This window comes from Vidua macroura, chromosome 3 (assembly GCF_024509145.1).
Source record: "Vidua macroura isolate BioBank_ID:100142 chromosome 3, ASM2450914v1, whole genome shotgun sequence".
Classification (NCBI taxonomy): Eukaryota; Metazoa; Chordata; class Aves; order Passeriformes; family Viduidae; genus Vidua; species Vidua macroura.
The window spans coordinates 8,334,267-8,393,655 of NC_071573.1; the positions used below are offsets into that span (position 1 = coordinate 8,334,267).

The window sequence follows — 59,389 nt, forward strand, 5'->3', positions numbered from 1 at the left end:
CAGTTATGCTTGTTTCAATCCCCCCCATGTCTTTGGTTGAGTGTTCCAATATGTCTTTTTTGTGGTAACGTAAGAAACATAACAACAGCTTCTCCTAACCACTGCCCTGTGCCTAGGAATGTGAGCCACAAACCCTTCCTTGAGTCTTGTTCTAATGTGAAGAGTTCTATACTTAAAAGACGGAGCTGAATTTGGCCATAGTAACCTCCATCACCTTGCTAAAATCTACTACACAAAGGCATTTAATGTACAATTTTGGTCACTGGAAATGAGATAAAGAAAACAGAAAATAAAATAAAATAAGCAGCCCAGCTCTGAATGGATCATAATTTATTATGAAGTAGGACAGATTTTGTTTTTAATAAAGACTGTTACTTGGGAGAACAGACTATCTCAATCTGCACTCCAGGACTCATCCTATGATGCACCTGGTAGGTCCTATCAGAAGTTATTTGGCTCCCTCAGAGTTTCCAGCCTTGACAAATTATGAGCGGTAGGACTTGAAACTTTGTGCGTCATTTCATTTATTAGAATAATTTTTCCTCTTCCCTGACACTTTATGTGCTATGTTCTGTATTAATAGTGTAGTAGCATTTCTCAATAGCACCATAACTTACTAATCCACAAAGGGCAGGGATGTGTTTTATATTTCAAGAATTGTGACCATCAGCTGTCTCATCTCTCTCCCAGAAACCTGAGAATGTTGTTCCCCCCCACATTGCTAAGTAAGAAGCAGAGCTTTCTTCCTGAAAATACCTGTCTTCCCTGTGAAGTGATCCTGGAGTTCCTTCTGCCTTTCATCCATCTGCTGTCAATTTAACTGGCTCCACGAGCTAGTGGCGCCTTCATATGACCTTGCAAGTATTTACAAAATCTGGTTTCTATAAAAAATAAGGGGTGATCCCTACGCTTACCCTCTTTCTCTACTAACCATGTTTTGTTACTACCAGCTTGTGCTAGAACATATCCGCGTCTTCCCCACCAACTCAAGTCTGGATCTGGGATGCTCCGATGACTTGGCCAAGTTTTCCAGCTGCTGAGGTTACCTCAGCAGAGCCGTCGCTGGCGCAGATGTGCAGTGCCTTTGCCCAGACCGCTGTGTTTCTGGAGACTTGGAGCATACTGCTGGGGCTGTGCAGCCCAGCAGATCTGGCAGAGCCTCCAGCACAGGTCAGTCTTGGGTGTGCATGGCCCAGACTGCCTTGAACGCCTGGTTTGCACCATCTGGGCAGACCAACACACACCTGGCCCAGCCCATGCCAGTGGGGTCGTTGTGCCTGTGTTAATGCCAGGGGCACCACGCACATGTCCATCCATGAGCTTGCAATCAACCTGACCTGAGAGGTCAACAGAGACATGGAAAAGATTTACAGGAAGCCATAGAAGGGTTTGGGTTGGAATGGACCTTAAATATCATCTATGTGTGTCTGTATATACTAGAGGGAATTGCCTTTTATGTTGGTCTTGAATCTTTGAGCTCAGACTGACTGGTCAGCTTTAACTCTGTGTGAGGTTCCATATATGTGTGTCAGACCACATAACCCCAAAACAGGCATTTCTCTAGTGACATTTAGCCTTAGTTTTCCAAATGAACACACTGACTTGCAGCAAGGCGGTCTTTCAGAGGATGGAACTGTAAGTATTTATTTACCCAGGGTGTAACTTTTATCTTTCATGAGAATGCAGATATGAGCTGCTTTATGACAGTTTGTAAACTTGCACTTTATAAAAATTTGGAGATAAAACCTTTGCCTAACAACAGTTGTGTTCTTGGAAATCAAGTTCCATCTACAGAAACCTTTTATGTTAGAGATACATCCCACATGTGAGTCATTGTTACAATTCAATAAATACTTTACAAAAATAATACTAGCTTTTTTTTTAAAAAATTAAGACACTTTAAGACACCAGTAGTTCCTCCCAGAAAGCTTCCCTTAAAGAATAGCTTCTTCTGTAGGACACTGCATTCAGCATGAGAAAAATGGGGCAAAGGGCTGGTTGCATCTTTTATCCCAGGGAACTTGTGGATTCCAGTTTTACTGTTCTCTAAAATAATAAACTTCCTTTTCTAAAAAGAAAGAAGTAAGCAGATCCAAACATTCTTCATATTAAAAACTGGAAAGGAACTGTGATCTTTTTGGTTCTTTAACATGGATTCCTTCTCTGCCCTCACTCCTCTAAAGACTTACAGCATGCTCAGTTCACAGGTTCACAGCTGCTCTGGAGACGTAAGCCCCAACAGATGCAGCTCTGTATCAGAGATGTCTCCAGGAGGGGGCTATTTGTAACTCTTGCAGAAACACTGCACCAGGACATTATCTGGCCTGTAGGAAAGCCACAGCTACATCTTCCTGCAAGCCTACCCCAGGTGGACTGCAAATACCTGAGCTAGAAGGTAACAGGAAGAATTTCAAGAGAAAAATTGGTAGGGATTTTCTATATTCACTTTTGACTATCACCCTTCCAAAAAAAATTCTTTCCTCCTTAGATATGACTGGTCATGAAACCAATTATAGAGAAAACTGATGCTGTAGGTGCATTAATCTTGTAAACCATTCCCATATGGAAGAGTACATTCTTCAATCCTATTGTTTATAACAACTTTTAAGTATGTGCCTCCTCAGCTGGGGCCTTGGGGCCTGATGGTGATGGCAGCTACCCTCCACCCCCTTCATTAGGTTACAGATGGGAAATAAAATGAAATGCACATTATTACATGAACGTTATTGCAGTATAAAATCCTATCAGGACAAGACTTATGTATGTCTGTATGCAAAAATATGTGTGTGTGAGACAGAGAGATATGTGTTTATAAATTACACACACTGTGAAAAATACTTATGTATTATATTACAACTATATACATTCATCAGAAAGGAACTGACCAACCCCTGTCGAGGAGCCAATGCAGCAGCCATCATCAGTTCTTTGGCATCCAGGAAACGAATGCTATTTTGCATCTGAAGAAAAGGAAAATCTTCTCAGTATTCCCTTGCTTCTTGAAACTGCTTGTAGTAGTCTTCGTCTGATGGGTTTTCTGTACACTTCTGCCCATTGTTGGGAGGCCGGGCTTCATTGTAGCGGCTCCAGTCACCTTTGCATATGATCCAAGGCAGAATGTCCACTTTGTAGTGGAGTTCTGCTGAGAATTCGATGCTGATCAGGTTTGGTGTTCCTGCCCCTTTGCCCCTGGTGATCAGCTGCATGTTATCATCATAGCAGCAGTGCTGCGCTGCAAGCGTTGTGCTCTCCAAAGACAGCATGGAGCGGATGCAGTATCGTGCTGTGGGCTTATAGATCTCCAGTTTTTCCTTTGGACCACTCGCATCCTTCCAGCGGAAGTTTTTCCTCTTAAGTCGGTCAAAGATTTCAGCAGTGCTGTATGCAACTTCTCTGGGGTAGGAGCATGGGCAGCTGGGAAGATCGTTGACCACTTTGTGCATATATTTCTTCAGGAACTCGCTCTTGCAGCTCATCCATCTCTCACAGCTATCAGTATCTGTTTCAGGGCAGGAAATAGAAACTTAAGATACATTAAGCAGCATCCACTTGGTGTGATCAGTGATAGCAACTGAGTAAAGTGTAGCTGTTCAGCACCAGTGCTCTGCTGTAGAAAGAAAGGGCAATCACAGTTTGCTGCCCTGCCCACAGTGTATTGCTGTGCTGTCTTGTCAGATAAAGAAATCATATGTGACTGATTTCAGTGCCTCAGGCAGTGCTAGTCTGAATTACAGTGCAGAACCAGGCCAGTAGGAATCTGTGACACTTTTTCTACCTGGAAAATTCTAATTAAGCTACTGATATCCCCATGCAGCACAAGAGACACTACCGTGGGTTCGTAAGCAGCAGAAAAAGGGAAATCACAATGATCTGATGCCAGTCTCCAGTTAGAATCCTTAGTCAGAACACACTCAACAGGGAAAATGGCAGTCAGATGATGATGAAGGATTAAGTTTCAGATAACACTAGAGATTACAAGGTGGCAAGCAAGGCCTGTATTACTCTTTTTGAAGTACATTTTAGACCTTAATTCAGCGTTTCTTTAAAAAACAAATATTTTTTTCTATTTGATATTCACTTTTCAAGCATTAGTATCTCAAACATGGAGACTGACATCTTATCTTGCAAATGCAGCCAAAAGTGATTCAGGTTCTAAAAGGGCATATGTGATATAACATCAGAGTGGCCATGCATCAGCAGGAGTTTATGGTGCCAGAGGCATGACATATAGCTGGGATTAAAGAGATTTGTAGACCAGTAGCATATTTAGTACTAGCACTTCATTATTTTGCAAGACTCTTGGGAGAATCCAGGTAAACATCCCCTACCTAAAACATTATTTAAGGTGTCTATATCATCCTATGGGCTATCAAAAACCACCTGCATATCTTGCTCCACACTTACTTTAAGAGGACTCTGCAGGAGAGTATCTAACTGGGACCTAAAACTCTTACAGCACACATTCTTGCAAAATATTTACTTAGTGATCTGTGTCCTGTTTTTCTATCTCCTTAAAGAGTCTCATCCTGGCTGTCATTAACTATTGTGCTCTGCCGCCATAGTAGGGAGGTGCTGGGTTACACTATTTATTCAATTAATCCAGCATCCAGTGTCTCTGAGTGGCCACACTATGGTTTTATTGAAGGAACGAAATCAGAACATTGCAGATGTTGGACTGAGTTTTAGATAGTTCAGAATCAAGCCATGCCCTATAAAATTGCATTGGCTACTCCCACTGCAGCGTACAGAACTATAAAAGCAATGCATGCTCATAAAAGTCATTGTCTTTTTTTCTGATGTGACAACTCTATTTTTTTATATGAAATGAAAATGCTTTTATAGGGTCTTCCATTCGAGGCTATTTAATCAAAATAGTAAAGAGTGTTTGATTGTTTCCCCCCTCCATTACTGTGGAGTCTTACAGCTCTTTTCTGAATTAGGACAACAAATAACCCTTTTATGATGAAACAAGCACAGTACTTAAGGGGTGAAAGATTCTATGACCAAAGCAAATTTTCAGATCACAAACAGGAGCAAGATAATAAATGGCTGTTACTATTGACATTTTTAATGCTAAACTCAGTATCTTGATCCCACAGAACTAAGAAAATCCTAAGGAATTCTCTTATCTGTTACTGAAGGATTGACTAGGCTGCTTACCAACTTCAAACAGTTTGGTTGCATTGAAGTCTTCACTCCCTGCAAGTAAACTCACTTCTGTGGCAGCTGTCCGGAAGGTATCTTCGATCCCTAAGACAAACACGTGTTAGTGGTGCTGGTGTTTTCCCATTAAAATACAATGGAACCAGCTGCCTCCTTGCCACCCCTTCTTCCCCAGGCTCTGCAAGGTGCTTTGTTTTGGCAGGGAACCATTCTGAAATTGCTGCTGGACTATTCCTTTAAAACCATAATGACCAAGGAATCTGAGCTGTTAATAAGGTAAAACAGAGTGACAGGCCTGAAGACAGATGAGGAAGATCATCTCTGTACACGGGCAACCATTTCTCAAGGAAGAATGATGCTGTTACAAGAAGACTGATGCTTGTTGGTCTCTCCCAGTGCCAGGAAGTTAAAAGGTCTGAGTAGGCAAGAGATAACCAACCTCTTCAAGCAATTCCATCCCCACCACTTACAGCTGTCAAATAAAATATCAGGATCTCAACATATCAGGATTTACCAGCAGCCTCCAGTTAATTGTTCGCTACCAGTTGAGAGATACAGAGATTGCCAGAAAAATGATCTTGCCAAAGTAAACATCCTTTTATTGCTGCTTTAGTTCAGCCTATTGACACGCCTAGCATTTCTGTGCCATGTAGGCTTAACACAAGTAGGTTTTAGTTTTTTTTTTTCCTTTCCTCTCCATTGAATTGAAGACCTCTAAAGAGAACTGAAAGATCTTTAATAAGTGATTACTATATGGTTAATAATGAAGTCTATTCACCATCCATCTTTTTGCCAATGAACTTTCTCCTGATCTCCTGAATTGGGGCATAATAGTGGCTTGCAAAACTTCAAAACAGCCTCAGGCCAATTTTCAATAAAATTATCATAGAGTTTTGCCTTAACTTCAGCACTAGATGTAGAATAATAGATACCCAAGAACCCATTACAAGGCAGTAATTCACTGTTGGAATTATAAACAGCAGAAGCTGAGCTTTCACCTTGTAATTTCAAAAATGTCAGCACAGCATCAAAGAGAGAATATATTTTGCTTGCTGATTGTTGGAGGTCTGTTATATGACATAATATACTCTCTCAAGTTTTCCACTTTTTGGTGCTAGCTGGTAATAAATGCTAGAGAATATAACTGGAGGTTACTTGCTTTCTTCTGGAATTAACTCATTGAGGTTTTAGACTGTATGAGAGCATGCGGAAACATTTTTCCCTGAACTGCCTTGCAGTTGTTGCTTTGCAATGGAGACATGAATCTATCTGTGAGAAACTTCTCTCTAAATCTCTCACCAAGTCTTCTAAGTCTCCTCTCCAGCACTGCTGACATTTCACTTCCCATTAAAAAAAGCCTAACCTCCAGTTTAAGAATTTCTGCCTTTCTGAGTCATTAAGTAAACTGAGAATAATGCATACCACCATGACTTGTGTTTTCACTTCTCTCTGATCTTGGGAAGTAATGAACTTGCACCTATTCCCTGTATTGTAGCAGCTACTGCATGACAAATTGGTCTAAATTTAAACACACAGCAACATTTAAAAAACAGTTTTCCATAGCGGCTTCAAATTTTCATGATGTAGGCTTGAGTGCTCAGCTCTGATTTTGCCAAAGTGAAGACTGTGTGATGGTAAAGACACTTCTAAGGCAAGGTTCCTTAGACATATTTTCTGAATATATTCAAGCCAAAACTATACATTCCTTCATCCCTGTTCACAATGCAAGCAATGCCATCCACTTCATAGCAAAACAGGAGCTCATTGAGGTAACAGCACAGCTGGCTTGAAATTCTAAAACAGCTCCAAATTTGTTTAAAGGAGTAGATTATACCCTTTAGAATACAAAATGTCTGTGCACAAAAATGACTGCCATGACCTAGAGAAAGCCTGTACTTGTCTTTTAAGTCCCAGGGGATGGTGGACTGCATCTCGCAGTTTATCATTACTATGAATAAACGGCATTGAAAATCAGTGTGTCTTTTCCCACCGGAAGCCTTACCTTGCCACAGAACATACAGGCCCCAGGCTTTGTGTGCAGGAGGGCTCTCTCTGCCCCTGCCCACCTGTCCCTGCTTCCCCTGGCAGCACTTCCCACGACCGGTTCCCACCTGGGCAGTTGGGCCTGTCACAGGTCCGGGACTCGGTGGCCGTGCAGGCGTATCCACAGGACCGGGTGCGCTTCTGATTGCCGCTGCCGCAGGTGACGCTGCACAGGGACCATGGGCTCCAGTCGCCCTCACCATCGATGTAATCTGTGTGAGGACAAATGTGAGGAAGGAAATGAGGAAACAAAACTCCTACTACCCAAAACTACTGTGTAGTGTTTTTTATTAAGAAGGCAAATCACGAATGGGATCCAGATGTCTCTACCTGAAGCTTGGGCCGAATGCCAGGCGCAAGCCTGCTGTTTAAATGGTTTTCACACTTGATGCTCCTCAGGGAAATGCACGCAACATTATTTGAAAAAATATTTCCTTTCTCTTTTGACCTTTTGGCTGCTGAGGATCCTCAGCTGCAAAGCTCGGTCATGAACTAACAGTACACATCTATCCACGTCACTTCCCTGCATATAGGAATGTATTTGTGGACCAAAGACTAATCAGGCAAAGGATAAATTCAGTTTTTGTTTTCATCTTTTCAAAACACACAACAGTACTCAATTTTTGAGCAAGATACATGTTGTTGGGCTATGGGAAGCTAAGGGTCATGAGTGAAAATCGCAATTTTGTTTTTCAGTCCCTTGAACAGGGAACAGATATTTCAGGAATACTGCCATGAGAACAGGGAACTGCATGCTTTTCTTGCACCAAGAACAACAGGTGATATTTAGTGTTTCATGTGAATTATTAAATGACATCAAATCTGACTGTTTACTACAAGGAACCTTATGAAAAAGAAACATGATTTTGTTTTCTTCTGGCAGACAGCCAAAGGCACTGGACACCAGGTCTGCATAACAAAAGCTGATGCTGCTGTAAGTACCTAAACCCTTCACAAACAGCCTTTTGTGTGCTGTGTAAACTGTTGCACATCCCACCTGTGAAGACCACCAAACAAAGCCCAAGAACCTGTCCCAGCTTTCTTGCCTTCCCACTGGCCTCCCTAGCTGAGGGAACATTTGGCTTAATGGTTTTCTCTGCAATCTACAGGAGTTATTTTACTGTGATCATAACTTGCAGCTGTAGCTCCTTTGGGTTACACCACCGCTGATAGCAAAGCAAAATCTGGTTTAGTGGCTCTGAGGCAGCCCTGCTCTACAGCTATAGGTAAGAGTACCTAAGCTACAGGAAGACCCAGGGAGGATTCCTGCCTTCCCTGATCTCTGTGCTACATGTGATTCCTGCTCCCCACCAGGGCCATGCTGTCTGTGGGCTTCCTGAGCTGGTTAGCAGAACACGTAACTTGATTTGTTCCATATGTAACGACTGACAACAACTCTGTGGGGTGCTATTAAACATTTATTGCCAGGAGTATGGGAAGGTTATATATCTCACTCAGAGCAAGCTGCCTAGATGTGAGTTCCTCATGGCAAGGACCTTATGTGTTTCTTCTCCCTTTCTGACAGGGCTGATGATGGGGAAGCCACCACTCTGGAATCAGGCGTCTGCGGTGGGATGTGGGTGTGAACATGGCTAATGTCAGTGTGCAAGACCCGTGGTTCTGGGATTTGCCAGCAGGTAGGCACCACAACAGTCAAAAAAAGGCATCAGATGTCTCAGATGTGATTTGCCCACTATGCCTGGCCCTGCTCTTCTTCCCAGCTCTTTTCCAATCTTTTATCTACATGTGGTTGGCCAGGAGAGGGGGAGGTGCGCAGGTGCAATGCCTCTCAAACTGCCCAGCCCAGAAGACCCAGGAAGGGCAGTGGCAGGAGGGGAGAGAGACACACACAGGAAAGGTATGAACAGGCCAGTGGGTGGAATATCTACACCCCTCATGGGCAGGATCTGCTACTACATCCTCCTGGACAAGGCCAGCATTTTAGGTTAGACAAAAGGCCAGGAGTTGTTTCCAGTTAGCTGGATGCTCTGGTGTGCAGCAGGGAGCTCTAGGATAATTTTTAGAGCTACCTACCTAGCGTTTACAGTGCACTATGAAGCACACTACTGAATATACCATGTTAGCTTTTCAGCTGCAGCTCAACCTGTTCTTCGTACTTGCATATTTGTAAGTCTTACTATGATTTTTCTATCATAATTATTTGTGAAAACAATTTTATTTAACTTACATGAATAATTACCTAAGATATGAATTCTTGGCAATAAACCCTGCTCACAAATAAATGTAGGTGCAAAAAGAAAGGATGGACTTTAATCTTCTGGCCACAAAATTTAAAACATATGTATGTGTTTAAACACACTATTCCATAAAAACTCTCTCTTCATTTTTAAGATTCTAGTACTCCAAGTCAGTCAAATAATGGAAAAACAAGTTTGTTTTACCCAGGCACTCTGCAGCATCTGGGGAATAACAACAGAAATGCCAGGGTAAAAGTACCGTGGCTTTGACACCTTGTTCTGACTAAAAGTAGTCTGTATTTACACACAACTTAAATTCAAGGGGCTCTTCCTGTGAGCACAGTTTAGCTCACCTCCCTTGGGTCATTCCCATGTGGATAGTCACAGCCTGTAAGGGCAATGAATAGCTGTAGCTCTTCTCTGTTTCTAGTTTCTGCAACTATTTCATACAACAAGCTGAAAACAATTGTTTTCCCCATCACACATCTGGAAGAATATTACACGCACAAATACACAATGTTCCTGCTGCACATGCCACTCCCCACACATGCACCAACATAACTCATCTTATTTGTGTATCCACCAAACACTACCACATTTCAGATCTTGCTTATTTATGCAATAGTTATATTCTGGTTCCCAAACCACCACACGATTCTAAATTTGTACTTACCCTTACTCTAAAAATAAATATGAAACCTTGTTTCCTCTACTTTTTTAAAAAAGCACACATTGGACTGAAAAAGGCCCTCATACCAGTTACCCCCAGAAGGGATAACTGGTATGATTTTCAAGATTATAGATTTACTAGTGGAATGCAGCTACCACAGTACGGCTTGTGCATTTGCACTGATTTGTATTTGAAAGCTGATGAACAAAAGCCACATGTTGAAAAATTCTATTTTGCTTGGCCTGCTCTCAGCGATGCCTCACCATTCTCATTTCCCTCATGGTTGTTTTTACAATCCCAAGATGCCCATACGAGGCCTGGAACACAAACCTACCATACTCTGGCTGCTCCTTGGACTCAAATGTCCGGTGACTGGGTGCATGACCATCCCACCCACCGAGAGGGTTTAGGAAGTTGCTGTCCTCCGTAGTGCTGTCATACTTGTAGTCCTGGTCACCGCTGCTCATGCGAGTCAGTGTCGAGGACCTCTGCCACCAGTTCCTCCAGTCGGGCGATGGGGCTGGCCAGCTGGGCTTGCTGCTCTCCTTCTGCAGATCCTTGTCCGTCTCTGTGTCAGGGCTATCCACCACTTCAATGGTAACCTGTGGGATTCAAAACAGACCAGTCTGACTGTCAGTGCCTCCTCTTTGTCAGTGGGAAACCTTCCATACAGCAAAGACAAGGTGCTGCCTGGCAAAGGGGCTATGCAATACCATGGGTTTGGCATGTTGTAAACCATATGCAGATTACTGAGCCCAGAGACGTGCAGAGGCTGAGTGATTCCTTCTGCTACCTCTGCTGAATCAGACCTCGGAACCAAGGCTAGGAAAAATCCTGCACAAAATAATAACCCACGCTGTGCCTAAAACCCTTGCAGCAGAACATATATGACCAGGAAAAAGAAAACCAAACCTGTACTCTATGCTGAGGCTGAATTTGAGGCAAGCATGAAGCACACTAGTGTGCAGAGCCTCTTCCAAGGACTTGGGCTGACTCAAGATAAGCAAAGCCATGTGTGTGAAGGTTAAGATGCAAAGCCCAGGTATTGCTGGGTTTGCATCTGTCTTGCCCCTCTGGCAGCAGCCCAGCTGTTACTGCTGCATGAAACCACACTTTGTGGCAGTGATGGGAGCCAGAAGCTCCTCTGACCATTGCTGAGTAAGCCACTTGCTGCAAAACCCTTTAAAGTAGGTCCTTTTGTCATGCTGGAAGAGTATAATGACCTGTTATGGTCAACCTGTTTATGGTTTCTAACAGAAGCCCAGAACCAAAATACAGAATTTGCTGCCCTATTCCCTCACAGACATCACAAGTGTCAATATCATTCTGCATAGAAGCAACCTTTGATTATTGCTTTCTGTGCTGAACAATGTGTAATTGTAAAACTCTTGGATAAATACCGTGTGTGCATATAGGTGGCTATTTAGGTAGAAGCAGAGACTAGCCATCAGAAACCTTGGCTCTGTGAGTCATGCGAGCATTGGCTGGCCACAGATAGATCATAAAATGCTCTGATGTTTCATGCTAACATGGTTCAGTGATTACACTGGACTGGCAAAACAACCAGAAGTGACTGTCAGATATATCTATAATGTTTAATAGGTACAGAGGCATTCTCAGCCTTTCAAGATGGTACACAATGAAAATCAGGTTGTATAAAACAGAAATCACGTACTATTATGCTAAAAGTAATTTACACCGCTCTGTGGATGTGCATTGTACATAAAATATTCATTTTATACAATTGTTATTACTAATATCACAAGACACACACAAGAAAAAGAAAGAAAAGGTCACAGCTACCTATGATCCACAGACTGTGACATAGGAAGCAAAACACAACTGTCATATCTTCAGAGCTGCAAACACAAATAATGCCCACATATCCTTTCTTTGGAGACAGGAGATTTTGAACCTATTTCATGCTTTGCATTTTACCATAGACCAGGCCATTGAAATGAAAAAAACTTACAGGCTACTATGAAGCTCCACTGGGAAAAGAGCAAGAGCAAGGGAAAGTGCAGTAGTCAGCCTAATAGCATCTTTACACAAAGGGTATTTCATTCCCAGCCTAAATGTGGAATTGGAACTATTACTTCATTAAACCTCAGTTTCTACAGACCAAGAATTAAAATGGATTTCATAAGCTTGAAAACATCAGAGTCAGTTCAGGGATTCAAAATTGTTACCTCTATCCAAGCAAAACAGAGTTTTCACAATAAATGAAAGGAAATCGCCTTACTGAGCAGCAAACACTGCCAGTGGTGGGGCTTAGTACTCCCCACTGGAAATCAGTACAGCTCTAATACTTTAGCAGCAAGTGTTTTTAGGACCACACTAACTTTCTGAGCAATGACTCAGCAAAGTGGAAAAAAACAAATCCTCTGATTTAAAAAAACAATAATTGCTCCATATGCTTTGATAATCTGTAGCTGTATGAAAGTCAATCAGCATGAACTGGCATTATTTCAGCTAAGGACAATTTGAAGAACTACAAGAACTTGATTTTAAATAATGATTGATGATGCCAACTCAGCTTAAGGAAAAGAGGGTTTGCAGGGACAGAGAAACGTTTGCTGAGCTTGGTGCTACACTGGGGAGGAAAGGCAGGTGGAACACACACGCTTCCAGTGTCATCAGATCCCGCCAAATCTCCAGCGGCACTGCCACTAACTTACTTCCAAGACTGGAATATCTGTGCAATCAGCCACTTCAATCTGTTTTTACCTCTGAGGACGCTTATTAAAAAGGCCTCTGAAATGAGTTTTCCAACATACAGCCAATTTAAAAATCAAAAACAGCAGAAACAAAATCCAGTGTGGTAGTCTGACACATATCTATGTTCCCCTCTCCACTGCTTTAAGTTTTGATTACCAAGGTGTTTATTGTAGAATAAAAATCATACAGTGAAAGAAATTCTGCAAAGAATCCTGGGATTGTCCGAACTGCCACTCTTGGAAAGTAGAAGCCAGCTTCAATCAGCTCTGGTGTTTTCAGGGACTTTGCTTAATGGACCTTCCAGAGGCTGGGAGGAAATCAGTGCATAATCCTAGTAATCCCTCCTCCACCCTATGACCCAAGTTAGGGCAGAATAGTGAGAAGAGACTGCTCTCTTATCCCAGTCTAAAATTTTGAAAAATGAGCTTTCACTGAGTTCTTCCCAGTACTTACAGAGAGACTTACAGTGTTAGTCCATGACTGCACTTACACATATACTTGTACACATACATAGCGCTGAAATACATAACTTGTGTGATCAGTTTCTATACTGGGGACTGTTTATAAAAAGGAATAAAGAAATCAGGAATTAGAGAATAAAGATCAAGAACTAGAGTAATACAAGCCAGGCGTTTAGAGAAGCTCTGGAAAAGCTTTCATACTGTGTAAGTATTCCAACAAAAACATGTTCTCTTAAAAATTAAAAACCAGATCTGGTTTAGCAGTTCTATCTTGGAGCCCATTTTAGAGGCTGATTTCTTCTTCCAGTGATTATCAAAACTGTAAAGATTCTTTTTTCTCAAGCTTCCCAAAATGTCTGCGGTAACAGAGTTCTTGTATAAATCCACAATCATCCCCAGAAGTATTCAAACCTAAAATAAAGCCACTTTTACGGTTGTATGAGCTAGGAATAAGGACATTAAACTGAAAACTGTTAAAAGCAATTGGCGTAGGCACATTAAAACAACAGATTTGCAATCAATTTCTTATGAAACAAGTGTATCATGCACAGATGTCTCCAGACACCAACATCCAATTTTCTCCTGGCCAAAAATATACAGAAGATAAATATTATCCCAGCCTTCTAGAGTGCACAAAAAGTTCTGTGTTCTTTGTCCTCTTTACTGAGGCAATGTTTCTGAATTCACTTTACTGGTGTAAACATTGCCCTAAGTGACTAGAAGATTATATTTCAGGAAGAACTATGTTTGTGATGTTGTGCAAGCAGCGGATCCTACAACATTTCTATCCGTTTTTTTTTTCATGCAATCGATGCAAATTTTCAATACAGAACTTGCCATTCTGGGTAAGATATACATGTGCAAGTCAGCAATAAGGTAAGTATAACAGGAGAACAGAAACAAGTTCAGTATGAGGTTGAAATGGTACGTCTGGTTTTACATCACATAATTTTGATTAAAATGCTATCAGCAGTGACAGTAATTTACTTCCAGTTGTGTCACGTCACTTAGAACAGTTTCTGGACTTGAAAAGTGAAGGTCCCTCAAGCTTTGTTAGGAGCAAAGAAGACAATGTGATTTGAGACCTGAAATTTCTATTTAATGTTGTCAATTCAATTTGCAATCTCTGATGAGCCCAAATGAACCCTAGAAATAAAAATGTGTTCTAGCTCTGAATTCTGCATTCTGCAGTGAGCTCTTGTTACAGCACGACATAAAGAAACCTGCACAGCTCTGGTATTGACAGTGGTTTAACCTTGGCCCCCTGGACTTTGGCTCTACCTACACAGGCCTCTCCAGTTGGCCAGAGGAACAACCAGTTCCTGCAAGGCTCCACTGTGCTTCCAGTGATGCACCTGGCAACAACTGCTTTGCTACTACCTCAAGGTATTAAACCTTATAGGCCTTACAAGAAACAAGCACTGCTGGAGCCCTCTGGCTCTTCCTGTGCTAAATTAGAGATGAGACTGGTAGGACTGGTCAGACACTGTTGAGTCTTCTGTGACAATACCAAGAGGGTGTTGCTTTCCCATGCACTGAAACCAGCAGCTTCAAAGGAGAAATATAAATGATAGCTAAAAAATACATCTAATAAAATGTATGAAAAGTGACATTATGATGCAGGTGGACGTGAAGGAAATGGCCATGGGTGGACCTGGAGAAGAGTTGAGGCTTGCAGTTCTTTTTTCAAAGCAGATCATACAGCCTTGTTTCTCTGTAGTTGTTCCTAGAGTGGGTGGTTTTGTGTAGATGTGTTTCTAAGAGAAGGTAGTAACCCAGTAGGTATCAAAGAGAGAAAATAGGTAACAAGTAGATAATAAAGCTAACATAGCAGACTGGAGTGGTGTGACTGGTGAATATGGCCACAGGCCTCATGGCAAACAACAAAGACGAAGCAGGCATTAACTTCTTCTGCTTTAAAACCATTCCTGTCAATTAACAAGGATATCAACATGGTTTTAAACAGGAATCCTACCTGTTTCTGTGCAATTTTCACCCAGAACATGTCACCTCATCAAAATGTTTAACACATGCATTACAACTGGAGCTCACCCAGCTGGGTTTCAGCTCTCTTGGTCATGAAGCTTGACCAAGATCTAAGTTTAGTGAGGAAAATTAATATCAACAAAATGCCCTTATTGCCCAAAGAGGTTGTGAACTCCCCATCCCTGCAGATATGACAAGGCTGGATAGGGCTCTGAACAACCTGATCTAGTGGAAGGTGTCCCTACCCATGGCAGGGGGACTTTAACCTAGATGATCTTGAAGGTCCTTTCCAACCCAAACCACTCTATGGTTCAATGAGTTTTCCCTTTTCTGCTCATTTGTCATGGTGTCAAGCACTGCCGGAGAATCAGCAAAGCAGTGCAACAACAGAGCAGCACACTACCTGACCCTGTTTTCAGTACATAAACCTGGGAAATCACTAAGAAAAAGAAAAGGTGAGGGACAAAAGAAAGAGTTCAATTGCAGGTTGAAACATCTGGCTACAAATAGAGAGTTGGCTGCAGAAAGTGGAGAGGTTATAGAAGGCTGTTTGGAACAGACAAGAAAAATCCATCAGAAATGGAAAACAGGCAGGTTCCTGTACACCTCCCATGTGACTTCATTCTGGTGCTCAGGGGAAAGAACAATTCTGACTTTGAATAATAACCCTGACCAATTACAGGGTCTGCATAGGCATCCATTGGCTGGTCTGTCAAACAAGTGCAAACCTAGACAGCTGAGATTTTCCACTTGTGAAAGGAAAAAAAAAAAGTATAATCACAAAACCAAAAGTTTTTGTAATCACCTTCTCATCTAGAAGTCTTCCAGGCATTGACAGAAACGTTAAAATGACAAAAAAGAAAACAAAATACCCCAAACCAAGCAGCCAGTCTGTGCTCAACAGCAGTGACTGTGGTTACTCTCAACAACCAGTGTGGAAGCATAGCTGAAGCATAAAATGCCACTTTAAATGATGGGCGATTTTACAAGGCTAGAACACCACAGGAAGGCCAATAAAGGTGGTCCTGGTCATGTGTGCAAAGAGTCATATTAATTTGGATTACTGCAGCTCTGACTGTTGCTTCTGAGGGTTTTCCAGAGACAGTCTGCTGTCCTTACATTATCATCTGATAAATACGGTGGTACCTGGGGTAATCTGAATTCCTCTGATGGTGTTCTGATACTCTTAGTTCATCACTAAAAGAGCACATAGCAGGGCATGACACAGCAAGCACCATCTCACAGGAACCAGAGAAGAAATGGCCCTAAAGAGAACTCACTGGAGCATTTTTTCCACCTGCTTTTTTGGAAGAATTTTATGCCTCTTTCTTAGAGTTTTAATTCCCAAGTATAATTTCCATTTTAAAATGTTATTTTTGGTTTATGCAGTAGAAGGAAAAAGAGGTTTTGAGTCTTTGACAAGAAAATATGGCCATTGTGCTATCTTAAAACAGAGGCTGTTTTCTCCTATCCAGCCTCTCAGTCCTAGGAGGACTCTTTAAATCAACACTCCCAGAATTGTAACTTACAGATCTGGCAGCCATTGTGAAAAAAGAAAAATAAGCATCAATTCTGCTTTCACCTGCCAAATAGCTGATGAGAAATTTGCAAGTCAACATATGTCTCTATTTCTGTTCAGGTCAGTATAGTACTGTTTAACAAGCAAGAATTCACTATAATCCTGTTTCTTTGTAAAAGAGTAGGCCAACTTTTACAACCTTTAGGCAAAAAAAATAAACTTTCTCTGACTCTGTAAGGAATTAATGGGAGTTTTATGTCCATGAGGCTTGACCAGCTGTAAGACTGTCAAACAAGAACTTAAAGAAGCTTTGTATAATCACTATTTACTCACCTAAATAAGCAGAATAAATTCAGAGTAAATAAAATGCAGAACTTAGGGAGCCTCTTTCTGAAAGGGCTCATCCTTGTGCACAGGGGCTCTGGGATCAATGTCGCCCCTTTCCAGTTTACAGGACCAGTCTTCCCAGTTCTCAGAGTCCAGCAAAACTGCTGACATAATTGCTAACAAATTTCCAAGATCGAGTGGTGGAAAAAGAGGTCATAGCAGCAGGAGTTACTGTGAAAACAAGCTGGGGAACTGTTTCCATCTCTTTTATCCCTGTGTCTAAACTTTGTATACTGTTACCACTCAGGAAAGGTTTTTGTTTCCTCCCGTCCTCCTCTGCAGTTTACATACTGCCTCATGCCACCATCTGGGGTCCCTATAGCTTCCAATCTTCCCTTCTGTCTTAGGTCACAAGATGTGACTAGGGGTGTGTATTCTGTTGCCATCTGTTAGAGGTGTGGCAGTTATCTTCTGTTAATTGGGCAGTTTTCTTTATCTCTTCCCCAACCAATCCTCCTTCTGGGAAATACTTTCTGTTAATGGGCCATTGAGTCTCACAGCATGACTGATAAAATTCCATCATCCCATTGTGAGATGCTCCGCCCAGAGGGCCAAGCATTCCTACCTGGATATAATCAGAGATTTGGAGCACCACAGGCAGCCAGCACTGGATTCTGGATTCCCAAAGCACTTTCTTCTCTGCTGTTTTCCCAAAAGAAGACAAGGTCCCTCTACACCACCACTGGACCTTCAGAGGAAAACTCTACCCTGCTACAGGATCATTGCTTCAACAAAACCACAGCTGGCACTGCAGGAGGACTGCAGCCACCATTTAATCCGACCGATACCAACACCCTGACCAACAGGGTGTCAGGTCATATTCTGACTCTGTCAATGTTGGGTTTTTTTGTACTTTTGCACTTGTATTTTAATTTTCCTAGTAAAGAACTGTTATTTCTATTGCCACATCTTTGCCTGAGAACCCCTTAATTTCAAAATTATAATAATTCAGAGGGAGGGTGTTTACATTTTCCATTTCAAGGGAGGCTCCTGCCTCCCTCAGCAGACTCCTGTCTTTACAAACCAAGTTACCTCCTAAAGCTTTCTGGAATGGTTCTACTAGCACAAGAGATGTGTTCCATCACTGCATGTTGAACACGTTTAGTCCTTTGGCCTGTCAAGTATTAGACCTGCCCTTGACCCCGAATCTGTGAGATTTCTTAATGGACCAGCTCATCTACGGTGAACACAAGGGAGCGATGCTGTAGAGGCAGCTTCTTCTCACCCAGTCATGGATAAGAATCATGCACTGGTTTGGGTTGGAAGGGGTCTTAAGGATCATCTCATTCCACTCCCCTGCCATGGTCAGTGATACCTTCCACCAGACCAGGTTGCTCAGAACCCCATCCAGCCTGGCCTTGAACACTTTCGGAAATGGGGCAGCCACAGCTTCTCTGGGCAACACCTGTGCCAGGGCCTCATCACCCTGACAAGAAAGAATTTCTTCCAAAAACTACTTGCTAAAACTACTAAACTTATCCTCTGCCAGTTTAAAGCCATTCTCTCTTGTCCTATCACTCCATGCCCTTGTAAAAAGTCCCTCTTCAGCCTTCTTGGAGCCCCTTTAGCACTGGAAGGCGCTCTAAGGTCTCCCCTGAACCTTCTGTTCTCCAGGCTGAACATCCCCAGCCTTTTCAGCCTGTCTCCAGAGCAGAGGTGCTCCAGTCCTCTTGAGCATGTTGGCCTCTCACCAGCAGATCTATTACATTTACATACGTACTTCTTAGACATATCAAAAGGATGGTAATTTTGTGGGCTGGGGGACTATAAGAAGCCAGGAATTAATTCAATCAGAAAACCAGATCTATTAGTGCATTGTTTTTATAAGCACATTTTAGGCAGAAAAACATTTGAATTTATTGTTTTGGTTAAAAAAGACTGCTTATTAATGCCAATTTTGCTTTAAGGCTCTGAATTAAAAACAAATCACTCATTTTTTCCTCTTTCCAATCCTTGAAGTTTCAAGATGCAAGTGGCTTGTAAGAGGCTGTTCCAAACACAAGAACAGTTTGAGGAATAACATATAACAAAGTTTTTTGCAGACAACTTTTTTTATACTACAAGCAGCTGCTACAGAAATTAACTCTAAGTCTCACTTACATACAGAGGAATGCATTTTGAGCTGAAACTGAAATGCTTGTTCTCTGTCAGCCTTTGGGATGGTTGCATTTTATAACAGCATACAAAATGCAAATCTGTTCACAAACAAATTTTACAACAGTAAATTGAATGCAGAAATTAAAATACCCATTTATTTTCAATGAAGGTAATATGCTCCAAAATGGCAATGACAAAGATGGGTTTAGTATCACAAACAGGTCTACATTGATCTCCACACTTATACAGTCAACATTATTCAAGAAGAAATTCAGAAAAAAAATTTGCAATATGTGCATTATCTTAGAGAGAAAAAGTATGTATTATATATATTTTATATATAATACTATATCACATTATATTGTACTATATGCATTCTCTGTTGGCAGAGATGGATTATTCTGACTGCTCATCATGGGAGCCAGGCTGGAAGTCATCTTGGCTCAGTAAAATAACTCTGTGTAAGTTATAAAATAGTCAGATGTTAATATAAATTTGTACCTGAATGTTGGGATTCTGCCCATTGATATCTGCTTTTGACAGGTCAGGGAAGTTTGGGAGGTCCAGGAGAAAAGACCTGGGTCCATCTCTTTGCAAGGACGTATGCCCGCTCTCCTGCCTGAACTGCTCCTTAGGAAATGGCCGATGGGCAGCCTGGAGATTGGGGTATTCTCGTTGCTCCTCGGGGTTCAGGGTGAAACTGTCTTCAGGAGAATGGTCCTCTGCAGTCAGTGTGTTCTGAGGAAGAAAAGCAAGGCCCAGTAATGACAACTGAGAGTGTGCAGTCCTGCCAGTGCCCCCATCCCTCCACTGGCTGCACCTTTACAGCACCCAGACCCACGGCTCACAACTGAGACACAGATCTGAAACCAGCTGACGCAAGATAAAACTGAGTCAGACTTGGGACTTAGTTCTTCCAGGCTCCTGAACCATTCCAGCCTTGTGGTGAGCACCTACACATGGACACAAGCATCAGACTTAAAACAAACCTAGAAACATGAGGCTCTGAAGTAACCCCGGGAAATCAAATCGTACCACATTAAACATGTCCCTAAAAATGCTGAAAGGCATCCATCTTAAATCATTTTAGTTTGCTTTGCTCCAAAGCGAAGCAAAAACACTGACTGCTAAGGCCATTTCAAAATTTATGGGATTAAAAGATCCTACTGCTGAGCTGGCAACCTCCCCTTCTCTCCCCTCAGTGTGCAACAACTTCCATCTCGTCTCTGAGTTCCTCACCCAATTTCTCTGGTCTTGAACATCTGAACCTTCCTTCCTCTGGGATCTCATTTTCATGTTTGCCTAATGGTGGGATTGAATTTCACCAAGCTGTAGGTCAGCGGTTAATGATTTTGTTATTGTTGAGCGTACTTCTGGGTTTTGTAGTATCTTACAGCAGGCTTCCTCTGAACCAGTAGCACTGCTGCCACTGCCTTTGACCTCACCAAGAAGACACATTTAGTATCAAAACACTGGCTCCCTGCTCCCTGGGTTAGGACTGCCTGGGGACTTGGGGAAAAAACAGCAGAGAAGCCAAGTCTTCTTATGGAAAAAAAAAAAAAAAAAGAAAAGAAAAAAAAAAGAAAAAAAAAAAAGAAAGAAAAAAAAAAGCATAGATCAGATTCAGCACAGGTTTTGGGTTTGACTCAGCTGAAAAATTTTAGCTTGAGGTCTTAGTATGACTGCCTGGGGAGTTTTTATTTTGAGTTCATAAAGAGACAGCAAGCATGGAGAGGGTAAATGTTAAAGACCTATCTTTTAAAACAAGCACAATTAAAGTGGAATGGCCACATGTGGTTCTGGCTCTACTGAAGCATATTTTTGCCAGCATTTCTGGTTAAACACAATCTCCATCCAGCTCCCCTGGTTCAAATTAAGCCACAGCATACCTTTAGCTAAGCTCTCAGATAGATAACAGCTCCAATGCCTTTTTTTTTATTTTGTGTTTATTTGCTTAGAAGGTTCTAAATTGACCTTTAAAGGGATGTTACAATATAACCTGTGCACATTACAGAAAAATATTCACTGAGTTAAAATAAATTAAGCTTGAAGAATTAATCTCAGACTAAGTGAAATTGTCTCAAGTAAAAATGAAGGTAGTTCTTCTCTACCCTCCTCACTGCACGCTATTTGTAAAGAGCAAAAACAATTTAGCAGAATTAATATGTTGTATTATCATTCCCAGAATAGCTACAGTCTGAAAGTGCCAAAACGGTAATTTTATACATTTATCTACAGCACAGATACAAATTTTGAATTAGTGTACGTGTGCAGTGCTAAAAATGCGTATACTCCTGACAGTCTGCTTTGCTTGAAGGCTAAAACAGGCTCTTCTCTTTGCTGGAGACCAGGAAGGACTTTCAGATGCCTTTGGTGGCCCACCCGTTATTCAATACAAAGCAGAAAGCAGATCACACAGCAGGAAGCTCTGGGAAATTAAACTGACGGCCACTTAGCTAACTTTAGGTTCCTTACTCATATGCTATTGCTTTAACTTAACACTTTTCAGATAGAATTTAACATGCTTGGTTCATGAGGATTAAATGGCTTTTCAGTTATGTCTGACTAACAACAGGGCATAATAGTGCTGTGATTAAATTACTTCAGTTGGGAACAAAAAAAATGTGGTACTTAACTATTTTTAGTGGGGTATCATGCCCATAATCTTACCTTTATTAAAAATAAAGTAAGATTTTATTAAAAACTAATAAAATTCTCACATAGGATTCCACATTTTCCCTATCTGTCTGCTCCTTCAGGAGCATCCTGATTCTCCACATACCATGCAGCTAGAGCTGGCCAAGGCCTTTGGGGACCCAGATTTAAGTCTCTGACAAGAGTTGGTCTGTGATCCTGACAGGTCACGGTCTGCTGGTGCCTCGGTGGGGGTAACAGCACTTCCCTTCCTCACTGTGATGTTTGAGGGGAGCTCAGCAACTACAATAATAAGGGCTATATAAAAAGTTTTTAATAGTGTCAAACAGATGGAATATCACATGGAGTTAGTTAGGAAATTGTCATGGTGAAGTAATGACATCAGGCTGATTGGGCCCACTACCAAGCTGCTTGGGGCAGGAACTGTCATTAATTACAGACCGAGGAAGACGGGGCTGCTTGACATTGGAAAGAAAAACAGAGGGAGGACAAGATAACTACTCCATCCCAAAGGCTGCTGCAGGCAAGAGAGGATGGACCACTCTGCTTGCCCAGGGTGGACATCACCCAGAGACACAGCAGGTACACATTTCTGATGGCAGCGACTGCCAAGCCCTAGAGTGGGACATGGAGCTCGACTTCAAGAGCAGGGTTGGCTGTTGCCTGGCAGGAATGACCCAGATTAAACAGTGCTCTGCCTAGAGGCAGTGCTGTCTCTCACAGTCCCTTTTGCACTAGGAAAGCCCAAGACAGGAGTTCTTGGGCCTCTGTGTTGTACTGCAACACAGGCAAGTGGAAATGCTCAGTATGTGCGATCATTCCAGTTATCTGCTCATGGTACGATGAGTGAACGGACATTTGTTTCCAGTTAATAAAATGAAGAGAATGTCCATTTTTTAGGAAGATACTTCTTGGTGTCACGTCTAAGCTGACCTGCAGTATTATTAGAAATGTGCATTTCTGGTAAAAAGATTAAAGAGGCTGCCACAAATAAAAGTGAGCTTGAACTGAGCTTGAAGAGACTATGCTCACCCTGTGCTACTGCATTAGCTCTGCAAAGGCTCTTCCAAGACCCATATAGCAGAAAAAGTGTGTTCTTATTGCGATGCCAGCATCCTTTCTGAAGAAAATAGGGTTTGTGTTTCAAAGCTAACAGATGAAATTTGATTTTTTTTTTTTTAAAGGGATATTCTTTCCTTATTTTTACGTTATTTCCCATGTTTATATTTCACACTGTTTATTTTTAGGTGTACACAATTTTATTACTGATGCTTTTGGGAAAGCAATGTTATTTGCCTTCCTTTAAAAGCTATGTCACTTCATTCAGAACTACTGACTCACTTTCTTTGAAGTTATGACATTTCTAATTCAGGCACACTGGTTTCTTACTCAAATGATGCATCTGCTCTAAATATTTTAAGATAAAACACTTTTCCCCTCTTCATTTAAAAGGATTATTCACAATGTTTAGACTTTCCATTAAGATGATTTTAAGAGGTTACTCATACTGGCTGTAAGCTACAGTTCTGCAAGCCCTGTGGGATCAAATAATTATAGAAGTTCCTAGTATAAAAACAGGTTAGGATTTTTGAGTGTTCCAAGTGTGGACAGTATATAAAGGCAAGAAGATATAACCCACTGTTATGCATTGTGTGACAAAGCAATGAAATAAACCCTTGAGAGAGAATCTGACACATTACAGAATAACACACCTTGCAACACCCATCTCTGAAAAAGGGAGGGCAATAGGTCAGTACATATCAATGTGTTGGTGTCCATCTATAAACCACAAAAGAAGAGCAGTTCACAGGGATTTTGTGAGGATAATTTTCAGTGCTGGTGATCCAGGTGGCAGGATTTAAGACTCCAAGGGACAACCCCGCATGCAGGAAAAATGTTCGGCCTGATATTGCAGATTAATTCTCCAATAATCAGATTGGTATTTTAACATCCTTTGGCTTTCCCATCATGTTTCTCCCTCTGTCACAATAGACATGAGGTGCAGGGAAATGTACTGTTTCTCTTCCCCACAGAGAAGCTAAACAGAAATGGGAACTTGTAAAAATACCAAACTAGGGAATTTCTCTGCAATTTTGGCAAGTAAGGAGTCCATCTCCCTCCTTTCTTCCTTATTTTAATACCATTTCCAGTTCTGGAAAAACAACCAAGACAGAGGGTAAGTGAGGAAAAACTGTAGATATACAAAATATTCTGAAATAGTTGCTCTTTCTCTGCCCTTGGTATTTATTACTTTCCTTCATTCACTCCCTACTTGCCAAAGCAAGGGCACATTTGCAAGCACTGCTAATTATGGAGTTGAGAGGATTTTAGAAAACTGATACAACTCATATTCTAATAGCTTCCAGTGAGCAAGGGCATCTATTACTAAATCCCTGCTGCAGCTACATTGTTTTCTTATTTCTTGTATTCTCCTTTGAAATATCTTGTAAAATGATCTTGACAAGACGTCTTAAATTGAAAACCAAGGGTCTGTCACTGCACTTTCATGATGCACCTGTACAGCATCTTCAACCACCAGCAACAAATGACTTTTATTTATTAGGAAACTTCACAGATGCTATATTGCTATCAGAGACAAAATGAGGCATGAGGCCTGAGGCCTTCACAGAAAACCATTATAGCCATTAGGACTGGTTTCATTTCCCACCTGCCCAAACAGATTGTTTTCATTTTGAAGGCTGTCGTGGGTTTTCAAGTTCGTGCTAAATGATCACTTTAAACCAGTCTTGGGAGGCTGAGTAACACACCAGGATACTACATGAGACTCTTAGCGCCACAGATCCAAGACGTGTAATGAACTTGGGTGATCTAATTCCAGGAATTTATTTATGTTTTTCATCTACCATGAGTATAAACAGCACAGGACCTATCAGGCATGTTAAAGGAGCAGGCAGTGAGGGTAACAGCTGAGAAACATTATCAGAGATACACAGAGAAAGATTTCTTTTATGATTAATGCCACATACAGTCCAGGCAGTCAGACAGGAAGTCAGAGACCAGAGGGGTGTTACATCAACCACTCCACTACTAAGACATTTTAATTTTTCCTTAAAATGAGCTTGCCACTCACTCACATATAGCAGTAAACTGAAAAACCTTACTTATCTTTAGAAAACTGCACAAACTAATTGTTCCAATAATAAAAAGTGCATTTTAGATAATCACTGCTAATAAATAATTTAAAACAGATGGCATTGGCTTGTATGTACACAATTGTTTTCACTAAGCAGGTCCAAAATAGAGCATCTGCTTTAAACATTGTGCAAATAAAAGATGAATCACTGATAACAGTTGGTAATATAATAATAACAATAACAATAATAAAATTCTGTTAATCATGGTCTGTTTTAATAGTTTTCTATTATTCTCCAGTTCTCCAGCAAAATTGGTAAAATGACAGTGCAAGCAGTTCTAACTTGCAGTACATCTGCCTGTGTGACTGTGTGGCCATGGATTACTAAATCCAGTCACCCATAGTGTACTGCTCTGGGACACGCGAGCTTCAGAGCCTGTATGGCTCTTGAAGAGATTTTGTCTTTGTGAAGAATAGGATGGAGTCACAAATACTGCTGCAAGAAGTTCATGGCAAAACATCAATCCACAGTCACTGCTGAAGAAGTGCTCTCTGCAGATGCTGGGTGCCAGTGGTAAAGTGAGGTGCTTGGGGTGCCCCAGTACACACCCAGTCCACCACAGCTGGTAGTCTGCTGTATGCTGAAATAGCTCTCAGGAGCTGCATACAGCAGAACCAGGATCTCAAAGCATTTGGGCACATTTATCACAGAATCACAGCTTTTGAATTTTAGGGTTTCGACACTATAAGCTTGTCTGTGTAGCCCTCATGGCTACACAGAAAATCTTGATGACTGAATGTGTAGCCAGGACATGTGTTATGACTGCAGAGATGCTCAGGCTGTAGGGTTCAGGGCCCCTTCACATCTAGGAAGTACCAGACAGCTCTTTTGAGGCACGTGGCTAACACTACGTCAGGACCCTCTGCAGAGGAGGAAAGGTCTGTTGCCTTGTTTGACCTTATGAACTGATACCTCCTGAGTGCCAGAGTTGCTCTAACACCATTCTTCCCCTACTGAGCCAGTTTATTCACTTGCAGTTGCCAAGCTTTGGTCCATCCTTCATTCAGATTCTGCTTGGGAGTTTTGCTCACCGAGCTTCCTGCCTCCTCCACAGCCCTGGCAAACAGTGGGTCCACATCTGAATAGTTGTGGCAGACAATGTTTTTAACTCTGAGCTTAAGAAGAAAACCAACCATATTATACTCAGATCTGGCAACCTTTTGCTACATGTTGTGGACACACATTTCACATCACAGCTATTTTTTATGCTCTGTTGTTTGCTTGTATTTCATGTTTCATTCAGCTGGAAAATACAAACAGTATGGTTCAGCTTGGAGGTTAAGAACTGCCAGTTTGTATAAACACTTTGATAATAAAAACTTGGTGGTGATTACAGCTCAGTGTCTGCTGGAAAAAAACAGAGGGCTTTTAGCAAATTTTCTGATGTAGTACAACACTGGTGCTTTGTTCTTCAGCATATCTGCTTACCCATCCAGGGGACAGCCAAGCACACAGAATTGAATTGTGTACAGCTTTGACAGATGCTCAGTGTCAAATTTTACTTCTAGTTGCCTAAGCTGCTGATAAACATTTAGTTATTCTTCATGACTCTAAAGATTTCCCTGTAATCACTGCCTGGCTGAGCTCTCCACACAGGACATAGTGACTGTGCAGCTGAACAGGCAAAGGTACAGCTGAAGAGTAGCCCAAGTATTCTATGCCAGTAACCTGTGGTGCCAAAATGCAAATTCTTTAGAAGTTCTAATTCTTTTTAGGCCTTATTAAAGGCTTGCATAAAATCAGTAGTAAAATAAAGCTTTAAAATAGAATTTACTTATACCATTGCTAAATTTAATTAAACTAGTTTAATCTCACCCATCATCTGAAATCTGCATCATAATTTACACATTAGGTTCCAACAGAATGGGAAAAGGTGCCTTAAGCTGCAATCAAAACTGCAAAGGAAATTCAGAATATTAATACTTTTTGTACACAGCCCTTTTTTCAGGCTTTGCAGGTCAGCAAACAAAACATCAGTGTAAATGAAAGAGAACAAACATACATCTCAAGCTATTTTCCTGAGTTTTAAACTATGTCCTTCTGCAAGTTTATTCTACTAAATCACTATGGCTAGGATTTCACTAGGTGAACCATCTTTAATAAGTGAAGTTTTTATCTCTCCCTCGCTAAAAGAGTAACCTTATTTGAAGCCTTTTCAATTTCCAAAGTTGCCTTCAGCTGTTAGTTTCCAAGAAACAGCTATTCCCAGCCTCCATGTCTCCCTCTCATATGCCACTGAATATCCACCCTATGCTTTCAAAAGTGTCTATGACTCTGGCTGTGTTAACTGGCAGATGTTTTTAGAGACTAGAAAGTGTTTAGTCCCCGTGGACTAAAAGTTACATGATGACTTCATCACATAAGCAAAAGCTAATGACGGGAAAGCAAGAAAGCAGACAAGTGTTATATTCCAAAAACATGATGTTTCCTGTGCTTCTGGCAAAGCTACTTCTGTGCCTGAAAAAAAAGCAAATCACTTTAGTCTTGGTGCTCAAAACACACACACCATCAAATGCCTGAGAGAGAATTTATGTGCCTCTCCCTTAGCTGCCTTCCCCACCAATACTCACTTTCCTTTGGCTGGAAGTGAGAGGGTGAAGGCAGAGGAAAGGCAGTGTTTGTCCACCTTCAATATCTGTGCACCAACTATGTGCCTAACAGCACTCGCTGGAAGGGGTTACTACACCCAGGAGTTTACAGCAAAACAGCAGCAGAAATCTGAGCGGCTGCCTCAGGACCACGCACCTCAGCTCCTGCAGGGAAATACTCTTTCAAGTGCACAGCTTTACCCTCTCTGTTTAGAAAACTTTGGAGACTGATACAGGAGCAACTGCAAGTAATTAGCATATATGGCATCTGCACACAGAGGCAACACTTGCTGTGGTTCCATATCAAGCCATCAACAGTGGACATCATGCTCTCTCTTTCCACCTCCCTGAGCTGCCTGAGTGACAGATCAAGAAACCAGAGGACGTGGATTCACAGGAGAAAGGCCTCCCTCCAGTGACATGATGGGGAAGAAGAGCAAGTGAGTTGATAGGCAGCACACCATGGCAGGACACGGTGAAGACCCTTCTCTGTCTAGGAGGGGAGAAAGGATGTGCCCTGGAGAGAAGCGCGAGCTTTTTGTATCATGAATTCAATGCATGTATATATAAATTTTCCTAGAACAATTAGGGACGGGGCTATTTCCTAGAGCTGATTAAAGAAGCATGACTTGATTTTCAATTTCTAACGACTCGGGGGGCATTCCAATCGACTGCAGACAGGAAATGAATACCATACATGCAGTGAACAAGGCAGATGCTTTTGAATCTGACACTTACGTGAAATGAAAATATCTTCATTTCTGTCTCCCTTCCACCCCATGATCACTAGTTAGTTCTGAGCTATTTTTAGGATAAATGGCTTTATTTTTTAAAGTTGTTACAGTCTTGGCATGTGCCTGAAGCCACCCAGATGCCACCGACAATAAAGTGTATGGGGAGCAGGCAAAAAAACATCTTTAGATTAGTCCCAGCAGCCCAAAACAGCAGCAAGGTAAGAGAGTAAAGACAAGAAGCTCAGTTTTGTGTATCCTCACCTACTCTGGTGAGGAACAGAGATGGGACCCTCGTGGATAAGCCATATCCAGAGAGGGAGAACAGCTCTATGCAAAGAGAGATCCCAAAGCAAAACCGGCAGAGGCACTGAAGGCTATGGCTCAGAACTCACTTCCAGCTACTTAACTCTGCAAAAGAGACAAATACATATATATTCTCCTCATACAGCTCTCACAAGCAAACTGCAATAATTGTCATGGTAGTATTATGGGATTTATAACCCAATATAACAATATAATTGTTGCTCCTTTTATCAATGGTAGCAGTGCGTTTCAGGCATCTCTTTTCCCCCACTTAGTCCATATGTGTGCAAACACATGATTTAAGCTGCATACTCCTCTTGTATTTTATTGTAGGATTAGGACAAAGGAAGAAAAAAAAATCAGAGAGGTGGTATTAATCTGACCCTTACTCTGATGTTATGCAAATAATGAGTTTATCTTGATGTTAAGACAGCCAAAGCTGTATTCCTAAGAACATGAAAAAACAATTCTTGCAGGAGACAGAAGAAGAAAAAGGGATGGGTAGGTGAGAAAGGCAGCTTTGATTTACATTATTCAAAATGCCATGAATGCCACATCAAAGAAGAGCAGGAATGAAATTCACATCCACTGAAGGATTTCAGCAGCTTTTTCAGAGCTATTGATCTCTCAAGGGCAAACCCTTTTAAATACTACGTGATGCCTCTAACTAGCCAGAACTCTCACCTTTTACTGGCTGAGCCTGATGGAGTTTACTTTCAGCAGCTGAGGAAAACAGAAACAGCCAAGACAATACTGTATCTGGGTTTTATGTAGGACATACAGAACTGAACACAGAAATAGAAGGTGTGCATTTTCTGCACTAGATGTTGCCTCGTTACATCTGCTGCAGAAAATGGCCATCATGGTAGATGTTAACTAAAAACCAGATTCCCCACTGACAAGCCATGTGTTTGGTGATCACAGAGTGCTTTGTCTGAGGACAGACTGCTGTCACCCTTATGAGAGTTCTGGGCAGGGTTTGTTTGCTCAGTGCTGAGTTACAAAAAATACAAAGTCACCTTGTATTTTGTGCAGGATGAAGGTGGAATAAGACATCTAAGGAGCTACTGCAGCTCAGCTGGCAAGCAGTGACTTGTTCATGAGTTTGGACTCATTGGTCTAATCTGAACACCTAGAAGGCACGGGATCCAAACCTAAATCAAGTGCTGAACTGTCAAATGCATCACGGATTGGCATCTTCCCCTCACCCCTTCCCTTCCCTGGGACAGGTGTCTTTGGAGTCTGGTAGACAAGCTTCCCGGTGTTTTGCCTTGTCAGTGGACTTCAGGATCATGCCTTAAGCAAGAGCCACTGGAATTTGGTGTAGTAAAGCAATTCAACCTGATCCAGCCCCAGATGGTTTCCTAAGAGCTGCCTTTGGACTTCTGATGTGGATCCCCTTGCAGCAGGCTCATTGCTGCTGCCACCATCACATCCCTGAGAACACTCCCTTCATGCTGCCTTCCACATTTGCTATGCTGCACACATGGCTGCAATGGCACATTATGGATTATTTGTCTCTTTCCAAGCTCTTCTCACATTTTGAAGCCCATCTGCTCCCACCAGCACTTAGCACATCTTGGTACCTTGAACATTTTCAGGAAATGGATGACCCTTTTCCTCCTGCATGTTTGGATTGATAGCTACTGCTGCTACCATTTCAATACACATAAAAATTCTCCAGGACTCTACCAGGCTAAACATCTCATCTGAAACCTCTCTCACTATTCTTTTGGTACACCTGATGTCACAGGCAGTGTGGCTGCCCTGGGTCCCGTTTGAGATATATATTCACAAATGTTAGATACACACATATCAAGTCCCTCATTCTTTCCCAATAAAAGCCTGGACTCTAAAGCACAAGGTGAGGAATAGATACTCTATTGGCCAGCTGCAGTGAGCCTTTCATAAATAATGCGATGATCAACCCCCAAAGCGGAAAGCAATACCCCAGAAGCTCTGTCCTGCCTGAAAAACATCTGTTTTCCTCTTGTAGAAAGGAATAACAAGATAGAAAAAGTCAAATGCTGAATGCCTAAACAAACTGAATTAAGAAGAGATGGTAGGAGTAATGATGGATGAATTGTAAGCCACCTGCAAATGTTAAAGTTGCCGTACTCTTCTGCAGAATATTAAGCTTATACTGCAAACCTCCAATAGACAGGGACTGTGCTCTATAAAAATCAAGATGAATGCAGGCTTGTTTTTATATTATGGAGGTCCTAATCCTCCTCCTCCTCTGCCTTTGCTCTATTGTTACAACATCAAAGACCAACTGCTGGCCAAGATACAGTCAATATGAAAAGGGCGACCAGCAAATTTACTGCTTGACTTCATTCCCTTTAAATGGAATAGGCACCATGGCCCTTTTTCAAAGTCCAATCACAGACATATATCTTTTTTATTGGACATCATGTACAATAAAGTGAAGCTGTAACTTGGAAAAAAAATAGAACACCTTAAAAAAATCCCATGAGGTGAACATTCCTTTATAAAAATATCACTGTGGTTACATGCTTTGAAAAACTCCGGGCACTTCACAGGGCAAAAGGCATGGACTGCCTAGGTTATAGTTTAGCTAAGATGCATACCCATGCCTGATATTGAGTTGGTTTCAAAAAAAAAAAAAAACCTCAACCAACTAATAAAAAGCTATATATTTAAGACAGAATGCCAGTGTCATTCAAATAAACTGTAATGGCAGCATTCATGTCACAAGAATCATTAACTGCTTTATTATAGCCTGCTCTGTGCAGTGAGTCTTTACAGACTTCTTCAGTCCAGAGAATCTTAAAATCAGGAGCACAAAATGCTGATATACAGACTGCATCTTAAACAACTCCAGTCTGATTACTGAGGTAACTTCCAGAGGCACTTTCAGATGAGAGTTGTGTCAGCAGGCATTAAAGATAGCAACAGTTTTATTGCTCTCATCTTCCTAATCAATTCCTATATCAAATTCTGGCTATGAAATTAAATAGTGCATAAACAATTTACATGATGCAGGGGGAAAGTGTAGTGGGGTGTTACAGAATCTATGCTAGACAGCTATGGTTTTAATTTTCTGTTTTAAACTATTAATAATTTTTGTTTCTTTGGGTAGCTTGTGCAAATAGACATTAGTAGATATCTGGTTACTAGTGTTATATCGAGACCAATCTCACACTTATTTTAAAATCCTGCACTGATGCATATAGCAGGTAAAACTAAGCAAATTTATGTTTTATCTTGATAAACTTCAGCAGCTGCTTCCAGTGGAGTAATGATGGTTTCTTCTGGCAAAAACTGCTGCTGCTGGGTTACTTTTGAGGCAATAAAGATACCAAAGCTGTGTAACTAATTTTTGAAGCACTAGCTTAAAAAAATAATTGTCTTATCACTAGGTCCTCTTCCCTGTTATTTCTGTTACAGTTTCTCTGCTGTTACGTCCTTCCATCACAGCCTGCAGCACATCTCTTTCAGTGCAAGGACTTCACCTCCTGCTCACCGTTCCTGGGTATTCCTCTGTTCGAGGAGGTGTTTTGACTGAGTGCCCAACCTCAGTACCTGAGTGCCCAACTCAATGAGAATGCCAAGGCAAAATGCCTGAAAGGAGTATTCAGGAAGTTAAACCTGTCCCATGGATGACATGGATCCAGTGACAGCTCCTTAGAAGAGGAGGAATCCACTTTTCTTAGAGTGGCTCCAGTGGTAGAAACAGATGGGGCACTATTTGGCTTTTACAGATACTTACAGAGAACTCACTGGTTTTGTCATGAGAACTGATCTCAACAACCATGCTGGCAAAGAGGAAATGTTAATCTTCCCAAGGAAGAAGAACTGCTGTGGAACAAACACCTGGATTTTTCAGTGCAAAGAAACATAAGAGATGGAAAGTAATTCATGCAATATGAAGAAAGCCACATGCCAAGGCCCAGCTCATCTTTATGGATGGAGGTCCTGATGACATGTGCTATGTGCTTATCAGTTCTGTAAAAAAACTGAGCTTTGAAAGACTCATATTCAAGAGGATCTTGGCTCTGCAGCTGACACAAATCATTGACTTGTCTTGCTTTGTGGAAGTTAGTGGAACAAGGTCAATTTAAACACACTGAGAATGCAGATCTAGCACAGAAGCATAAAAGCCAAGGGATTTTTGAACTCCTCCTGCCTTTCAATGTGCACTGACTCCACCAAGAGTGTGAGAGAAAGATTTCATCCCTGATTTTTCCCTCTCATCTTCAGGAGCACTTCCCTACATTAAAGGCTTTTAGAGATGAACAACTCCAGACCTGCTTTTGTCCGGCTAGACTGCTAGAAGAGAGGAATAAAAAAGATATGACCCATGTCTATGAGTTCTCTAAGCACTTGAAAAACAAGGACAAAAGGATAAAGGAACTGCTTACCAGTAACGCCCACACCAGCTCCTCTAACCAAGCATTCTGGTGCCACAGAAGTGACCACTGTGGTGAGCCATCCCTTATTACAATAATAAGTTACATTTCACTTTGTTTTCTTTCTTTTTCTGGTATTTCAAATCGAAAGTTCATGGAAATACAAACACTGGAAATATTCTCTTCTTGCTGATGTACCAGTGAGCTCACTACGCTGTTTCTTGGAAATGTTATTCATCTCTATGCTTTGGACTATGAATTTAGCCTGGCATTTACTGTCTTTAAAACTTGTAAAATAGGCACAATGGCCTTAAAGTGCAACAGTAACCACTGCATCATTGAGTGCTTCCTTCTGCCTTTTACTGAAGCACTTTGTATTTTTCACTTTAAAGTTACACTTTATTATTCATTCCTGAGAGTGTCTCTATTCAGGCTGGAGACTGCACATTGCTCACAAGCTACACCACAGTACTGGAAAACCTCAACCTCCATAAGCTTGGGTTGACATTTGAAGCAAAATAAGGGGAAAAAAGACACCACTGAAAAATAATACCTTTAAAAAGTCACCTTTCTGATAACTGAACATTATTCAGTCAGTTCAAAGGGCTTTTATGTAGTGTAGTCTTAAAGCAGACAGCAAGGTAAGAATCTTAACGAAAGGACCAAATAAGCACTAACCAACACTGTGAAGAGAACAACAAGGCTCAACTGGGTACCACCACATCTGTTTGCAAGGAACACTGGCAAAATACCCAGAAGAGCATAAAGCAACCAACACTGACAGTTAAACCTGCCAAAGTGGCTAAATCAGGATGTAAGAACCGAGCAAAATTACATGGCTTCAATTTTTTAGGTTTACGCTTGTGTAAAGAAATATCTCAATTGTCTATCTATATATTCAAAATATGAGTGTATTTCAAGATTTTAAAGTAATGCAGAAGAATGTAAGCATAAGAGAAGAGTGGCAAAATAATTTCCTAGCATTACTTGCACTCTGTGCACTTTTACATAATAAAGGAAAACAAAGGAAAAAATCTTAAGCATGAATGTTCACAAATCAGTGCATCTTAGAAAACATAAGAGATTTGCAAACTGATTTTTTCTTCCCACTGGAATACCTAGCAATGACTGGATTTTCAGAAGTCATCTCTATCACATATGATTTCAGAAAGTTTTCAAACATACACATTATGTTGGCAGGCCAAGCCTGCATTGTCTGCATCATTATCAATACTACTGCCTGCTGGACTTCACTTTCTATGAAGTTCTCAGATGCTGTGACATAATACAGCTGGCGTTTCCACCTTATCGACAATTCTTTCATTGTTTTCTTTGAAGGAATTTTCCACCATTTTGGAACAAATTCAGCATTGATTACTGATACAGAGATGTTGTAGATATGAGCAGAGACAAAAGAACAATGCTGAATTCAAACCACAGTTCCCAATTTACATCCAACATAACCTGTACTGGTTAAATAGATGTCTCATCAGCAAAGGAATTCCACAGCACAGCAAGGTGTCAAATAGCTCACTATGCTGAACCTCCAAGTACTGGGGCTTTGTTACCTACCTGAAGGTCATAACAGTGATGTTACAAACCACAGGGAGTACACACTGACCAGCACCACATAGCACGATGATGAAGAAATTGTTGAGGCCACCAGCAGAGCTGCAGCTCTAGGCCTCCTCTTTTTGTGGGCAGCTGGCACTAGGAAAGGACAGAACAGGGAAATGGGATTGAACCTAAGGGTTGGCAACCAAAGCAGGAGAAGCAAAGTAGAGAGTTTTATACCAATCAGGTAAGAGCAAGGGGTCAGTAGCAGAATGGTTGTATCACTGTTATAGCTGCCGTGACCAATTGTGTTCTCCCTGTGTAGAACAAACTTCTCTACACAACCAACAAGAGTTAAAAATAAAAGCTACTCCAGAACTAGTGCTGGTTGTCTATGTTAGATGAAACAAAGTGGAAAGTACCAATACAGCTCCATCCAGAATCTCTGTACCTGCACCTGGCCTCTCCACTCTCACCAAAGGCAATCACTACAGCTCTAGACTGGCCCAGGAGGCAGTTTCAAACCTACCACTCCTTGCATTGCCATGAGTCTTCTGTTCAGCCACAGGGCTCAAGCCCCTGGTAGCAGGTTTCCCTTTAACCCCTTTGCCCTCACACACAGCCTCAGAGCACAGTAAGGATCAACTGAGAGAAGAGAAAGGCAAAACAAGGAATGTCACTGGACCTCTCCCTGTAGTAGTCACTGTGTTTTGTGTTTGGCTCCAGGACCATGGGAATGAACATGAAGACACTGTGATGGCCCAGGATGAATTTAGAACACACACTTTGCTTTTTTTCTTACAAATAGCCCAATACTATAAAGAGCTGGAAAACAATCCTAAATCTTGCTCAAAACAGAAATAAATAACTCAAAGAGATCCTTCAGTATGAAGCGCTAAGAAAAAACTGCTCTGATCTATAGTTACAGAGACAAAATAGAGAGGCACCTTGTGATTTAATGCCAGGTATTTATCAGTGATGATCCAAGATAAGCAGTACAGTGACTGTTAGCTGTTGAGCTTAAGAGATATTTAGCAAAAGATGCCTCATCCAAACATCTTGGTAAAATTTAACTCAGGAAGTTACATTCACACCTGCCTAATATTGTTCCTTGCAGGCATAACTAAAATATTCTTGGATACCTGTGCTGAATTATTGCAGTAGTCTAAGATGCTGAAAATCTTGCCACATCCTACCCTGAAGGTGTAGCACTTTCCCACCAAGGATACTTTAGTTTGCTATGAAATTAATCAAAGTTATAGGTATGAACGGAAATTTAATTAATGCTTTCTGGAGATTTCTGGGAGCTGGATTTGAAAGGAGAAAGAATGTCTCCTGGGAGCAGTGGATCCCAGAAAATGGTCCTCTGCTCAGTGCAGCAACCTCAGTCCTTCACCCTTGTTTCCCATTTTATCCTTTGCTTCCATGCATGCAGCAGCAGCACACGTAAAGCTAATCACCCTTCCTTCCCCCTGGATCCTGGAACAAGCCATAGCCCAACAGCAAAACCACTAAAGAGCACACACAGTTCCCTCCCTTGGGAGACGAGAGAATGAACTGCACATGGTCTAAGCCACTGCTAAATCTTAGTACATAGCTGGAGGTACATATGCCAAAGGGTGAGCCTTAGTTAAGAATCTACACAGAAAAGCTGAGAACAGGTAGGTTTCAGTGTCACTGCCAAAAAGCACAAAACAGCATCCCCTGCAATGAGGAACTCACCAAAAGAGATTCTGGGTTACAGAGAATCAGCCTGGCCAATTCGCAAGCCACCTGCTCTGAAAGCTATTAATGTATAAATGTATAAATATATATGTATATTTATACAATGTATAAATGTCTCTTAAGGCAGAGAAGGATTTAGGGTTCATAGTAAATATACGATGTACATCCACTACTGGCACCTTATACACGCTAGAGGCAGTCTGGAAAACAAGAAGGCAGAATGTGGAATCGACAGGTTTTCAAAGATTACTTAGATGATCAGTTCCTAATAGAGCAAACCAAATGTAAAGCTCCAGAGCTCAAATTAGCTTCAAAAAAACCAAGTCTAAAACACTCCCAAAGTAAACAGCTTGAGTCCTACTTAACTGAGGAAGCCAGAAAGCTGAAATATGCCACTTTATCTGACTGGAGATAGTTTTACAAAATGCCTGAATGCAGTACAAGGGTCAGCAAGAACACACAAGCCCTGAAAAGACTGAAATGTACCCCAACAAAGGTAGCAGACAGCACACCAATGCTAAACTACTCATGGCATTGAACTGGGGATCTTGGGAGAAAATTACGAGCTCAGCCCTGTAAAGGGCTACTCCCGCAGCTTGGAGAGCGACTCCTGTGCAACCATTTATAAGCAGCAGAATGTTTTTTCTGGTAGGGCTCAGAGAGCATTTCCAACATGGCATAATTGCTTGCACGCTTATTGAAGACAGGGACAAGGGCAGGAGCAGAGTGATTAAAAGGAAAAAAAAAAATCTGTTTACAGCATTGTGCTGCTTTTCAAATTATGTTTTCTTACACGGCTCCAGTTTTAGGCACAACTACTGAGTTTCAGGCTAATGTAATACTGGTGCAAGTATCGCAGTGGAGAATCTGACTTCATGTGCTATGGCATATATTGTTGGTGGCTCTGTTACTGCATTTTACAAGGTCATTTTTTTTGGTGTGGGAACACTGTTATTCTTGGTGTGCAAGGCCTGCTATGGAAAAATTAGAAGTGAAGGGGATAAACTTCACGATGAAATATTTTCTCTCAGAATGAAAGCACAGATTTTAGAGCATCATAAAGTATTAAAAATGTCTTCCAAAATTTATGTCCAAGCCTTCCTTTGGTTTTAGAACTATGTAAAAAGATAAAAACATACCCAAGCTGCTTTTTTCCATCTCTTAATATAGCTTCATTTGCTCTTCTTCAGAAAAGAAAGTTTGTACTTCTTTATTTCATAAATATGCTCCAGAACAGCTTCTGGATGATAATTAAATTAGACCTAGTTGAATTCTCAGCAGAAAAAGATCTCCCCCCTCCCCAGTTCTCCATTTTTCTTTTTTCCTGTCAGAAGAGATGGAAGGAAGGGAATAAAATCTGACTGAGAAACACAAGGCTGATTCCCTCTCATAACTCAAAACTGTGAGCTATTTCACAGCTCCAATGTGGATTTCCCATTTTGTGCTCATTTGCCCTGCCACAACCCAGTTCTAACAGCAGCATGAAACTGCAGCCACTGGAGGAAAACTGCATGAAACTGGAGGTCCAGCAACCATCACTGCAGCAGTGAACCAAGGGAGCCTGTGCTTGTACCTCACCCATCCCAAAGAGGACCTCAGGAGTACATCAGGATTTTCTCCTCACTGCTTCTCCTTCACAGCCAGTCACAGCAGCACAAGACAATCCCAGACATCTGGAATCTCTGGAGACACACACAGCATGGAGAAGGGCACCAAAGGGAAAAAAACAAGAGGAAGGAAAAATAACTTGCTTAATTTTAGGGTGGAAGAGGTTTTTTTTTCTATATTTCTTTCATCTCTCAGTCCAATTAATTTTTTGTGGGCAGCTGGCACTAGGAAAGGACAGAACAGGGAAATGGGATTGAACCTAAGGGTTAGCAACCAAAGCAGGAGAAGCAAAGGAGAGAGTTTTGTGCCAATCAGGTAAGAGCAAGGGGTCAGTAGCAGAGTGGTTGTATCACTGTTACAGCTGCCGTGACCAATTGTTTTCTTCCACCCTTCCAACTGAAAGACAAAAAGAAAACAAAAACTATCCTACAAAATCCTTCCTTCATTTGAAGGACCAAGGGGTGGGAAAAAGAGAAGCTCTTCCTCTCTTACTGAATCAGACTTCAAATGCTTACAAGTGTTTTAGACTATTTAAGTCTCCAATAATATTTTAAGATTACTAAGGATTCTTCCTGAATTCATTTCATGTAAAAAGGGCCCAATTCTGACTACCTCATTTGTGCAAACAGACTGCCTAAGTCCTAATACACCATGTCCTCTGTTTGATAATTGCCAGGGACTTTTGATACAAATTTGCCATGTCGAAAGACATCTAATAAACAGTTGTTGCTAAGATTACTCTTTCCTGGATTTACCACACTTCTTCAAGTGAAATTTCATCAAAAGCAACACCGATCTACTCCTCACAATCACTCCTCTCCACAAATGTACCAGGACAGAAAAACCCTGAGAGCTGTCTAAGTGCTTATATCAAAAAGTCTGACTTTGTGCAGTTTCCTTTCCCAAACTGATTCTCTCCCTGTGAGTGCAGTGCACTAGGATTTTTGCATTTACTTCAGCACGTGCCATGATAGAGCCCAAAACCTGCCAAAATCAGAAGATCCCAGTGCAAACTTCTCATTGAGATTTATATTGTGGTGCTCTGAATGGAAGAATCTGCCTGTTTAAGTGCAACTTTCTAAAGCAATAGAATCCAGCTAGCAATAGAATCCCTGGAAGTTACAAAACCAGAAAATTGATAGACTTCCATCTGTTTAACCAATTGCTCTAATCAATATCCTTTTCCCCCGTAATGTTTTGTACAGACGTTGTCTCTCAAATACATAACTGCAGAATCAATGGAGTTGGGAGGTATATAAGAATTTCAATTTTACAAATGGCAAAACATTATGAAAATATGAACTGCTAAAGCTATCACGGTGCTTAAAGGCACAGAGTTTATTAAGGTAATCTGTAAAACATCACCGAACAGAACAAATTTTTGAAGTCAACAATCTACAGGTTTTCCTGAGACAGCCAACTACAATGATAATAACCCAGGATAATTATCTGAAGATGATTTTCCTCGTTTCACCCTAACCTTACAACAGTGCTCTAAAAGGAGCTCCTCAGGGAAATGGCATCACCCAGAGTTCCCACTTGCCCAGATGTTTCTCTCATTATGTTACAAGCCTGTCAAGAAAAGGCAGATTCAGGGTTATTCTAATGATAGCAAACACCTCATAAAAAACCTCTCCAAATTTACTTTTCCAAGGAACATCATTTAAAAAGGCATTCCCTGTGCCCAGGAGAAAAGAAAGCATCATTTATAAAACATTATTACCAGAAATCTTGCAGATATTAAAAACAAACATCCTGGAATGTCAAGCCGGTGATAAAACTGCAGCGACAGCATGGTGGGGCCTTACCCGCAGTGCTCAGCTCAGCACGCCTAACCAGGACTCCCACCAAGTTCAGCAGGAGGTTTTTCTGAGTTAGGGGGACCTGACTTCAGGCTGAGACTGGGATGTTGAGCCTGCAGCTCTGCCTTCCCTCCCGTGGCTAGTGGGTTCATTTTGTGGACCACCAGCTGGGGATCCCATGCATACAGTGACCAGCACAGCCTGCACTCTCCTTACTTTTCCAAGGCTTTTATACTCTGCTGGTGCTATGATTCTTACCTAGATGATGGATGGTTTACATACATTTATGGTGATAATAATTATGACATTTTTTTGGTCAGTTTATCACATGACTTGGTAGTTGATTTTATTTTACCACTTGGATGGAGGAGAAGAGATTTGGCCAGGGCACATGCAACTGACCAGAGATTTACAAGCTTTGCCTGCAGATGTTGGTGATTCTGCAGCTTTGATCACTGTCTCCAAGTATTATAAATAAATGGCAGCATATGATACTGAATAAAAAGAACGACCTGCAAAAATACCGAAAAAGAACAAAAAAAAGTCCTTCACCTCTGTCGGACATAATACACAGTGGAGTTTCATGGGAGAAGTCTTTCAAAAGACAGGAATGGGCTAGCTGGGTCACAAGCGCTGTCCTTCACATCACGAGCACTTATGACCCTAAGTTGCTTGCCTGTTTCAGGACTGTCTCTTGATGCTTTCCAAGGAAAGCCATACACTTATTTCCAGTATTTCCTGAGACCATACACCCATCTGTTCCCCTCTCACCCTGTGCCCCCAAGAAGGGATGCCCTGGGTGGGACATGCCGTGCCTGACACGGCTGCTTCCATCCCTTGCCTGCCCCACAGGCTCCTCAGATGTGCTGGCCGTCGTCCGCTGCGGGAACACGCGTGGGAGCCGCTCCGACGCCTCCCGCAAGGCATCGAACCGCGGCGCCGGAGCAGCTCTGCCTTTGCCACCGCTGCCCCCGACAGCGTAAAGCCAAGGAGGGCGAGGGACACCCCGTAAGCGCCCGGGGAAAGCCCTCGGGCGGGGGAGCCCTCGGGATCGCGACGGGCGCGGGCGGCGTGAGAAGGAGGAGGGGAAGGCAGACGGGGCAGGTGCACGGCGCCGGCTCCCGTCAGCTCGGCCAGCCCCGCGCTGCCCGGCCGCCCCCGACGGCTCCGGGGGACGCGGGAGGGTGGTGGGGGAGGCGGGGCGGCACTCACCTGCCGCTGGCTGTGGTTGCCGGCACCTGTGGGGGCGTGGGGCTCCCCGCCGCCGCGCAGCACGGTGATGTGCAAGGTGAGCAGGAGCAGCCCCAGCAGCAGCAGCAGCTCGGCCGCCAGCCGCACCATCCTCTTGAGCCGGGCGGCTTTAGGGCCCCGCGGCGGCGGCGGCGGACGCGGAGGAGGCGGAGGAGGAGGAGGAGCCGCGGCGGCCGCCGCCGCCGGGGCCGCCACCGGAGCGGCCCCGGCGGCGGCCCCAGGAGCCGCAGGACGGGCGGCGGGGACCGCGCCGCTCTCGGCGTCGGTGGGGCGGGCGGCGGGCGCGGGGCAGCGGCGGCAGCAACAGCAGCAGCAGCAGCAGCGGGGGCCGCCGCACCACGGCGGAGCCACGTCGGGGCGGGATGCCGCGGCGGCGGCCAGAGTCCCGGCGCTGCCCGGCGGCGGGCGGCAGGTACCCGAGGCCGGCGGCGTCTCTGCGGGCAGCCCTGCAAGCCAGAGGCACCGCGGGCCGTCGGAAGGAGGGAGCGGGTGGCCGAACCCCCGCCGCCTCGGGGAGCCGCGGCCGGCGGAGAGCAGCGGGTTTCGGCGGCCGGCGGGGACACGCTGCGAGGACGGGGGGAGCCGGGAGTATGTGTGCGAGGGAGAGGGAGGAGGGAGGAGAGCGAGGCGGGGGAGCCGGGGACGAGTCTCACATGGCGGGGAAGCCGGGACGCTCCGAGGGGAGGAGAGAGCTCGGGGCTATCGCCTCCCTCCGCGCGCGGGGATGGGGGTGGCCCCTGAACCAGCTTCCCCCGCTGCCGCCGCCGTGTCCTCGCCCGCCCCGCCGCTCCCCCCTCCCCTCCCGACGCCCGTCGAGGCGTCGCCCTGCCCTGCCCGCCCCGCCGGGCCCGCGCTGCTCCGGCCCCTCGCGGTGCGGGGGCGACGGAGTGGGGCGCGCCGCGACCCCCGCCGGCTCCCAACCCTCGAGCTGCGAGCTCCCCGGGCAAAAAGGGGCAGATTGCAGCTTCCCTCTCCCGTCCCCCTTCCTTTTCCTCTCTACCCCCTGGCTCAGCCGTGGGAAATGGGATAGGGGGCGGAGGTCGAGGGGCTGCAAAAAGCTTCAGCTGCCCGCTGCCCTCCCGGCGAGCTGGATACCTGGCTCCATCTCTCCTCTCTCTTTCCTCCAGTGCCGTAGGGCTGGCAGGGGTAGCGCCGCACTCTCTCCTGCCACCGTGCGTGTGTGTTTGCAAGCGGCTGCCGCTCCTCCTGGCTGCTGCTGCTTCCAGACCCACTTTCTCGCCCCCTCGCTCTGTGTCAGGAGAGGTACGTGTCGGATGCTTTTATACTGCCCTGCCTCCTTCCCCTGCTCCCCTCCTTTTCCTTCGCCCTCTCTGCAGCTCCTGCTCCAGCCTAGCGTGTCCCCCGCAACCCTGCTCCCCTCCTCCCCGTGCCGACCTGCTCCTCTCCGTGCCCTGCTTTGCCAGGACATCCCTTCCCACACACGGCTGCACCTTGCATCCCGACTGGGATCTCTGCAAGGCTGGGATGGATCTCCCCTGGAGAGACACGTCTCTTTCAGTTGGTCTCTGCGTCCCTAGCGGGACTCCAGTCAGGGTTTGACAGTCCTTACTCTTCCTCTTGGTTGCTGACCTGTCTTAGTACTGTGGAAAAACCTTTCTCTCTCAGATGGGAGGATCTCAAATTTAAAAGTAATGTGGACTTGAAAATATGTGAAAATGAGGGTTGGATTATCACTTGCTATAAGTTAATATCTCAGCATCTGGTCTGAGGGAGCTGGACCTCTTTGTGGGTGCTCAAGGTGCAGCTCAGTGTAACAAGAACAAACAGAGCTCAAATCAACTTGAAGCATAAATAAAGCCACAGAACAAAAAATGGGAGTTTTGGAATCTTTGCTGTCGTTCTTGCGCAATTGGGAATGTTATGTGTAAAAATGAGGATACGAACAATTTGTGAATACGTGACAGCTGAGAGGCTGAATTGGTCTAAAATGTCTAAACTGGGGAAAAATGAAACTTTTTCATCTGGAGACCAGTGTCCTCCACAGGTTTTCCTGCAAGGTGAGGGTGAGATGTTCTTCCAGTGTGCAGTGCCAGCTGGGACAAGGCACATCATGGGAGCCTTAGCCCACACTGTGCCCTGGAAAACGGGCACTTTTGAGCATGAGGAGAACCAGAACTCACTGGAAGTTCCTTGAAGGTCTTGGAGCATCTGAAGGCTGTGGTCATGAGTGAGTCAGAATGATGTCTTGTACTCTTCAGTTGATAGCCACTGTCAATGATTGCACAGGAATCAGGCAAGAATAGAGTTAATATAATTACACTGGGGTATCATTGAAGATGAGACCAAAAGCCACAAGCCCCAAACCTTCAGATTTAAGGATTTTCAAATCCACAAACATACTCCATGTTAGCACTGCAGTAGGAATGATCAGCACAGATGATAGTGCATGGCAGATGGGTCTGCCCTGAGTGTGTCAGAGGTACAATTCTTGTGAAATCACTTGTCGAAAAATACCCGGTATGGCACCGATGCTCTTGGATCATACAGAGCTATTCAATACTGCATAAAACCATAACAGCCTGTGGGACTGTCACATGGCTTTTAAAAAATGTGGTGCCTTTTTTTTTTTTCAAAATATTTTTTTTTAATCAAAATATTGAGAAGATAAAAACACTGATTGTACTTCAGTTGTCATCGCTTGGCCTTGGCTCTCCTCCTGCCACCCTTGCTGTGATCCTGGTGGCAGTGAGCAGAAGCAGGGCAGCTACAGGAGGCAGGCTTGGCAGCCAAGAGGCACAAGTGTCCTGGTTATCTCTGGAAGAGTACGAGACATGAGTCTGACTCACTCATGACCACAGCCTTCAGGTTTGACGAAGTCTGACCATACCTAGTGAATTCCGGCTGTTGAAGAAAAGTGGAAACTTGGCACATGAGTTCTGTATTTCAGAGCTTAATAGTACCAGTCGACAGCCAGAGCAAGACTGAAGGCTCGTAATGCGAAACAGTCTGAGTGACAGTCTGGTTTAAAACACACACATGGATCTGCCGCTGAGCTCTGGGTAATGCAAGTTCTCCCTTGCCTTATGAAATGGAACGGAAAGACATCTTTAATCCAGATGAGATGGGCCCGTACTGGTGTGCATCTCCTTGTGGCACATTAATGCATTGAGCTGTTGTGCAAAGCTAGGGAGGGACAGAGCAGTGCTGCTCTCAGCTGCAAGTGGATGGCAGCAAGGAACCAAAGCCTCTTCCCACTGGAAAAAGTTGGTGTAAAAGTGGCACTTGGGAATGACGCTGCTGCCTGTGTGGCTGTCTGGGGCAGCGATGCAGGAGTGGGCACGTGCATGCTCTGGAGATGTCCCTTTAAATTCACAAACACTCTTCAGATGACTTCATCGATGAGTCCAGATGGCTGAATCAAGACCTGTAGGGGAGATGGATTTAAAAGCAAAGGGGAAATTTCTCTTTTCCCAGCTGGGTGGACACATGCTCAAGCAGCCACCATTTAGTCCCTGGAAGATGAAGTCAGGGTTCATCAGAAGGAGGAGATTCATAGCTGGCATAAGGGGGATACTGCTCCTGGGATGTGGTTGTGGGCACTCAACAGGAAGTGGATCAACAAGTGGGTCTGACAGTGATGCTGGGATAAGAGAGGTGTGTTCCTGTGATAGCTCCCTGTAAAAGTTCTCAGCTCACACTTCACCCCTCCACCTCCAGCTTTTACCTTCTATTTCTCTTCCTTCCAGTGATAAAGGCAGACTCAGCTCCGGTGCACTCCCAGCTTCTTGCCAGTGCCAGGGGAAATAGCAAGAGCCATTGGGAAATAAGCCCAAGCTCTTTGATGACCACCATAGTGCCCAGTCAGGTGGTGTAGCTCAGCTCACGTGATGGCAGTCAGTAAGCTATGGGAGGTCCTCTGATACCCTGCCTCTCGCACACCTCACAGATCCCATGTTCCTCGTCGCACAGCTTCAAGAGCGAGTAGTGGCTGTCCATGTTGCAGCCTCCACCACGGGGTGAGGACTCTCTCCTGGGAGGTGTTTCAGGAGCCTGTTGGCTACAGCTATGACACTGCCAGAAGAAAGGCCCAGGGTCTCCCTTACACCAGCCTGCCAACAAAAATACCACTGTACCACCTTCAGTGCTCCAGGCCAACAAACTTTGTCCAGGGCTGAATTTGTCATGTCCTTGCTGACATGTCCTGATGGTGATGCTCCTGTCTCCTGCCGTAGCCATCACAGCTTATCACCCCATGTACTGTCCACCACACTGCCTGGGGCCATCCCCTCTTCATTGCTGTGCAGGCACCTACGGTTGATGTTGAGTCCTGAAAACCAAAGTATTGCCTGACACACAGCACATTGCAGAGGCTGGGTGGTCCTAGTGACTGAAATGAACATTTTGCTTCATTTCATTGATTGTACCTGGTCAAGTGTGAAAAATCCTCACTTTGGATGAGTGCCACCAGGTGACAACCTTCAAGCCAACATGAAAATCCTGGATAAGAAGGGGAGAGAAAAAAAAAAAATCAGTGTGATATAATATAAACCAACATAACTAGCTTCATTTGCTTTATCTCAGAAGTGAGAAAGACCACTGGGTTTTATGTCACAGTATCAAGACTCAGTGGGGTCCTATACTGAAGCAGTCCCAGCAATTAAAAATTATTGGTGTTTACCTGATTGTCCACTTTACCCCTTTACTGTCCATCCTGGTATTGCTCCAGTACTGTGAAGGCATCCTGCCTGTAAGATCTGACAGCTTTTCAGAGAAGCATTGCTGGTCCTCAGCCTGCACCCACTCCCAGGATGCTGTTGTTTCATCTTTAAGCCTGGGGGTTGCTTTAAATTTATCAGGGATGAAAACCTGGCTCCACTGAAGTCCTTGGCAAAGCTCCCATTGACTTCAGAGAAGCCAGGATTTCACCCTAAAATGCTTTGTAGATTATTGGTGAATGGAAAGCATACGTCTGGCTTCTCCAGGGTTATTATTGTTGGTGGTGACCTCTGCTCTGGCAAGCATTGAGCAAGGCTGGGTTGAGATAGATGGTTAAAGCTTTCCCTACCTCTTCCCCTGCTTCCTCACAGGGGCTTTGCTTTATGGCTCATCATCTTGGATGCTGCTTATAAAGGAATACCTTCCTGTCGCCCGCCAGCCAGTGGAATTTAATGCCTGTTTGCCCACATTCCCCTTCCCCCAACGCCAGCAGATCAGCAGATAGGAGACAGAATGGCTGATTAGCTTTCTAGCTCCAACCTCTTAGCTATAAGCTGCAAATGCACACACAAGGGTCTTCTCTCAAAAAAAAAAAAAAAAAAAAAAAAAAAAAAGGAAAAAAAAAAAGAAAAAAAAAAAAAAAAGAAAAGAATAACATTCCCTTGCAGGCAACCTAAGTCTTTCTGTGACTCATGGTTCCTTTATCTCAATAAATTACTACTTGAATAGTAACCAACCTCTTTTTAAAAGAACTGATTAGCTTAGAGTTCTCAATTTTCCTGCTTCTCCTTCTCCACTGGTGCTTTTCTTCCCGTCTACATATTTTGCCACCAGCTGGGGTCAAGATTTCTGAATTCTGCAGTGCCTGTGTGACAGGCTGGAAATTCAGCAGCCACTTTATTAAAAATTGAAGCCAAACCGGAAATGTATAATGAGTCTGGATTATGGAATATGGAAATGGAGAAAACAGAAAAAACAGTCTCGTCCAGTTTCCTAACTGCTAGGCTGGGTTTTTTAATACCAAATTCTCTTTATTTTACACTCTGCCACATTTTCACTTTTCAATATGCTGCACATTTTTGTACTGATGATGTGCAACTGCACTGGAGCATTTGCCAAGCTGTGGCAGTATGGGACTGTAGGAACCAGCATGTCAGGCAAGGTTTTCCAGAAGTGCCCAAAGACTCTGAATTCTGCTGACTTTCATGAGAGCTTGCCACAAGGCAAATTTGCCTCTTTGGAGAAATACAGTGAAACCAGCAAATGCCTTTCCTCTGAAGAGAGTTTTAGCACTGCAAAAGTGCCTGGGTTGGGTGCAGTGAAGCTGAGTGTTTCAAACAGAGTAAAGGCTCCGACTCTGATTGATTTACCATTGTTCCTGGTGGTTTTCTGGCAGCAGTGACCCATGTGACAGAGATGGCCCCCTGGCCCAGAGCAGGGAGGCAGCCCCCTGTTTTGGCAGCAGTGAGCCATTAGATTGGCTCATCCACTAACTTGACTCAGCCAAATTTATCACTAAATTCAAATTATTACATAAAATAAATAAGGCTGCAGCTCACCCTGTGCGTACACAGGCTGTCTGTGTGTGCATAGCAGTACCCAAACAGGTCTGGTGGGAGTTAAATTCAGAGGAAGGAGGTGATCCTGGCATAGTTGACAGCTGAAAAAGATGTAAATTACCCTAAGGTATTGTTTGACTAAGGCTTGAATTTCTTGATTGCTTCTGATAGGTCTTATCCTATGTCCAGCAGTGCAGCAGCCAGTGTTTTTGAGAGTTTAAAAAAAAATAGAAATAAACAGAACAATTCATGCCTTCTGCACCTATGGTTTTAAACTCTTCACTTCCGCAGGGAAAATATCACATTATTGGCTTGCAATTGGCTTTTTTCAAGACTGCTTTTGTGACTCTGGAGATAAGAAACTTAATAATAATAATAATAATAATAATAATAATAATAATAATATAAACATAAGGCAAATTCAGGCTGAAGGACAGCTCTGCAGCAGGAAAGGGAAAAGAGGATTTCATAGTGAATGCTGTGATGGTGGGTGAGATGAAGGCCTGTCTCCTAAAAGAGGTGTTTACCTGTGTCCATTGCAGGAGGACCTTCATTCCCAGAGGTGAAGAAAATAGACCTCATTTCTGAATGACCTCAGGTTTTAAATGTCACCTTGCTTCATCTGCGTGATTTAACACACCTGTAGCACAGCCTGTGCAAAGGGACTTGAACTCCTGTTAGTGAGTTGCTGCACTGGCACAGGTAAGGATCTGCCTAGTCTAGTTATTCCTCCTGGAAAGGAGATCAAGGGGCTTTATTTTATTGATTTTGCTCAGTCAGTTCCTCTGCTTGGTAGCCAACACGTTTGTGTTTCCTAATATCTTTGTGCAGTGCTTTGTCAAGTCAAAGTTATGCCACATCAATGAAACATTTGGTTTTGAAACCTGCATATTCTAACACTCCAGTAATTAAATATTGAAGTGCTGAATTTACACTAAAATTTCTCAGCCCAATTTTGAGCCAGTGCTTTAGGAACCAAACAGTACTAATGATAAACACTCTCTTCTATAAAGCAAAAGTTTCCAGATAAGCACTGCACACCACAAGCTGACGTAAGAGGAAAAGTTCCACAATCCTGTCATTAGAGAAGAACTTTGTTCAACAAAGGTGGCAGAAACATGGAGAGTGGGGGCAGGTTCTTTCCCTGCCATTTGCCTCTTTCTCTGAGGGCCATTGGTACACCAAGTCAGAGCCTAATGACAAATGCTGTATTCCCTGCAGAGACAGCTGAATGATCTGTGACTGGTCTTTTAAAATAAACATTTTTTCTGAAATGCAGGAAAAAAGCTTTTATGGAAAGTAAATCTTTGCTCTGCAGGGATTGTGACAACATGCCCAGTAAAGGTGTTTGGCTGTAAGGAAACACCATAGAATAGGCTCAGTTACTACAGCAGGTGAAAAAACAATTTGAACTAGCACATGTGTTTAATGCTTTTTATTAAGTTGCTGAGGTGTCAAATTAATTCCTCCTGGACTAAGGATGGGCAGTTGAATTAGATGCTCCTTCCAGCAGGGTTGAAGTGCAGGCTGTTTCTGTGTCCTTCCTTAGTGCAATGTTTCTCACAGCAGTGCCCATGTCTGCGATGCCTCAGTACCTAAAATAATAATCACAATACTAAATAGTGAGGGACTCCCTGGGGAATGTCCCAGCTAGGAGAGGACAGGAATAACTGGGGAATGTGGAGGATGACTTTATGTCAAATAAGGCAACAGAGAAAGAAAACAGAATCTGGGACCTCTCATGTAAAGTATTTAATTCTAAGAAAACCATTCTCTGCTATCCGACTTCCAGTGTGCTGTCTGGCAAACAAATGTGCACATTGCTGGTGCTCTCAGGCACAGTTTGGATAGCAACAGCTTCACCTACTGTCCACAGTGGAATGGTGGAAGTCTGAGTGGGTCTGAATGAGATGGTGGTCAGTGCACAGAAAGAAGCTGCAGAAAGCTCCAGAGAGCCTTTGCAAAAACCTGATTGGTGCATGCCAGTATATAGCAGGCAGGGAGCACAGACACTCACCAGGCGCTGGGGAAATCACACAAACATCTCTCCTGGTCCTGCCAGAGCAGACGTTGTTGGCAAAGTGCTGTGGCTGGATGGAGACACTGGTCTGGGTTGGCAGGAGGCTCCCCTCTACACAGCTTTAATGGGGGCTTTACAGCCATGCTCAGCACTTGAGAGAGGGAGAGACAGAGGGAGAATGGTTTGAATGTTCAGCATTGGTACCTGCAACTGAGGAAATCACTGCAGATCAAAGTATGTGTTTATTCAAGGCAGCTGGCCTGTCTGTAGAAGATTTTAACTCCTCTAGTACCCTGAAGACAAGAGCAAGTGTGAAACACAAGGGCGTGGAAAAAGCAATACCTGGAGCTCCACCTTGCTGACAGAGACAGTTACTTTCTGCTAATGAGCAACTAAGATTTTTCTTCTCTCTTCATTAGTAACATCCTTGTGCAGTTGGAATTGGCTTCAGGAGGTGATGCAATGCTACACAAATCCTCATGGGAGGGTTTGAAAGACTGGTACAGAAAAGGGGCACACATCACTGTAAACAGCACAGCCCCCTCTGATCAAGCCTTTATAAAGTTTCTCATTTTATGCAATTATATCATGTAACAGTTTATACATTTCAAGTGCATTTTCTTATACATAATGCCATTCTTTCAAAATGTGACATGTGTGGGCTTATTGTTGTTGTTGAAGCTGCTGGTGTTTTTTTCTGGATAGCCAATCAGTCTGTCCAGCTGGCAGAGCAGTTGGGCCAGCTTCTTACAGTTTTAGTTCCAGAGTCACCTTTTCACAAGATTAAAAACTCTGAGGCAGTTTCTAGCCCTAGATCCACAAAGCAGGTTGTTGATAAGATTGTTGGCTCAAGAAAATAGGAAATTTGTGGCTGGGCCCACTATAAAAGGAAATTCTTTTCCATGATTTACAAATAAATGAACTTCAGTGTAGGCAGGATCAGACTCTGTGTATGAAGAATCTTTTTACTGTATATGGAGATATATACATTATGAGACATATAAGTAGAGAGTTCTTTTTAAAACAAGAAACTAGTTGAAACAGAATGAGAAGGGGAGAGAAGGAGGCTGGGAAAGCAAATGAACCCTTTTTTGACTTCTGGTTCTTAAACTCAAGTAGCTTTCTAGTAGATCCCCGGGGGAGTTCTTCTGTAAAATGCTACAATTTACAAGTGGGTTTAACTATAACATGTTGCTTTTCAACCACAGACAGACAGGAAAAGATCCAATTGACACCTGCATCAGAGAACAAATGGGACACAAAAGATGAAACTCATTTCAAAGGGTCTATTTATTTGTCTCTTGTCATGGATTAAACCAGGGGGGCTACTATTTCAGGATGGATTCTGCTTCCATTCCAGTCAATGGGAAAAAAAAAAAACAAACCTATTTGAATGAATAATGCAGAACCAGCCCCTTGGCAAAGAAAAGAGTTGGACTTTGCTGAAGTTTTACCGACAATTCTGCAGTAAGGGGGGATATAGTACTTCTGAAATGCTCGACTTTGAAGCCAGATGTTTGAAATTTGAATATTCACACTTGCAGAACTTTAAACAGACCGATGAAAGTTTACTGAAAAACAATTGGGAATACAAGAATTTTTTTTAAGAATGCAAAGTACCACAGTGCTTTTTAAAAATAGGTTTTCAATTATTTGATTCAAGTCTAACTCAATTTAGAAAATTCTTCCTGTCTAAAGCAATTTCTTCCTGTCTAAAACAATTTGTGTGTGTGTGTAAGAACAGAGAAAAATTGCTGAAATTATGCTTTTTAGAAATTCAAACCAAAGGAAAAAAAATTACTACCTCATTGCCAATAGTTTCATTAAAGGACATAAAGAGATGCCAAAGCAAAAACTCCAAATCCTGAATATGCTTAACAGTTTGTGTGCAGAGGTTGTGTTTACAGAGCTCCCCTAAACACGTGCCCATTTTTGCACTTTCTGTTTTGGTCCCTGGGTGCGATTGAGGTCCTGAGCTGCTTGGCTGCAACCCAGCCCTGCCTGCCCAAAGCAAGAGAAAAAATCCCTGACACGAACATTTTGGCAGCTCTTTGTTTCAAAGAGAACAGAACTTTGTCTCCTACTTGCTGTCCTTTGATTTTTGTGGATGTGGTGGTGGCCTGGGTTTCCAAATCCCTGTCCCTGCCAAGCAGCAAGCCAGGGTTCTCATCCTCACCTACCTCTAAACCCCTGGAGCTGTGCCGAGTTTGGTCCACACTTAAGCTTTTGGCAGTGTATTTAATCGCTGGGGGGGCTGTGGGAGTTAGAGCCTGGACTGTAATCTGCTGTTCTGCTCTCATCATGAATCTCACAATTGCTTTTTTCCCCCCTTAAAACCTTCGAACTTTGAGCTACTTAAGTGTACTGAATTAGTGGGATATATTTTAAACTGGCATTGCTAGTGATGACATGTATAGAGGAAATGATGAAGTCAAAGGAGCTCCAAAGCAGAAGGCGAACACTGGTAGCTGCAGATTTTAACTCCCAGCTCTTCAGCTCTGGGCACTCCAGCTTCAACAAAGAGGCCTGAAAGCTGCATTTGGGAGTGTCACTCCTGGTGGCATTTGCTGCTGCAGAGCACCCAGAGTCTGGAGGCCACCCCTCAGAGGAGGCTGCAGAATCTGGACTGTGTAGACAACAGAGAAGCAGCTAAACCCCAAACGTGTCACAGAGCAGTAGCTCCAGCACACAGAAGATGATGGTGCACAGGTGCTAACTCTGAATTTCCTGCCTTTTGTAGCGAGTACTGTGCCCCTTCCAACCACATTAAAATGCCATTAAGAAATAATTTAATATTAAATGCTAGGTTTTGGCATGCATTTACTCGCTTGAAATCTGATTTCTGCCTTTTTAACTCCCAATTGCTGCTCGAGGCTAAAGGACACAGGGGTTTTACATCAGTTTTACTCTTCTAGTTTGAAACTGGTATTACTGGGGTGTAGCTGCCCCCTCCCTGCAGGTAGGGATTATGCAAACAAAGTGCTTTCCAATTTGCAGGAATAATCAACACAATAAGCAAAAAGTGTAAAGCACCTTTTGCTGTTAACCTCCCTTTCGTTAGGGATTTCACTAACTTAACAGTTTCAACTAAAAAAAACCCCATACCCTCCAATTGAAATAGATATAGAATGTACGTGTAAACCAGATACAGGATATAAAAGGACTGGAAGGCATGGTCATTCCTGCTTAAAAATGTGATTAGAGACATTAGGTGTGAAGAGATCAATTAGATGTGTGTGAAATTCAAGCTGCTGATTGTAGACTCATAAACAAAAGTAGTGATGTTTAAAGATGCTGAGCCTGCAACCTGTCCCAAGAATCCCAACCAAATTCACCTATGTTATTTGACTCCCTGAAAAACTGATTTTTAACTGGGGGGAAAATGAATCTGTAAATGTTTAAATTGCTCTGGTTTGTCTCCTTCTTTTGGTTATCAAATCTACAGAATCTTTGCAAATTAGTTAAGTACGGCAGCTTTAATTCTGTCTCCAGTAAACGCATGGCAATTCTCTCAGAAGCAGAAGACTACAAACAGTTTTGGTTTGAGTAGAGCAGTGGTTATATCTGTAATGGCATCTACTTATTGTAGAAACCAGTATCAAATCAAATAGTTGATACAATCCTTAAAGAAATAGAGGACTTGCAAGAATAACATAAAAAGATATTTGATACCTCTCCAGTCCACTGACATTCTTTGATTGTTTCAGCAAAATACCAGACAACAGTTGGTTACCTGGGCTTGCAGAGAGACTCCTGCTAGAACTGATGACATGGACTGAACAATCAGGGCTGAAAGGGCAAAATTCTGCCACTGACTGAAATTTATTTAAACAGCAAATTTTTAAAAAGTAGACTAATCAGAAAAATTCACACACACATATATGTATATATAAACCTAAGAAGTGATTGCTAAATTTAGCAGGCAACCCAAAACTGATAAAGCTAAACAAAGCTGAAGGAAAGTAGGAACTTTCCCATGTGAGGGACCTAGACGAAAAGGAAGGAAGGGAGCAGACATAGAAGTGGATTGAAAAGTAAAACAGTAACTGGTTTACACAAAGGGAAATTACCTCTTCCATCCTATTGGACAAAGAGAATGCAGCACCATTAATTGACATGAATTCTGGAAGCAAAAAGGACCATACTTTTAAGTAAATAATGCCTAACACTGTAGAAATGAGTACTGGGATTCAGACAGAAAAGTGTTGAAACTAGAAGAACAAAAAATTTCTTAGCAAATCTAAGCATTCCTATGTGACCAAAATCACTCCCTTGTATAGCATAGTACTAGCAAAATCAGTGGTGTTCCATCTGTTTTTTAATGTGGAATGCTGCATTTGTTTCACATGGATCCCTGTGCAGTTCCTGAGCCTACTGATATTACTTTTGTTTTCTTCAGCTGCCTGTTGCTGCCCCACAGATTCATAAACTACAGGCTGAAAATCTCTTTTCTAAAGGATTTCAACCCTTGAAGCACAGGACACAGTCATCTCAAGACCAATTGAAAAAAAAAAACAACTACTGATGGGAGTGGAAGATTCTGCATTGGACTTAATTATCTAGGGCAAGGAGAAAACATCCCTTTCATCCAGGAATTGTGCAAATTTCTATTATGGGCTACAGTATCTGCTTTAAAGTGAGTGACAAAACTCATATTGAAATAAACAGAAGAAGGATTTGACTCATGAGGGTTCAGACATTTTGAAGGATCTGATTTGCTGATTGCTGACAAAAAAGAACATGGGAAAAACAATTCAGTACTTAGACAATATACTTGCAATGACTGATAAGCCCCCAAAAAACCCAAATCAAGCAAGAAACCTGAGCTGATGTCTCCACAGTGCACATGTGTATTTATGAGAGTAAGTTTGCTTGTTGCCCAAGTGGAAGTCCAGGCCATGCAGAGAAAATAAATTTTTTATGTAATTTGGGGGTTTCCTTGAGCTCAGGAGTGTGTTTATTTATATATTATTTAATACAGGAACAGTACAGGAAATAATCTGCACTCAAAAGACTGGTCAAGGCTATCATTACAAATAAAGAAACCAGGCTAAAAGACCAATGTGTTAGGCTGACAAACTGGATTTTAAATTAAGTTTTAGCTGGAATGAGTTTCTAAAGCTATTTTTAGCCTCAACCATGTGAGAAGCACATGGCTCCATAAATACATTCCCCTCAAGAATAAGTTAATGGGGGTGGGGTTTGTGGAAGGAAACAACCTAAACAATTCATTTATAGTTAATAACCGAGTCAAGAATTTTATAGCTTTGTTTTTGAAGCATTTGTCATTAAAGTGTGATTCACTTTTGCAATTACATCTATTCACAGACCGACAGTGCATGGGACAGTGGGCCGATGGGAAGGTTCAAGTGTGCCTCTCTCAGCTGCCCTGGGCCTCCCTGGAGCTCAGCAAGAGGGGCATTGCTCAGCAGTTTGGTGCAGCTGTGGTAAGATCTGGCTCTGAAACGCCCCACAAAGGAACCTGCCTTTTCCTTTGCTCTTACAGAGAGGGCTCTGGGAGAATCAGCCTACATGAAACCCTCGGGGCATTGTTTTGGAAAACGGCACGTAAGCATAACAGTAAAGAAAAGAACAGTCACAAAATAATGCCCAGACATTTTCACCAAATATACAGGGAGGGACCCACTGAATGCCCTAAACACATTTGGTCTTCCAGCAGAAGAGAGCACTCCCAAGAGGAAGGATTTGTGCAACAGAGTCTGTTTTCCCAGCTACATCAGCAGACCTCACATAAAACCATAGCTCCTCTACAAACCTCCTCTCCTCTGGGTAGACATAAAGATGACAAAGGACTCGTGCAATTAAAGAATATCATTATGTCCTCAGTCTTCAAGCATTTCAGTCAGGAGATGCTCCTTAGCTTTAGAAAACAAAGTAAAGAGGCAAAAAAATAGAGAGAGATAATTGGGACTATAGGGCTTGTTTATTCTGGTTCATCCCCTGACCTGTGAGGTCACAAGCCAGTTGCTTTGGTGCTGCAGCTCCCTGGGTCTGTTGACGAGTAAATCCAGTTCTGGTATGAGAGCAGAAACGGAGGACTTGGCTGCTTCTTCATTTTACTTGTTTTTTTAAGTCATTATAGACATCAAATTGCTGTTGTCGTGGTGAATTTGGCTCCCAGTCTGGAGGCGACCCTCTGAGTGATCTCCAAGACCATCTGTGGCCAACAGGGTCATAGAGCAAAAGCAGCTGGACCTCTGTGCTGATGAAGGATCTGGAGGAGTTAGCTGTCTGTTCCAGTTTTGCAGATTTATTATTAATTTTTGTCACGTTAGATGGGAGATGTAAAGGTTTTTCCCTCAGTTTTCACGACTGCTTTGTTACATGGGATTTTCTCTGGTACATGACCCACATAAAGGTTAAAATAAATGCAGAAATCCATAAAAGAGACTCCATTAGCTGAAATGGCAATGAACTATATTTTTTGGCATACTGAAGCCTGGGTTTCACCTCCCTGCTCTATATGTTCATGTGTGTATCTCTGACTATGGGCTTCATTTTCTTAAACTGTACAGAGAAGTTTATCTTTGGTTACTTCTACTGGGGACTACTGGCTTTCCTCCTTTCAACCTACAGATCAAAGACATTATGTAAAAACAGTGCAATTATGACTAAAATAAACACTTTAAACTCTGATACTGTGATTTCATCCAGATTTTTTTTTCCCCTAGGTTTGTATTAGCACTCATGTGACTCAATCAGCATTGGTAGCAATCCCCTGCTGATCCATCATTTGTACACGGAAGACTTAACTGGTGCAACTTGTATTTTATTTCCTTTTTCCAGCCTGTCAAAAGTACATGCCCTTATGAAATGTACATGTGATACTTAGAAATCAAAAGAACAGCTAATTAATTACATCCCACCTCCTCATATGGAAAATGGATCTAAACTAGCATCTAAAACATAATGTGTTTGCTTTAAATAGCCAAATGCTGAGGGACCAGAGAGATCTGTGGGGAATTTTTGGCACCATATGAAGATTTTTTCAGCCCTCTAATCCCCCACCCTTGAATTCTGTGGTGGGTTAGTAGGGAAAGGATATAAAAATGTGGAATTTTTTTAAAAGGCTTTTCTCTTTGTTTTCTATTCTCTTTGGCTGCACTCTTATATTTTAATACCGTATAATAGTAAGGAACGAGGAGGGTTGTTCAAAAATATTTTTTAATCTTTATTAGAAACAGAACTGCCTTTTGATGCTGCTGGACCACATTTACCTACAAAGCCCTAAAATGGCTGAAAGAACTGCAACCATAGCTTCTACTTAGGGGTTTTGAGGGGTACCCACACAGTCTGAATGACTGTTGGCAGTGGGGAATACCAGGCTCTCACTAAGTTTGTACGTGGTGCTGACCACTTCAGTATCGAGGCATTTCCCTGGGGTCCAAAATTAGATACCAGCATTGCTCTTTTGCTTCGGAAACAAAAAGATGCTTTGCTTAGGCTTGACTTTTTTCCACTTAACCCCCCTGTCATTAAGGCATATTTGACTTTAATTTACCATAATGGGACAGTGTGATGAATTTAAGGGTTTTGGTGAACGAGGAGGGGATTGCTTATGTATTAATAGCTATGAAGCAGAACAACAGCGAGAAATGGAGTGAACTTCAGTCTTGGCTGTGATGGGAGTTAGTTCTCTTTCCTCCAAGAGCACATGTACATTTGGGCTTCTTTAGGGCTGTATACCTTGCCCTTTCAGACTTCATTCTATGGCCTGCAGCAGAAAAGGAAATCTGAAAGTTCGAAAAAAGCTTCTGGAAGGAATAAGAAAGGTACAGGGAATATAAGGGTTTATGATAGAAGGTTTCATAAAAGTATGAAGGCTGCCCTATCTTATTCCAGTTGTGGAGGTAGATGCCTGTTTGCTTTTCCTTACTCCTACATGCTGTTTAATTCCAGCATCTATTGCCATTTGCACAAATTAACAACAGGGCCTCCTATCACTGGAATTTACAGATTTCTTCCACCTGCAGTCATTTCTATTTCTTACCCAGTTTGTAAAGCACAATCCAACCTCCAATTTCCATGCCATGGACAAGATCTCACATTTCCATAAAAAAGAAGTAAAACTTGCTGCTAATACTTATTCAAACTGATCAGATGATCCCAGTGCCTCACTTAGGCACAGCTCCTGCAAACTGAACTGCTGGCATAATCTCACATCCCATATGGAATGTAACATCAGACTATTAGGAACATTAATGTAAACTAGCAGTCATATTTAAAAAGAAGAATTAAGGAAAACTATAAAAATGAGAAATGTGCAATTTTACAAGGAGGAGAATGTGAATGTTCACATAAAAAAAAAAAAGAGCAGTATGAAAAGAACGGCAATTTGCCTTGTATAATGCATGAAAATGTCTGGGCTTCTCCATTCTTATATTTGATCTTGAAAAAACATTCTCAGATGATTAGAGAAAAAAAATCACTAATATAGAGTAAAAATGCCATTTTAAAATTGCATTAAACATTGTCATTGGACTATATGCATGCTACCTCGCGCTCTTTGATGAAGTTACAATAGAATTTTTTTTCTTCTATTGAACAGGGAAAACACAATTCCAGTAAATACTATGTTCCTACCAAAATAAATGGATCAACAGCATGTCACCCTGAATTATCTTGAGAAAAATATCCAGCTGAAGTTATAGCAACATCACGGATACGCAGACCAAGTATCTTAAACCAGTCAAAGTATCTATTATTGCTTGTTTTTATCTTTCTCTAAAGGGAAGCTATTTTTGACCTCTAAGGAAGGTCAACAACTTAATTATTGTATTTAAGACAAAGCTACTCTGTGCACAGGAAATGAAAGCTAAAGAGAAGCACTTTGAGAAGAAAGACGTTTTACTCTCTTAAATAAATGAGATCTCAAAAATTCAATATTGTTTTCATCCTGACCAAGCCTTCTGGCTGGATGCTAAGTGATGTTCATTGGGTAAAGACAGGAAATCCAGGAGCCTTCCTGCCTTTGCAAGACAAGAGTCGTAGCAGGGCAAATGTGCTTGGAAGACCGTAAAAGAAAAAAGTCCACATAGGGAGGGCTCTCACAATCACAATCTTTTGTTAGAAAGCCAAATCCACTTGCTTGAGAATTTTAGACATTTAGGCATTTTGATTAAAAAAAACCCCTTCACTTCCAATTCTTAGACACTGCTTAGAAGTGGATAGTTTGGCTCTCCTAGAAGGTTGCAACTGGAAGAACAAGTAATAGGCAGGAGCAGTCAGGCTCTGTGACTTGCCCCTTTCTGACAGAGATCCTAACATTAATCTAAACACACCAAAACAGAAAGAAATACAACCAACTAGGCAAAAAGGGACATGTCACCCTCACACAAAATAAGCACCGTGCTCTGGTGCTGAGCTCTCTAACCAGTACTGCTCTGTCAGTTTGTGCCTCTGTCCTTACCTTTGCTGTCACACACAGGAGCTATGAGAGGTTTAGTTGAACTTGGTGGTCCCTTCAGTAAAAGTACTGTGCTTTCATTCAGAGCTGACTTGTGCTCATCAGGCCAGAAGGAAGGACAGGCTGCTGCTCACAGAAAGCATGGAAAGGTACAGCAGGAATGGGCAGCATTAAGACTACAGAGGGAATCCAGCTTCACCAAAAACTCAGAAAAGGGATGCTATTCACCAGTGCTGGAAAGACATTAACCTTTTAACAAGGAAGGGTTGACAAATGCTGTAAATTATCAGCCACAAGTCTTTTCCAGAGAGAAAAATATGGCATTTGATCAATGCAAAGACTGCAGCCCTGCTCTGAGTATGGAGGTGGGCATCTGCTTTACCGCCAATCACATGAACATTCAGATAAAAATCATCTTGGAGTGCGAGGAACATGGGCAAGTGTGTTAAGTGTGCACTACCTCTTTCTAGAGCTTGACAACACATCTTTCCAGTATTTGTACCAACAAGCAAGTATTTGTACCAACAATTTTGTACCAGTATTTGTACCAACAAGCAAGAACCTCCATAGAAATGGCTGGATTGTCACCAGTGCAGTGTTGCAGCTTCGCCTATGGTTGGAGAAGTCCAAGAGTAAGGAAAACCCTCTGACTCTCTACCTGTCGTATATCCCCAGCTGTGGGGCTGGCTGATGTTCATTTTTGGCATTTACCTGCT

At 42.6% G+C, this 59,389-nt stretch overlaps 2 protein-coding genes and 1 long non-coding RNA gene across 10 annotated transcripts; 1 reads left to right on the top strand and 2 right to left on the bottom strand.

Annotated features, from left to right (window-relative positions):
- Positions 1–315: 315 nt before the first annotated feature.
- On the bottom strand, positions 316–41,095 carry ISM1 (isthmin 1). 2 transcript variants are annotated; one of them, XM_053974237.1, is made up of 6 exons: positions 40,952–41,095; positions 19,744–19,980; positions 10,409–10,676; positions 7,275–7,418; positions 5,161–5,250; positions 316–3,499 (listed from the first exon to the last, which is right to left on the bottom strand). In XM_053974237.1, the coding sequence occupies exons 1-6, from the start codon at positions 41,078–41,080 to the stop codon at positions 2,982–2,984; spliced, it is 1,386 nt and encodes a 461-aa protein (XP_053830212.1). In that variant the 5' UTR covers positions 41,081–41,095; the 3' UTR covers positions 316–2,981. The 2 variants fall into 2 exon arrangements, with proteins under 2 accessions (XP_053830212.1, XP_053830211.1); XM_053974236.1 differs by having other exon boundaries at positions 316–3,523; positions 40,952–41,080.
- A 243-nt stretch (positions 41,096–41,338) lies between these two features.
- LOC128805495 (uncharacterized) lies at positions 41,339–55,745 on the top strand. Of its 7 annotated transcripts, XR_008436464.1 has the most exons (5): positions 41,474–41,578; positions 42,118–42,253; positions 47,769–47,928; positions 53,646–53,882; positions 54,575–55,745. XR_008436464.1 is itself a non-coding variant. In XM_053974242.1 (3 exons), exons 1-3 carry the CDS (start codon positions 41,353–41,355, stop codon positions 42,526–42,528), a joined length of 300 nt encoding a protein of 99 aa, XP_053830217.1. In that variant the 5' UTR covers positions 41,339–41,352; the 3' UTR covers positions 42,529–42,821. The 7 variants fall into 7 exon arrangements, 5 of the variants coding, with proteins under 5 accessions (XP_053830217.1, XP_053830216.1, XP_053830215.1 ...); XM_053974242.1 differs by lacking the exons at positions 41,474–41,578; positions 47,769–47,928; positions 53,646–53,882; positions 54,575–55,745 and adding exons at positions 41,339–41,402; positions 42,415–42,821; XM_053974241.1 differs by lacking the exons at positions 41,474–41,578; positions 47,769–47,928; positions 53,646–53,882; positions 54,575–55,745 and adding exons at positions 41,339–41,402; positions 42,510–42,821.
- On the bottom strand, positions 48,647–49,320 carry LOC128805497 (uncharacterized). The gene is made up of 2 exons (XR_008436465.1): positions 49,244–49,320; positions 48,647–48,821 (listed from the first exon to the last, which is right to left on the bottom strand). It is a non-coding gene; the product is annotated as an uncharacterized LOC128805497 (long non-coding RNA).
- Positions 55,746–59,389: the final 3,644 nt, after the last annotated feature.

What these genes read in the sequence shown, in the direction of transcription:
- ISM1 (XM_053974236.1), bottom strand. Translation starts at nt 41,080, where the DNA reads ATGGTGCGGCTGGCGGCCGAGCTGCTGCTGCTGCTGGGGCTGCTCCTG. An exon ending in GCAACCACAGCCAGCGGCAG is followed by an intron (nt 19,981 to 40,951) that starts GTGAGTGCCGCC and finishes TTTCTTCCTCAG; the next exon opens with AACACACTGACTGCAGAGGA. An exon ending in GGCAGAATCCCAACATTCAG is followed by an intron (nt 10,677 to 19,743) that starts GTACAAATTTAT and finishes TGAATCCCACAG; the next exon opens with GTTACCATTGAAGTGGTGGA.
- LOC128805495 (XM_053974238.1), top strand. Translation starts at nt 41,644, where the DNA reads ATGGCGGGGAAGCCGGGACGCTCCGAGGGGAGGAGAGAGCTCGGGGCT. An exon ending in CTCGCTCTGTGTCAGGAGAG is followed by an intron (nt 42,254 to 42,414) that starts GTACGTGTCGGA and finishes CTGCTTTGCCAG; the next exon opens with GACATCCCTTCCCACACACG.